Raw genomic sequence first — 72,089 nt, 5'->3', positions numbered from 1 at the left:
TGGGCATATACACGACATCGTAGCTAGGATGTAATTGTATAATAACAATGAAGGTAATAGCTTGTTACCTTGGCGAACAGCATACATTGAAATATAAGTGTCCCAAGTAGGTATGGGGATCGAGGTACCAAATGATACTCATAATACAATTACAGAAAAAACGGACATTTACATGTAACTATCGCATGTAAATAATATAGTTTTGTATGATAGTAATAAGAGTGACACTTCAAATGTGTTTTATTTTATTTTATAACATATAAATGAATATGTGTGCATTGTATAAGAGAGATGATCTGGAAATCATCTGTGCTAATTCGCTTAATTCGTTGTCACCCAATGTTTACTCCCCTTGTCCGTCTCGTTTCTGTATATGGACTGGGTAAACATTTGTATTTGCTTTATGTGATCACCAGGAAAATTAAATACTTACCGTAATTCGTGATCATGACTTTCGTTTGATGGTGATCTATTTTGTTCTTCAGTGTTCCGTTTCCTGTGGAATAGGCAGGGAAAGTCGACCTGTGTTCTGTGTCAAGATTCCGATGCAAGGGTCAAAGGTCAATGTGTCCTCTATGGAATGCCGTGGCCCTAAACCATCAGGTGTCCGGTCATGTTCTAGACCGGAATGCTACCAGAGTGTCTCCAGAGTTCCCGCCATAACTCTACACAATGACACCGTCTTACAGATAAGGCGGACGAAGCGTATCCAGCTCCGTGTGGGAGAGACTGCCACTTTATTGGTAGGACAACCTGTAAAAATGATATGCCCTGTGCAGAATTTTAATAAGAAACTTTTATTCTGGACAAGAAATAATAGACTGATTCCAATGTCTAGAACAGAACGAGTGTTTGTATCTAGGAACGGAGCTTTAAAGATAAAGCGGACAGATCCTACCTTGGATACGGGTGAATTCACATGTATAGCAGGGTTGCAGAGTGCAACAATACGTTTACGTTTTTCTTCTAAAAAGAAAGCTATGAATCAAGGGAGGAAATTAATGAAATCTGTAATAAAAGACACTGCATCAGTGTCAGCATCCCTTGACCAGCCCCAGAGCGACAAGGTCCCGGGGCCTCGAGGACCGCACGCAGTACGGCGTGCTATGATGGACGCAATGTTGGATAGTCTTGGTGGCGACTTTGTCTTCACGACAGCAGATTGGAACACTTGTTCCCGCAGTTGTGGGAAAGGCTTGCAGACCCGTAAGGTCACATGTGTCAAGGCCACTAGCGTGTATATCAAGGTTGTCAATAAGGAGGCTTGTAACGGAATCCAAAGACCTCCGAGTGTCCGGCCGTGTGTCATCCAAGAGCAGTGTCCAAAATGGGTCGTCGGGGAATGGAGAGAGGTAATGGTATTTATTTTGTTACTTTATTGACACTTTGCCCGTTCTTACTGTTCTGTTTGTTTTCATGACAATAGAGAGCATCTTCTTATAAAGTGCACATTGGATGACTTATATTTCAGTCTAGAAATTTGTTCTACCTATATATAGCTTGTGTATACAATCTGTATTTGTGGAACGTACACCCTTAAATGATCAAGATTTGTGTTTCTAAGATAGTAGCAGAGACGATGCTGTGATTTTTGAAGTATATTGAACCGACAATTTAACTCTGTATTTAATCCTGCGTTCTTGTGTGCTATAAACGGTTTGTCTTGTACGTAAAAAACGTTTTTCGATAAAACTGGATATTTTCATTTCGTTGTTACCTGTTGTTACATCGGATATGTACGAGCGGTTTGATCTGATACAGTCGACTCCTCCGGAAGTTCATGTGTCAGTGCATGCTTTGTGTACATTTTGTACAATGAACAGTGGTATCGTTTCAAACCTCGGGTTAGCCTTAGCGGAGAAAAGATGTTTTCTGTTTTGATCATAAACACCACATACAGTGCGAAGGGTTGGTAATTAAAACGTCCGATGTTCTTAGCTGGTAATCTGTTTACAGGCAATTGTAGAAAACCCCGAGCGTATATATATATCACTGAAGTGTCTAGCTGTAACAACGCCGATTTGTTAACGTTAAATCCAGCCCATTTACCCTGTCAAATAAACCACTAACTGTATATAATTTACGACTTGAGTTTTGATGTTACATTGTAGTTTTTAATGTTTATCATATGTACTACCATGGATAACACATATTTGGCGTGAAGTACTTAAATTGGAGTAAACATTTGATATTAAGAGAACGTCTCTCCGAGAGCGTAACTAGCTAGACGAATGTTTCAGTCCGAAATTTATGACTTTATCAAATCAGCGGCATATATAGAAGAATGGAATCAAATGATGTCATAACTGTACCACCTGTTTTTCGTTTTCATTGCATAATTACAAGGTTCGTCTAGTGTCTTCTAAAGTCGTAAAGTCACATAAGACGCATTGTTAAATACACTGGAACGAAATGACAGAGATGTCTAAATACTCTACACAGAGAAATAACAACGGTCATGTCCACCATATCCGTTTCTGAAGTCTTTCACTTGATTCTTGTCTTCTCTCAGATTTTGAGATAAAATCTTCTTCTGTCTGTTTGTAACAGAATGATATATTTGATGATGATAAATAGACTTCGAATAATATAATAGGCAGCTGTTCGTCTTGTCGATTCTAACATCAAAGAAAAACCAAAATCTCTGATGTACCACCCATTTGGCCATTCACCAACCACTAAACGGATCATGCCGCTTCTTAAAGTTAGAAAAAAAACTTTGGTTGAAAAGATTGGAATATGTTAAGTAACCCTGTATTCACCTAGGTTATGATGCAATCAACCCCTTTTCATGATCATTAGCATTAATTTCTGAATCAATTATAAAAATTAATAGTATGAGTTCTCAATGAACTTAGCATTTGTAAAATATCTTCTTTTCAGTTGAAAAAAATATTTATTTTTCAGCCATTATTAATTTTTTTTTTTCATTTTTTTTTTTGTCCTACAGCACATATTTTTTTCAGCCATTATTTGTCTACGATGGATTGTTACATCCTTCACAAAATCTCATTCATATTATTATTTATCATAATACGAATCTTTTGATGTTATTCGCTGGCTGTCGGAAAATGAAAATGTGTGTAATGAAAAGTTGCCACCGAACAAGGGAACAGGGTATAAAGAAACGATTTCGCGTTGATGTCTGATGAGTTTCAAACTGACTTGTACTGCGTATCATAAACATTAAACAAGTATTGTATGTTTTATGATAATTGTTTTCAATTTAGTGCTTCTCGAAATACTTTATGTCTACTTTACGATGTACTTTAAAGTATAGCAAAACAACCTTAATAAGAAATCAAGAGAAGACAGATAAAACAAACCGATGAAACTAGGACAAAATATGAACAAAGGAAAGACTAACACAGAGATTAACACAACGTGCAGATTGAAAAGACCAGGTGTTCCGGAAGGGTAAGCGTCGTCTGCATCGACGACGACACCCACCGTAAAAGACTAGTTCGAACCCACATACTTTCAACGCACTAGGCCTGTGATAACGAAACTATAGAACCGCTATTGAGCATTATCAAAAACGACGTTATGAACAAGAAAATAATACTAATATTTCACAATAAGATCATGTCGGCGACCAAAAGATTTGCCCGAAGTTTTCATCGACCTATATCTCTCAAATCTCTGTGCTGTAAGTTTGTCTGCCAGCATTCGGCATTAACATTACCAGGGAAATCGTGGTATTTGGGATAAACCCATTCTATATTGAATCAACTACGATATTAAACACTGAAGTTAAGAGGAAAGTTCATGATCGGATAATCGATATGGTCACTTTAATTGTGCAGATGAATAGTAGGTCGTCCCTGTTATTGATGTTGTTAATAAAAAAGATCGAAGTAAGCGGCCGGTGAAGATAAATATGTAGGCTCGGTTATTTCAAGTTTAGGGGTACCTGTAGAAGGTCGATTTAGTCAATGAACTTCTATGATCACATCTTCATATGTATGAAAATGAATCTGACGAATTTGGAAAAGTATTTTGCTGGAGGCTTCTTCTGCGGAACTCAACTACACTGCACCTTAATTTACTGGTAGTAGCCATATGAGTTAGGGTCCAAACGTTTTAAACGCACTTAAAAGAATTGTACCAAATATTTACGATATCCAAATTCTTCTATACTTTCAGTGTTCTGAAAAGCATTGCAAGAGGACAGGTCGAGCCACACAGTCTCGAGAACTCCACTGTCAGAGTGACAACAACACGGTGATACCACGTCGCCGGTGTTCACGCCTACAGAAGCCAGTGGTCAAGCAGGAGTGTGAGAACCCCTCATGTGTATCTGTCTGGAGGACGTCGGGCTGGACAAAGGTCAGTAAGACAGGTTTTCAAATCACAAAGGTAAAATATACACACGAAGTACACAGGTGACGGTCAGCGATTATGACTAATGCAACAGGTGCCTCGATCCAGATTAAATTCTGGAATTATGTTAGGATGGAGGAGGCGCAGATTCATGAATTCCTGATGAATTATGGTGATTACTAGTTACAGTTGTTATATAGGCTACACGTGTAGTTAAAAGGAGACTGTTTGTCTCTAAAACCTGACGAACGAAACATTAGCTAGTAAACATCCGGACAGAGATAAAAGTTGACTGATCAAATGTTAATACAGTTTTCAGTAATTATTGATATACAATCCTAGCTAACATATAATTACTTGTATTTATTGTATATAGTTAAAGCTTTCGTTGTATAACTGTTTCAGTGCAATCCTCGTTGTGGTCCGAACGGAAGAAAAGTGCGCATGCTCTCCTGTGTTTGGAAGGTTACCGGTAAATCTGCCCAGACCAACTGTCACACAATACCTAAACCTATTGTGTGGAAGAAATGTAAACCAAAGAAGTGTCGTAAAGGTATTTATCTCTATTAATTCTTAATTATTATCATTACATATTTTGCAAAAAACATTTTACCGCGACTTTAATCAAAAATGGTACACTTAAATCGTTAAGATTTAGAGTCATGTGGATTTATGCGTGGTATTTTTTTTTTAATTCTTAAGGAATCAGGTACAGACTAAATTAAAGTTCAGTAACTCTTGCCTCCTTGTAGAGAAATGTAAACGATATGAGGAAAGTGATGTAAGGGAGATAACTTAAAAAACGCTTCGCAAATGTTTGCATTTTTTAATTTTAGCTATTTTTGCCTTCTAAGCCACGGAAACACAACAAAGCTTTATTTCATAATTGATGATATTCTATTAAATAAATGTATGTTTCTATTTGTTTACAGTGGGATGCAGTGACAACTCGCGGTACTGTAGTGTAGTCGGGATGCTACAGATGTGTACATACCAGTCCTTCATGACGAAATGTTGTCAAACTTGTAGAAATATAAACAACTCTTAACACGTACCGGTATGTCGTATAACTATTTATTGCGATTGATATGATAAAACTAGAATTCCATTAAAAAATCATTTTGAATTTTGAATTGTTTAAACAATGATGTGACGTATGGAAGGGAGACTTGAACGATGTATGAGTGGATTCGAACATTCTGGCTTGATTGCAAGTATTTTTAGGTGTACGAACGAAACTAAATAATAGAATGTATGACAATGAAAAACTATATAGTCTATGATAGCTGAATGTGATTTATATATTTGTTGTTAAATCTTGTAAAAGATTTAGTGTCGATGATTGAGGGATGACGTTTTGCTGGAACAAATGTAGATAAGCTTCGGTTATATTTGCACAGACTACACACTAAATACTGATATTAAAATATGATAACCTATTAATAAGAGGAGAACTCTGTCTGAGGGCTTCACTTAAATGTAAACACAATTACCTATGCATAAGCGGATAACCCTGTTTGAGGGCTTCACTAAAACAAAATAATTTATGAATAAGCGGATAACCCTGTTTGAGGGCTTCACTAAAACAAAATAATCTATGAATAAGCGGATAACCCTGTTTGAGGGCTTCACTAAAACAAATTAAACTAAGAATAAGCGGATAACCCTGTTTGAGGGCTTCACTAAAACAAAATAAACTATGAATAAGCGGATAACCCTGGTTGAGGGCTTCACTTAAACGTAATAACCTAGGAATATAGGGATGTCTGAGGGCTTCGCTTACATGTAAACATAATAACTTGTGAATGATTTGGGAGCTTCACTGTTAACCATAATAACCTATAAATAAGAAGAAAAACCATATCTGAGGGCTTGACTTAAATGTTAATACAATAAACTATACATAAATGAAGAACCATGACTGAGAGCTTCACTTAAACAAAATAACCTACGAAAATTGGGATGTCTGAAAGCTTCGAATACATGTAAACATAATAACTTATGAATGATTTGGGGGTTCACTCTAAAACATAATAACCTATAAACAAGAGTAGAACCCTCTCTGGGGCATTCACCATAAAAGAAAAACCTTCCTGAAAACGGTTCCCTATAATGGGGACCCTGTCTGAGGGCTAGACGCTTTTAAAAATAACTTGAATAAGCTTAAAGTTTCAAGAGAACCTTTTTCTTGAGTTTGTTTTCAAGCTAGGTGAAACACAGCATTATTGTTTCATTTTCATGATGTACCTCTCTGGAAACATCGCTTTTTCACTTTGACAAAACTGACTTGTTTTCAACCTGATATGTTCTTAGAGCTCATGTTTGCAATCATTCGAATAAAGATTTTTAATTTCCTAATGAAGTATTTCTAAACCGGTTTATTTGTAAATAAATGAATATGAAACTAGGTGGTAGGACAAGTGTTATCATTAATATAGGAAATGCCCTAGTATTTGCCCTTGTATTTTCTACAGTCTTTGTATCCGAAATTTTAACATGTTAGTTGAAAACAACTGAAGTGACAGAATAAATGCTGCTGGTTAAAACGGCAATATCATATGATGTGTACAGTCTGGATAATAGAGATGTGTTCAAATATAGTGTGTATACGGCGCGGTATAAGCTGTAACTTCCTTTAAAGTGTTATTGTCTATACCCAACCTGCATACTCTTGAGAATCTGAATAAAATCATACCTCCAGCTATTTAATCCCAACAGAGTCTATTCCTAACGAAAATGTTACCCTAATTGTGTTCTGTTAATCAAGAGTATGTTTATGAGTGCTAGAGAGTATTTTTTATTTAGAATTCATGTACTAAACTGTTTATATGTGTGTAAAGTTGATGCTAGTCAAAAATATTTTATACTTCAAATACCTTTTTTTGTATATCAAATATTTATATTTGATAGTGTTATTGTAAGGATTCATACAACCTTATTGATCTAAAACATATTTCCACACTACTGAACTGCACTTGTGAAAACGGTAAATCAAACTTGATAAATTGATAACAGGTTTCAAAGAAATGTGCTCAAGAATTGATGACACGTTTTAATAGAACTCAACAATTGATGACACGTTTTAGAGTTACACAAAAATTGATGACACGTTTTTTAATGTGCACAAGAAATGATGGCACGCTTTAGAAGTAACCAAGAATACGCACATGTATTACATTGAAAATTGAGAATAGCTAAATAATTATTATCAATTCAGTAAGTGAGACAACATTAAGATAAGTCAGCGTTATAGTGTGGAAGGTAGGATCTATCCTTATTTATTAGGTTGGTTACATTTGCATTCGTATTCATTGATTTTTTACTGAAAATATTACCTTTATAATGCCATGTACAATCAAAATCAGACCAATGCATTTTTCGTGCGTTATAAAGAGTGTTCCAGATTGTGTTGGTTCCCTCTCCTAACTAAGGAAGGTGATCGGAAATCAAATGCGCAACATTTTTTTTAACACACTAGTCGACAAACTCAATAGGGGTATAATGTTAAATGTTTTTAGGGAAGCCGTGAAGTCATGAACACACGTCAAACACAAAATGATTCTTGGGTTAAAAATCTCAAATTTGTTCCTTTTCCATACGTTGATAATACAACTGACTGAAGCACGTTTCATAGAAATGATGATAAGTGTAGTTCACTAAAGATTCCTCAACAAATACAGAACCTCATTAATGTTAGCAAGTCTCACCTAGACGTATACCATGGGCACTGAGCTGCATCTATCCCAAGTTGATGAGGGTAATCCCGTTCTCTCATTGACACATACATTGTACTACCTCGTGTTTTACAGTTATATAGTTGAAATACGCGAAGTTGACATTTCCGGGTTATTCAAAAGGAACTGTCGTTTATGTATTATTCGTTTTCATTTTCCAGGTGTTTCGCATAGTTTACCATTAAAACTACCATTCATAAAAGATAAATTGAATCAATCACCTCTGTGTGGTGTACGCAGAAAAATATTAACCCGAGGGAATTTTTTTTTTTAAGTTGAACAAATAACGAATTCTAGGTTTCAGAAGTCTTTTTCATTGGATCTCTTCTCCATTATCCAGAAGCGTTAAATTATTTTCCTCTCTTACTTTTCTGTCGTACATACATAAAAAGTGTGGCAAAATTGATGACGTTTCCCAGGTAGCACTGCATAAAGTGATGACGCTACCCTGGAAAGACTGCATAACGTGATGACGATACCCTGGAAATACTGTATAAAGTGATGACGCTACCTTGGAAACACTGCATAAAGTGATGACGTTACCCTGGAAACACTGCATAAAGTGATGACGCTACCCTAGAAACACTGCATAAAGTGATGACGTTACCCTGGAAATACTGTATAAAGTGCTGTTTTGTAACAAAACAGAGATATCCCCAGTGAAATACTGACGTGGTGTAATTTGTGATCAAGTTGTACATTGTTTCTTTTGGTGCCGATTCAGTATCACACAAAAGGTATACATATATCTTCTCAAGAAAATTTCACAAAAAGACTAGAACAAAACAAAAAGATCTGTTTTATATTCACGTTCGAGTTTTTTTTATAAACGTTTATACATTGTATCATATTTCTAACTTTGAACAAGTTTGTACCATGTGGATTCATTTAAACTTTATATATGTGTGTAGTGTAAGAATTTGTATAGGTTTGTAATATGTGGATTTCGTGTAAAATTTAGTATAAATTTGTACTATTTGAATTACGTGTAAGATTTGGGATTAGTTTGTAAAATGTGGATTGTGAAACATGTGGAGTACGAATACATACTTTTATATCAATAACAGGTGAAAATGTGTTTATCAATGCTTGATGTGATTAAACGATTTAAACATCATCCGTTTTTCTTCTGTTTGTTATAACCAGGTTTTAACTTGTCTCTAAACCAACTTGTGTCCAGTTAATTATAATACGGCTTTTCACAAGAGGGCAACAAGTTCAACATCCTCGATATCCAGGGGTTACGCTCACTTTCGCTTTCTAAACCCCTGGAATATGTCATAGCAAAATTGAAGGCAGGAAGATAGCTGTTTGATTGGTCTCGGGTAAAAAAAATGACCGATCGCTAGGCTGATGCATGTCCTGTGTGAAGATTACAAAGGAGAGACGCCCGACTTTAAAGCCTGTCAATTTTTACCGTTACGTGACCGCGAGATTCTTTTGATGTATATCAAAGGATCGAACTAGTCTCATCAACAAGGTGGCGCACACCGAGCCTTCAATTTCGCTATGACAGTATACGAAAGTGTCACAAAACCATTAATTGAATTCAAAATTGATAAAACTATGTCAAAAAACATTATAATATTTAGTATGCATAATGTTATATTTACATTCAACATGTAATGAAGATAAGACCAGGTATCCAAGGAGGATAAGCGTCTTCTAGTCATCGATCACCCCCGTCATGTAAATCAGATCAAGGCACATCAATGAACATAATAAAAACATCGACCTTCATATCACACAAAGAAATAGCATATTTTTCAATGGGAAATCGAAAACAAGTCAAACCAAAATATGTTTGGAATGTCATATAATAACAATCAGCAAAGCCCAGACATTGTTTGTAATGAATACTTTACAGCGGCAATACTGTCATCATACAGCTAACCAGCGTATTGGCCACTATGTATGTCAGCCATTCTCACCCGCTTCAATGGTAAGATTTGTCTGTGTACTACTTTAAACCATGGTCGCTTGCTAAACAATCTTTCGTACGGAAGGAAGACATACTAGCAAAAGTTATCTATACTTTCGGAATGAGATTTAGATATTAAATGCTAAGTTTATTTTGAACACAAACAGTAATTGAACACGTTTATTGTAAGCTTCCGCAAACATCTATATATATTTTTTATCAAGCAAAGAGTGCAAAATAAAAAAATAACTTACCATTTATTACCTATACTCTCATTTTAACCATCTATTCAATCATTTATACGCAAATTCAAATTCGATATTACCATTGGATTCTGGTCATATCATGTCGGAGGACGTTATATGTGTGTGGCACTTGAGTGAAACTAAATTATTGCAAAAACGGGAAAGGTGTTCTCACTGAAACCATGATGCACGCATATTAGCTGGAGGTGACGGGCTTACATAATTTCCTGTCATCAAAATGATGAGCTGCTTTCGTATCGTTATCCCCGATCTGAGCAAGGTTATAAATAGTACTACATACTAGATAGATTTGTGAAGCAGGAACACCACTAATGTTAAACCACATGTGCGGGTGAACATTGTTAACCCACAACGTCCGTCTCTGAAGTGTTTCTTGACTTTTTAGTGCACATGGCCGCAAGGGGCAACACGCAATCTACGTTTTTTGATGGCATAACGTAGTGTCCCTCGTCTGTGCGGGGTCATCGTTTCCTGTAAAGACTACTTAAGCTAGAATGGCTGGAGAGATTAAGAGGAAATGTCAATGTTGAATAAATGAAGGGTGTTGCTCACCAGAGGTTTGGCAACACCTTTTTTTTAAAAAGACTTTACTATTGGTGAAGAGATTTGAACCGAATTCGGTAAAGAAACCTGGGCAAAGGGATGAAATGTTCTAGACTAATAAAAGTGTTATACCTCTGGAGAAAGAAAGGCATTGCCCAAGATGGAAAATACGGCTTGATATCTAAAACACTATTCCTTAAATCCTTATAACGGAATTTTCAACAAGGTTTTATCGTAAATACATGTAACTTAATTGTTACATCTCTTCGCTCGAATGACATAAGATCAAATATAGTTGCGTAATTATCCATTGACAATTAAAATGACAAATGTATAAAATATATGTGCGCCAAGCTTAACAGGGATTCAACGTACAGACCGAAAGGTCAAAGGTCAACCGTAATACTCATCACGGCGAAAATATAATTTAAGTTTTGATGAAATACAAAAGAGAACCTGTCAAAACCACAGGTATCTGTCAATCATATTTCATATAGTTATGAATCGTTCTATGTACGTAATTTGTGGAAAGGGTCCCTATCTCATAACGTTGACTGAAGCCTGACGCACTGGGCGTTACCTTTATAATGCAACTCTGCTTCACAGATATTTGGCTTTCATTGTGAATAGTTATAACATGATTTATTCGATTTACTTTCGCTGTATTATACATTTGACAAAATTCATCTATATTCACAACAAACATAACCACAAAAATGTAACAAAGACTACACATAAAAACAAATTTGCAAGAAAAGATTTTAATTTCCAACAACAAAAATTGTAAGTATTCACAATAATAACATTAACTATGCATAGTTTACTAGTTAACCTAAGTCAACTGTACGTGTTTACGCTAACTATATATGTCCTCTACGTTAATGGAACCTATGTTTATCTAGGTTAAATGTAATTGTTACACTATATCTATGTTAATTATGCATGTTAACTACGTTACTTGTTTGTGTTTGTGAAGATAGATAAATGGTGTCTATCTACGTTAATTGTTTGTGTTTATTAATTTACGTGTTATTCAAGGTCAACTGTACATGTGAAGATAGGTAAATGGTGTCTATCTACGTTAATTCAACATGTTGATCCTGCCTAATTGTACTTGTTTATTTAGGTTGATAGAACGTGTTAATCAAGGTTAATTGCACGTGTATATCAAGGCCATTTAAACGTGTTTATCAACACTTATAGTACGTGTTTAACAAATTCAAATTGTCATCAAGGTTATTGCACGTTTTTATCAATGTTAATAGTATGGGTTTATTTATTTATTTATTTTATGTTAATTGTATGTGTTTATCAAAGCTTATTGCTCGTGTTTGTCAGGTTACTTGCCCGTCTTTATCAAAGCTGAATGCACGTTTAATCGAGGCATATTCCATGTGTTTACGATATTTAATTGCATGTGTTATGACGGATAATTGCACGTGTTTATAATGGTTAATAGCACGTGTTTATCGAGGCTTATTGCACGTGATTAGCAAGGCTCGATTCTGCTTGATAGCAAAATTAGTTATATATATATATATACATATCATTTTACTCCAGACCAGCAGGGATTAGCATTGTCGGTTCTACTGTATAATCTGGCATTTCCTGTTCCGAAATTTATAATGTAATTAGTTAAGGGTTAATATATATTACTTACTGAATAATTAACCTTTACTTAATTAATACCACTTATCCATTAGTATATGTATTTTATGTTAATAACATTCCAATCAATTAGAACGTTACATTCCTCATACTAACCATACTTAGAACCACGAGAGGTATATCATATCCACAAATATCAAAGGTGTTTCCCCAGATGAGCTTCTGTCTTCATTGAATTTTTACTACGACAATATAATTGTTAATAGTCTTATTTAAACGTAAAATTGTCGTGCTGCATACGCTCAGAAAGCGAACAGAATATATTTACATTCAATTTCCTTGTTATAAACTTGAAACAACACATAAATTAACCATGCATTACATTGATTATGTTTTATTTTCTGTCATGTGAGTGTATATTGTCTTATCTAAATGAGCAGAGCGCCTGGAAAATCCGACATTTAAGTTGATGTTGCGGTTGTAATGACTTTAATAATAAAACGTGTATATTATATCATGCGGAAACTTACTTTAGGTTGAGGTCTTTTGCATACGTATCTTTTAATGAATATAAGAGTACAGCCAACACGCGCCGTGGTGGGATTAACGTTACTACCTACTGGAAAAGGAATGTGTGAAGGCCATTTTGTGTCGATGACAATCCATCTTTATTCACTGATGAGCTTGTCATTAGTAGCTCGATACACACTACGCACTTTATAGCTATTCTGTGACGAGAATAGTCAAAATTATTGATGAGGCCTAGCCAACACAACTCACATTGATGTGCCAATCGCCGCCATATATTCAGACGTCAACAAACGTATCTTTATACGGATCATTCGAAATTCTTGCTAGGACAAGCAACATTCTAAAGGTGAGTTCATTTCTTGGAACTAGAAAACACTCGCAGTTTTCATTATTCTATCTCTTTGTAACTTGATATCCTTTATTGAAGAGGTAATCAATGTATGTACATCTGTACGTAAACTATGAAATGTATACATGGTTTGAAGATGAGAAAATGTCGGGGAAATATAATCAAGGCCGCTTCGGACAGAGTTATTATTTTTTCAACATTTTCAAATCCCAAATTTTAGTTTCCTCCATAATATACAAACGCATGTTGATTATATCTATTCTGAAACGTGAAAATGAACCTGAATGTGCTTTCGCGTCTACTTAAGTACATATTGGGCAAAGTGAAATTAATCATTTAAATATTGAATTTAAGCTGTTCTTTTACTTGCGGAAACATTTGTCACGTGATGCCTCGTTCTCATTCCACCAATAAGCAAGTGTCACAGCTCAGCAGCAGCTGACGTCATACATGTAATATCATGGCGCTGCAGCCAATCAACTTATTCTCCAAGATTGAGATGGATGGATGTGGAAATATACACTCGTGTACCCTCACTTGACAAAACTGAATTGTTCACAAGACCAGTCACAAACAACTCACTTGTAACACTTACGAAACAAAGAAGGCTTTCGGAAGAGATTTGCATATTATGGCACAAAATATCATGCAAGTGCTTTCATTAATGTAAATTCTGCCACATCTGAGATGTAATGAAACTTCTCATTGCTTAACAATTATGTGTTATTGTACGATAGACCATGCGCGTGCAACGTTCTTCTGAAAACCTCCTCGTATTGCAAATGAAAACAAATGAGTTGTGGGTCTAGGTCCATTTGTCGAATGAGGGAGCAAGTATTTACCTTTCGGAATATATTTGCTAACCAACAATTTAAAAAAAATCTATTTAACCCCTAGATTTACTAAAATCACGTCAAGGTCACGGTCCGAATATTCCGTCGAACTTATCAATATAACTTGACATTGGAGATAGGGTCTTCTATCGCAAAAATATATACGAAGTTATTGACCTTTACAGTTGGCACATACATCTTCTTTGGTGCTGATCGTTTTTCGTATGTTTACGATGAAATAAATATAAATATACATATAAATACAATACTTGAAAATAAATATACATATAAATACAATTATTAGGAGGCACGGTAGTCTAGTGGTAGGAAGCCGGGCTCGTGACCGAAGGGTTGCGGGTTCGAGTCACGGAAAGGCACTGTGTTGTATCTTTGAGCAAGATACTTTACTCCGTTTGTTCCAGTCTACTCAGCTGTTAATGAGTACGTGGTTGGGCAGTGCTAGAATTGTTGAATGCCAGCTGTGAGCGCCCAAACGGTAGCACCGGCTGTATGCTCCCCAGGGAGTTGAGAAAGATATTTGGCTGGTTGCAAAGGCCCTATGAGCAAGGAAAATAACTTGTGAACCGCTTTGAGACGACCTACGCACTAGGTTGTGATAGAGCAGTATATAAGAACCTCGAATTATTATTATAATTATCATTTTATATAATCAGGCGTAACAGGACAACTGCCCACAGGGTCAGATACAATAAAAACGCGCATTTTGTTGCGCATCACGTGACAAATATTTGTACGTACAAAAATACAGTCTAATTTTAAATAATTGGCTTGTATAGGTCAGCCTTCATAATATAGCCCTGTATTTTCATCCTGTGTGGCTATACCCTTCTATATACTTTCTATGGGAAGGTTCACTTATGAAAGCAAAGCATACATAGCTGCAACTGCTATGCAGTGTATGAATACACTGCTTGAGCACTACCGCTACGAATGCATGACTATTCTGTCAAAAATAGTTCCATAAAAAACATTATTTCAAATGTTCTCCGGTATTTTAAGCGTTTTTTGAATACGGTTGTTTGATTCATTTAAGGATTGATTCTTGCTTTGGTAGATTTCATGGAGTGATGAATGAGTTGGTCTTGAAACAAATTCAACATGAACTGCGATTGAATTTTGCTTTGATCGATTTCATGGGGTGATGAATTTGAGTTGGTCTTGAAACAAATTCAATGACTTGCGAAGCAGTTCATGTTGAATTTGTTTCAAGACCAACTCAATTCATCACCCCATGAAATCGACCAAAGCAAGATTCAATCCTTATATTTCAATCAACGTGTGTGGTTTTTTTCAATAATTGTGTACTGGGTAGAAGATATATAATCAATACTTGTTTGTATATTATGGTAGAATAAATAACTCGGGATTCGGAAAAGTTGGGAAAATAATCAACTCATTAATTTATTTGTTTTCAAAAAATTCACATCCTCGATGTCCTAGCGCTATTCGAACTTACATCTCACGCCCTGCAGTTGAAATTGCAATTATTTAAACATTCTCATCTTTACATTTAAAATTCATAGCCTTTTTAATTTTTGGAAATACATGATATAGACCTACATTTACTATTGTTTAAATAATAAAAGGCGTGACGTCCTATTTAGAGTAAATCACGATGCGTAAATAAAATCTAAATTATGTATTCACATGCATAAAAATATGACGCTCTTTACATGCATGTCAATTTTTTTTCTGTTTGTCGTTCTTCAGAATATCCTTCAGCTACAGAGTGGCGAATCCAGGGATTCCAAACACAGATGTCTAACGCCGGGAGGGCGACACACGGTATACACCAGATTTATAGTTAAATATCGTTCCTAAAAACATAATCTGTGAAAAGATCGCGTGCCTGTAGGGATCGATCAGTGAGGCGTGACGCTGACCACTGTTTGGACTGACCGCCTCCCTCAGGAACTTCGGACACAGATGGCCTCAACTATGTAGACTAGACATCGTCATGGTCAAATCGGATGTCCCGAACGATGGCTATCCAATGGTGAGTATTCTACTCTTTAAATTTTTAGAGTTTCATACTTTGTATCAAATGTTTTCTCTCCATATGAAAAATGAATAGACAATCTATGGCGTTTACATAGATAAATATAATTAATGTAGACTCAACACTCTTGCATCTTACAGGATATCAGTATACTTTTTGATTGGAATCAACGTAAGGCAATTTAGAGATTTCCAATGTATTTAATGCATCCTTATATAGAGCTCATTTGGGTTACCTTTTCATGAATCACATTCCAACCAGATTCAATTAAGTAATGCAGTTCTTCTCGTTATTCTCTTCGTAACCACTTTCTTTCATTTCCTGATGCACCCCTTCTGCCCTCCCCTCCCTGATTTCTCCTTTATCTGTGTCTGTTATATACTATCAAAATATATGTAACAGTGCCGTCCTACTGCCAGTTTTATTAATAAGGAGACGAATTAATATAAGTACTTGTACTTGTTTTCGAATCCTCTTTGTTGATTTTTGTATTATTTTGTCACTGCCATATATTGAATAAAATACTGTTTAAACTAAATAAATATAACAGAAATGTTTTAGCTGCATCTTACTGTACGAGAATTAATTTAAAATATCATTTACGGTCATTTAATAAATGAAAACATGCGATATTTCATAGGAGGTTCTATAATAAAGATTACTTATAAGCATTGGAATATTAGTAGACCTGATTTCGTCAATCACCTGAAAATTCGCTCTGCGGACGCCAGTAGTGGGTTCTTGGTCCATTTATATTTTTGTGGGGATTAACATAGGTCTTGTCTTACTCTTTTATGTTGTTTTTTCCGTCCCCTCACCACATAAAGTCAAGTTTATATAGCAGATCAAAATATCTTTTCTCCACAGCCGTTTTATGGGGGATTGGTTTCGTGTTTGAACGAGTTGTGTGCGGCACACTATCAGGCAGGTAGTACCACCACGGAATTAGATTAATCCGTGGTACCACAGAACTCGTAGTAGGTGAATTATAAACAAAAACAATTGTACAAGCGTAGACAATCGGACGGAAACTGACAAGTAAATTTGTTTCAATACTTTAATGACATTCCTTTGTTAACGAAATCGAGACTGACCTACCACGTGACTTGAACTGCAAACGACACATTAACAATGCCAACTGCACAAATTGCATGTTTAATTTATTTAATTAACCTTTTACATGTAATACTTAAATCACGCTTTCCTTTCAAGTCGCATTTTAATATGTAATATTTCATGAGTTGAAAGTCGTATCTTTTCCATTCATGACAAGCATAAAGAATTATATCTTTCTTGTATAACTTATGTTGCTTGCTGTCGGATATTTCTGTTCCTGCTAATTAGTAGTCAAATACTAAATGTCGGCAACGCTACAAATGTCTGACGGCTTAGCCATGTTTATGTAAATGATGCACCGTCTAGTATAACAGGGCCCGGGTAAACTGAGGTAAGTACTTCTGAAAATAGATTTAATTAATCGATATAAAATTAAGTTGATTTCATCTAAGAATGAAATTGTAAATGGTGTGTGTTTGTATCTAGTTTGAAGTTATCGTCTGATGAATATTGTTACGCTTCATTAGGGCCCATGTACGTGATAGACATAAAGAATTAGACAAAATGTTACAACATTCTAGTGACCTTGAACACCTGTCGTGTAACCTTAGTAACAACACTTGTGATGTAGTAATATAGTTCAACATAAGTTGCTTTCTTGGTACCATAGCGACAACATTGGACCTTGTTGACTGTAACTTCCGTAACACATTAACCTGGTTGTAACTTTAGTTGTAACCTAAGTAACTAACTGTTCATGGCTGAAACATTAGCTGTAAACATAGCACCATATCTGTCACGTAAGTTGTAACCCTAGTTACTCACTTTTCATGGCTGTAACGCTAGCTGTAGCCATAGTACGATTGTAACATGCATGTAACTTTAGTTGTAACCATAGTAACTTACTTTCAATTACTGTTACTTTAGTTGTAACCATAGTAATTTACTTTCGTTTAATGTAACTTTAGTTGTAACCATAGTAACTTACTTTCGATTACTGTGACTAAAGTTGTAACCATAGTAACTTACTTTCAATTACTGTAACTTTAGTTGTATAACTCTAGCAATTTACTTTCGTTTACTGTAACTTAAGTTGTAACCATAGTAACTTACTTTCGATTACTGTAACTTAAGTTGTAACCATAGTAATTTACTTTCGAATACTGTAACTTTATTATAACTATATTAACTTACTTTAGATTACTGTAACTTAAGTTGTAACCATGCTAACTTACTTTCTATTGCTGTTACTCTAGGTGAGACCTGATAGTAAATTACTTTCGATTACTGTAACTTAAGGTGTAACCATGGTAACTTACTTTCTATTGCTGTAACGCTAGGTGAGAGCTGATAGTAATTTACTTTCTATTGCTGTAACGCTAGGTGAGAGCTGATAGTAATTTACTTTCTATTGCTGTAACGCTAGGTGAGACCTGATAGTAATTTACTTTCGATTACTGTAACTAAAGGGGTAACCATAGTAACTTACATTCGTTTACTGTAACTTAAGTGGTAACCATAGTACCTACTTTCGATTACTGTAACTTTATTATAACTATATTAACTTTCTTTCGATTACTGTAACTTAAGGTGTAACCATGGTAACTTACTTTCTATTGCTGTTACGCTAGGTGAGACCTGATAGTAATTTACTTTCTATTGCTGTAACGCTAGGTGAGACCTGTTAGTAATTTACTTTCGATTACTGTAACTAAAGGGGTAACCATAGTAACTTACATTCGATTACTGTAACTAAAGGGGTAACCATAGTAACTTACATTCGTTTACTGTAACTTAAGTTGTAACCATGCTAACTTACTTTCTATTGCTGTTACTCTAGGTGAGACCTGATAGTAAATTACTTTCGATTACTGTAACTTTATTATAACTATATTAACTTTCTTTCGATTACTGTAACTTAAGTTGTAACCATAGTAATTTACGTTCGTTTACTGTAACTTTAGTTGTAACCATAGTAATGTACTTTCGTTTACTGTAACTTAAGTTGTAACCATAGTAATTTTCTTTCGTTTAATGTAACTTTAGTTGTAACCATGGTAACTTACTTTCTATTGCTGTTACTCTAGGTGAGACCTGATAGTAATTACTTTCGGTTACTGTTACTTTAGCTGTAACCATAGTAACTTACTTTCGATTACTGTAACTTTAGTTGTAACCATAGTAACTTACTTTCGATTACTGTAACTTTAGTTGTATAACTCTAGTAATTTACTTTCGATTACTGTAACTTTATTATAACTATATTAACTTACTTTCGATTACTGTAACTGAAGTTGTAACCATAGTAACTTACTTCGTTTACTGTAACTTAAGTTGTAACCATAGTAACTTACTTCGTTTACTGTAACTTAAGTTGTAACCATAGTAATTTACGTTCGTTTACTGTAACTTTAGTTGTAACCATAGTAACTTACTTTCGATTACTGTAACTTAGGTTGTAACCATAGTAATTTACTTTCGATTACTGTAACTTTAGTTATGACAATATTAACTTATTTTCGATTACTGTAACTTAAGTTGTAACCATGGTAACTTACTTTCTAATGCTGTAACGCTAGGTGAGATATGATAGTAACATACCTGTGACGTTAGTTGTTACCTTCGTGATATTGTTTTCGTTGGAACATTAATTACATACTTACTATGACTGTTACGTTGGTTGTTACATTGAAAACATAGTTACAATAACTATAAAGTTAATGGTAACTATAGAAACATAGTTACAATAACTATAATGTTAACTGTAACTATAGAAACATAGTTACAATAACTATAATGTTAATGGTAACTATAGAAACATAGTTACAATAACTATAATGTTAACTGTAACTATAGAAACATAGTTACAATAACTATAATGTTAATTGTAACTATAGAAACATAGCTTTAGCGTTAGTTTTGTCTTGGTAATTTGGCTATAACTTTGGTCGTTACCCTGGTAACAGTTTTTAGCATGGCTATTACTTTGGTTGTTACCTTGGTAACATGTTTTATCATGTCTGTAACGTTGGTTTTTACATTGGTAACATGGTTGAAACTTCGTTTGGTACCTTGGTAACATGTTTTATCATGGCTGTAACGTTGGTTTTTACATTGGTTACAAGGCTGAAACTTCGGTTGTTACCTTGGTTACACACATGTCGAAACACTGTAAACAGTTGATATCATAATAAACCTAGTTAACACAAAAGGATAGTGCTAAAAATAAGGAAAAACACTTAAAGGTTCGGAGTTGAAGACTGATACAGAAAACTTGGTGCAAAGTATGCATAATTCAAACATTATCGAGAAATTGTGATTATATTTATCAAATTAGTTCAAATTATTATTTATTCATAAGCCAATTTACAATTATACTTAACATAAAATTTCCGAAGAATGTGAACTGGATTTGTTGCATGTTGTGTGATAGACACACCAGGGCGTTTAATAACATCTAATGTTGCAGTTTGTATTGTTGATTAAATTATGTATTTGAAGTTCTTACGGATTTGCTTTGTGTAACTAATTAAACATACGATATGATTTTTTTTGTTAAAGTCTATTGCATCCTGTGTTCATGCTTACTATTGTAAATATGTATTTATTATTGCCATTATGTCAGTCATGTTTAAATGTGTGTAAAGCACAAAGGCATTGTTGCCTATTGCAAATTAAATAAAAGGCTATATACATGTACATATGATAGAACGTTTACGATAGCATCCCAATTTTCAGCCCTCGGTCCCGTTATCAGCCCTCGGGCAGACTGATATCGTAACTTTCTGCTTGATGTGGGTAATGATGCCAACTGGCCATGCCGAGGCTATTGGCTATACAATCTATAATACATACATTGTAATGACTCACACTCTTTTTCTTCTAGCTCCTGCTGTGGGAAAAAAATGAGTCTGTAAAAAAACAGTTCAAGAGAGTTTACCAGACAGTAAAGGGTACCTCTATTAAAATTTAACCTATATTTATAAAATGACCTATTTATTTGATCATGACAGATGCATTATAAAATGATCTGTTTACAAAGATTTCCTAATAATGAATCAAACGACACATATATATCAATATTATATCACATAGCGTTTATTCTCAATTGTAAGATAATAATTATGATATTGACTCGGTTTTACTATTTTTAGAAACAGCATGCAAATATTCTCTTTATGTCACTTAAATTGAAGTTCCACAATGCTCTCCGCCAAATGCAGCAATTTTCTAACGTTCAATCTTGAAACATAATTTCGTATCTTGTTTACCAACTATGTACTTATATTTCTATGAATATGTGGCTATATGAACATCAAAAATTACATAAATCTCGAATTCGTTCCGGTTATATCTTTCTCAGGTTCATACAAGTACATATTCACCTCAACAAAAGTCCATAATTGACGATATTTGTTTGGGAAGGGCGCCTGTCCTTGAATATTAACTCACTGGAGAGAGCGCTTTTCTATAAACATTAACGCACTGGAGAGGGCGCCTTTCTATTAATATTTAAACCTGGAGAAGGCGCCGGTCATTTAACATTGCTTCAATGGGGGTGGACGCTTTTCTATAAACATTAACGCACTGGAGAGGGCGCCGGTCTATAAATATTTAAACCTGGAGAGGGCGCCGGTCTATAAATATTTAAACCTGGAGAAGGCGTCGGTCATTTAACATTGCTTCAATGGGGCTGGACGCCTTTCTATAAACATTAACGCACTGGAGAGGGCGCCTTTCTATTAATATTTAAACATGGAGAAGGCGCCGGTCATTTAACATTGCTTCAATGTGGGTGGACGCCTTTCTATAAACATTAACGCACTGGAGAGGGCGCCGGTCTATAAATATTATCTGACTGAGGAGGGCATCAGTCTATAAAAAACCTAACTTAGGTAGGCGCTAGATCTATAAGTATAACCTCACTAGGGATGGCGCCTGTATATAAATCTTCCCTTAGAAAGGGCGCCTTATAAATATTGTCTGACTGACGAGGGGGGTTGTCTATAAATAATGTTCTACTCAAATAAGATGGGTGTCTGTCTACATAAATATTACGTAGCAGGACAGGATATTTATCTATAAATATTTCCGAAAAAGGAAGGGCATTTGTCTATAAAATTCCGGACTATGGAAGGTACATGTCTATATAGATTATATGTTAATATAAACTAACTTGGTGCGTAAAAAGCTCCGCCTAAAAGTCAACTTGCACGTGTTCATTACCTCAGAGCCCAGAACATGTGCTGGCCTGCATGTCATTTCTGATCTGAAATGTCATTTTATCAAACAAGATATATACATGTATGAGCATCAGTAATTGAAAGTGACAGTTAGTTCCGACTTTGTGGAGTATTGAGAAGGATATATACATCAAATGACAGTCCCATTGTGTGGAATATAAAGGGCCCTTTACATGAGCATATGCATGTACATCTTTAATGGCTAAATACATACGATGACAGTTAGCTCCGACTTTGTGGAGTATTGAGGATTCTATATAAATCAGGTGACAGTCCCATTGTGTGCATGTAAATGAAACTATACATAAACACGTTTAAATGCAAAATACATAAGATGACAGACAACTTCGATTTTTGGAGTTTAGAGGAAGCTTCGGATGATTGAGGAGGATAGATACATCAAGTGACAGTAAGCTCTGACTAGGTAAAGTAAAGAAAAGGGTGTATAAAGATATGAATGTACATCAAGCCTGATGTAAACCATCCGTCTCCTGTTTAAGGTTGATAGAGATGTTTTAGTGTGTAAATTAGGTTCTTTCTCTGTTACGTAATAATTATACTTTACTGAGTCCATGTCTTTTTTTCTTCCTTTTTTGCAGAACCTTTTTCTTATGCACACTTTGGTTTTGGCAATGAACATATGACGATTAAATCGACATGTCAGTTCGGATACACTTTTTTTTAGTACCTGGTTATATATGCCCCCTCGTCTCGATTCAGAACTGGCCAGCTGTGATGCGCTTGGACGGGTTGCTCTCTCTGTCGACCATTTCTGAGCTATCCTGGTCAAGTACAAGATTTCGGTATCATGGTCTTCCATATGCCGATCTATTTATGCCACATTTGTATGATGAAGGTGACACAGTACGCATCGTACATGCTGTACAAACAATTATATACAGAAGTATATCATAAACGACAGTTTAGGTATGTAAAACAACAACAGCAATGACAGGACAGCAGGGACCACACACTGTAGGTTGTAGGTGGTATTGTTACATGTATACGTCAAGATAGGTTATCAGGAAATGGGAAAAAATCACTCAAAAGAACGGAGGTCATTGTAATATAAATATTTACATGTCAAATATCACGTTAGATTTTTAAAATAAACATGAGATGCATTTACTCGTCATCTTACATGTTAACGTCACGTGACACGCGGGGATATGTCTATCAATATGTAAAATCGCCATAAGGGCGGGGGATGGGAAGGGGTCGTATTCGTATTCCAATATTTCATGTACACACGTACCTATTGCATAAATTACGATAAATCACTGTTCAGAAATGTGAACGCCGTTTAAAATTCATTGATGCATTAAACACACGTCTGTAGCTATATGGGGTTAATCGTTTGATGTTTCAGTACGTGCTGGACATTTCTACCTGCTGACAACGTATTGTTATCATTATCTTCCATATTCATCTGTACTTACTCAAGCCTGTGACGATAAGTGATGCGTCAGTATCCCCGAGGCTACGTATACTTGCACGTACACAGATAATTAGGCCATACTTACTATCCGGGCTATATCATTCTGTCTTTCACACGATATCGTAAAATTATTACTCAAAATATAAACAATCAAAACGTTACAGTATTCGTAATTAATGAATTTCAAAATCATGTTATGGAACTTGTTATTGACGCGGACGTTAAGACAGAATGCTTTTTCCATTGACTTCGTTAAGGTTAATTGGGTTAATTGCGTTCTTATAATGAATACATTATTACAACGTTTGTCCATGATTCGCATCAATATTCTGTACTCTTTTCGGGACGCATGTTTTAAACCACAAAATTATTGTTTATTACTATATACATATATGTAAGCCTTTAGGGCTTATAGAGATGTTTAATTGACATAATGGCTTCCCACTAGTCTCTATTTGATTTACGCACTGCAGACATGATTGTACTATTTGTGCCCATGCTTTATAGTCGCATAGCTTTGGTTTTAACAACCAAGGTCGTAATGCATGAGTGCATGAGGTCCCAACATTAGTTGCTCTCTCTTACACTATATATAGTGGGAACAGCGGGTATATAATTTTATCAATCCCCGATTTTGCTGGGGTGGCGAGTACAATCATTGTTTTCTATGCATTCATAAACGGAACTCGTGATATGGCTAAGAACATCATTTACGTGCCACGGTTTCGCGTAAGGATGGCTGGCGCTAAAACTTTTAATTGCCATGGGTAACGTTTTCGGCAACAGCCATATATTTAATAGGCAGTGTGATAGCCACAGTAAAGGATTTGGAAACAATATAAGAAATCTAAGGACAATATAAACTGATAAAAAATAAAATCTGAAATATGCGAAAACATAGTTCTGATATGTTGAAAAAACAATTAATATCATTCAATATTCAGTCTGAGAAAATCCCAGTAGTACATGTATATAATTATCCCTGTTTGAGTCCAGCCAATCAGTCTCGTTTATTCTTGAGTCTGGCTTATGGGAATGAATTTCCTGGTCCTACATATAAATGTACAAGTTGAGCCAGTATCGCGCGAACTTGCCCTTGAGGTTCGATCAGAGAATATCCGTCTTAAAAAAAACTAGGGTGCTGTACGAATATTCATAGCACCCTGAACTGTGTAACAATATGTGTAAGTCATTATCGTTTTCAGTGTTGAACCGGTTTTGAACATTGAATCTGTTTCTATGACACGTGACGTGTATTAATGAATGTTTATATTCTTTTACATAAAACAAATATATGAAGCTTCATTTGATTTCTACACATTTTTTATTCTTCCTTACAGGACACATGGGAGAAAAGTACCACACCAAATATGACCTCACAAACGCAACTTCCGGCCAATGGATTGAAACGAGGCTTCCGGAAACCACAGAACAAGTTCCGGTGGTACATTATCATTGGAATCAGTGTGTTGATGACCTTGGTGGTCGTGGTTGTTATCTCTTTGGCTATTCATTTCACAAGTAACGCAAATAACCCAGGTGTGTATATTTCATTATTTAACCCGTTTAGGTTTTTTTTTATTATTATTGTCGAGAGTTCTAAAAGTTGTATCTAGGTGAATCTAAAAATACTTTATTAGAATTAGCATATGAAGTCAAATTTGAAACGAAACTTTTATACATGTGCTACAGCGTTTTTGAACACAAATGAATAAATCGGTTCCAGTGCCGAAACCGAAAGATACGAACAATAACTGGAAGTCATCAAAACAAAATGGACGTCCTGATTAACACATGCAAAAGATCAGTAGTTTCGGGTTTACATTTGTACTGCACCACGTGTGGTACTAGTCATGTTTTTTGTGAAATCCATAGAAATATGTGATCGAAAGTCGGCCACTGTCCAAAATTATAACACTGAAGAACAACAGTGTGAAACGTTAATCGGATTCCTCGAATTTACATTGTTACGAAATCTTGTCAGAAAAAGACTTTTTAATTTGATAATTATACAAGACATTTGTTAATACAGACGATGACGTGTACTTGGTGTGGTTCTGATGGGGGTTAAATGGCTACCATCATGACCCTGTGACACAGAAACCATGTTTGTCAGACATAGTGACTGTTATAGATCTTGACTTGGTTTAGTGCCTATACTTATGTATATCCGTCAGTTGCGGTTAGTTTATGCGTATAAATTTGTCAAAGGTCAAAGGCCTGCCAAGCTCCATGACGGGTCCAGCGTATGCTTGCGGGCTATTGGTGATCATAGCATTACAGTATATCAACAGTTAAGATGTCTATGGATGGGGATTTTTTGAATTGAAAGAATATTTAGCGGCCATTCAAGCTGTATAGACATTGTATATCTAACTACGTGTATATATATAAGCTATATAATACTTACTCTTTTACTTTTTAAGTAACAAAACATCAATTCAAATCTGTTTCTCTCTCTCTCTCTCTCTCTCTCTGTTGTAGAGACATTTTCGGCTTTACAGAAAGAAGATGGGCCTGGTAAGCTACGCATGGGTATTGCAATGTATATTGCAATGTCGCATTTACCTGAACTATTTGTCGCCACTTTCGTGATGTCGCATTTACCTGAACTATTTGTCGACACTTCCTGCTACGATTATACTGAATGAACCCCAACTATTTATTGTAATGCTTTCCATTTGTTTCATATAATTTTATTGTATGCGTGTGTGTATAGATATACAATACCATACCTTGTGAATACCAGATTACTAATAAGCTAAATTTGTTGATTTCATCAAAACCTTTCCCATTCAGCCTGTGGCCCATCCTTGATATGAAGGGGTTACGCTCACTTTCACACCCCTGGAATATGTCATAGAAAAATCGAAGGCTCAGTGTGCAGCAACTTGAGTCGACTTGTTTGATCCTTTGATGTACATCAAAATAATATCGCGGTCACGTAACGGTAAAAATTTAAAGGCTTTGAAGTCGGGCGTCTCTCCTTTGTAATCTTCAAAGGACAGGTATCAGCCTAGCGATTTGTCAGTTTATTTTACCTCAGACCAATCAAACAGCTATCTTCGTGCCTTCAATTTTGCTATGACATATTCCAGGGGTGTAGAGAGCGTAACCCCTGGATATCGAGGATGCCTGTGGAATCATTTAGAAATCATATTAAGTACCCGGGCCCAGTTGTTCAAAAGGTGGTTAGCTTAATCACTGTTTAACGACTACTCCTATAACATGAGAGGCCGCTGGTCGGCCTTTTTTTCTATCCGATATGATTTTGCCGACTGCGACCTCTCATTTCCGAAGCACTAATTCTTTGATGAAGTTTCCGCCCGAAATCCGGGCGGAACTAAATCGGCTTGAAAAACTCAATTAAGTGGTTCACAGTTCATGACAACGATGACTTCTCACGGTTCATGTAACATAGATCCCATATGTATGCCACAGACACAAATATATAGTAAATTAAGGAATAGAACACTCAAAATACATGTCCATATCGTTGTAGCATTATCTGACCTACTTCTAAAACATGGCTTCCTGGGTTAGTACAAAATAGCAGGGGGAATTTCAAACGGAACGAAACAAAATGGAGTTTGTTTGTTTACCGCTTGTTAAACATCACATGTATTCCATTTTTGCCTTAACCGGGAAATCATGGCAAATGTTGTCTGCTTCACTTTGAAAGAGGAAAATCTTATTTGTATGCTTCGACACCAAATTCTCATTTAATCATGGATTTATGGAAAGGAACATTTATTGGACCCTGTTGAACATTTAAATGTATGTAAACACATTATACTTTTTCTAAATCCGAACTTTGAAAATTTGATCGTCAGCATCGGGAAAATCAGCTATGGGCAGTTAGAGGTTACGCGGCGCCTGTCAAAAGTTTTTCGCCGTGTAAAACCTTGTTGGAGTATTAAACAACATTTTTCAACCTTTAATTATTTCGTCCATATACATGGTAAAATCTCACAATTTTGCATGTAAATTCACTCTACTAAATATTTGATATCTGAAAGTTGTAACTAATTTAATGACTGTGTTTTAAAGATAAACAAAAATTAAAATTTCCGCTAAACACTGATTAAGCCAATCACCTTTCGAACAACTGGACCCAGATCAGTCACGTAAACTTGATCACTTGTGTCATGATGGGTTCAAATGAATCTATCTTGTATCTGTGATTGATTTTATAATAAAACTTGCATTCTATTTCAAAAATAACGAAACTAGAGACATAACAGTATGCATCTGTGTAAAAGTACACAACACTGTCCGAAATGTCAATACTTTGTTGTTTGGTACACTGATGTATTGACGACTGATGATAATTTATACACTACACAAATGCTTGACGGATTATGACAGTTGAATATTTTATTAATATTCTGTTTCAAGTTAAGGATTCTAATATTCCTCATTGACCCGTCTACGTACCTGAATAGTCTATTTATCTGGCTCGCAGAAAAAAAATCTTTCAATATACATAGTGTAAGTTATAAACATTGTGTATTAAATCATTTTAGTATGCACATTTGTTGTATCTAATTTTTTTTTTAAATTTCACATTAGGGTTGATGATCAATTTAATCATAAATCATGCGAATAATCCCCAAAAATATTTTCTTTGGTCACCGTGAAGTTTTAAACGTTGCCATCTTGACTGCAAGTCTACAGTGTCCGTTGTGTTCAATGTGACGTCACAATGGTATGACGTCATGTCTTAATTCTGACACAAAAATATGTGTATTATGTGTGGTAATTTGCAAAAAGTACGCCATGTTTGCATAACACTGTGTACCACAGGACTCACGTGTTAAATATTTTCAATGTATCCCAACATGTACTGTAGCAACTCTCCGATACTATGAAGTACTTCGTATTTAATATATCCCCGCACTTTCCCCGACTTTGCTATCCCGGGAGTTAGTCATGTTGTTCAGAGTATTAGTCTTTGCTATCCCGGGAGTTAGTCATGTCGTTCATAGTATTAGTCTTTGCTATTCCGGTAGTTAGTCATGTCGTTCAGAGTATTAGTCTTTGCTATTCCGGGAGTAATCATGTCGTTCATAGTATTAGTCTTTGCTATTCCGGGAGTTAGTCATGTCGTTCCCAGTATTAGACTTTGCTATCCCGGGAGTTAGTCATGTCATTCAGAGTATTAGTCTTTGCTATTCCGGTAGTTAGTCATGTCGTTCAGAGTATTAGACTTTGCTATCCGGGGAGTTAGTCATGTCGTTCAGAGTATTAGACTTTGCTATTCCGGGAGTTAGTCATTTCGTTCAGAGTATTAGTCTTTGCTATTCCGGGAGTAATCATGTCGTTCATAGTATTAGGCTTTGCTATTCCGGGAGTTAGTCATGTCGTTCATAGTATTAGTCTTTGCTATCCCGGTAGTTAGTCATGTCGCTCAGAGCATTAGTCTTTGCTATCCCGGGAGTTAGTCATGTCGGTCAGAGTATTAGTCTTTGCTATTCCGGGAGTTAGTCATGTCGTTCATAGTATTAGTCTTTGCTATCCCGGGAGTTAGTCATGTCGTTCAGAGAATTAGACTTTGCTATCCCGGGAGTTAGTCATGTAGTTCAGAGTATTAGACTTTGCTATCCCGGGAGATAGTCATGTCGCTCAGAGTATTAGTCTTTGCTATTCCGGGAGTTAGTCATGTCGTTCACAGTATTAGACTTTGCTATCCCGGGAGTTAGTCATGTCGTTCAGAGAATTAGACTTTGCTATCCCGGGAGTTAGTCATGTCGTTCATAGTATTAGTCTTTGCTATCCCGGGAGTTAGTCATGTCGCTCAGAGCATTAGTCTTTGCTATCCCGGGAGATAGTCATGTCGTTCAGAGTATTAGTCTTTGCTATCCCGGGAGTTAGTCATGTCGTTCAGGGTATTAGACTTTGCTATTCCGGGAGTTAGTCATGTCGTTCTGAGTATTAGACTTTGCTATCCCGGGAGTTAGTCATGTCGTTCAGAGTATTAGACTTTGCTATCCCGGGAGTTAGTCATGTAGTTCAGAGTATTAGACTTTGCTATCCCGGGAGTTAGTCATGTCGCTCAGAGTATTAGTCTTTGCTATTCCGGGAGTTAGTCATGTCGTTCAGAGTATTAGACTTTGCTATCCCGGGAGTTAGTCATGTCGTTCAGAGTATTAGTCTTTGCTATTCCGGGAGTTAGAAATGTCGTTCAGAGTATTAGACTTTGCTATTCCGGGAGTTAGTCATGTCGTTCAGAGTATTAGACTTTGCTATCCCGGGAGTTAGTCATGTCGTTCAGAGTATTAGTCCTCCCGTCTAGGTAGTTAGACCAAGACGTCCCTTAACTCTACGAAAACGGTCAAGCCCATCTTCGATCAGACAAGAGTGTACGCTGCTTGGAATATTTTCAGTGCGACTTGTATTGGATAAAAAAAAACCATTTAAAGTATTGGATTTTGAAATATAGGAAGTTTCTTGTTTCCCTCGGCCAAAAGGTCGACTTCCCTAGATATTTTCCCGGGAAATAGATTTGGTCGCGGGGAACCAGAAACTTGCTATATCCCTCAAGTATATACTTAATGTATGATTGTCTTGTATAAATTTACATTTAACATAGGTAAACATGTGTTCAGTTGAAGGTTTTTTTAAGAAAGTCACATGTTTTCTTGTTCTTAACCAACAGACGCATGGGCCACTGACCAACCGGACGCCGTAACTACGTTGATGACGTCGGGCGATGATGTAACCACGTCTTCCGTCCCCCAGGACATCACAACATCCGACCCAGGGGCGGTAACTCCGAACTCATTGACGTTATCTACTATCACCACACCTTCCAACCCTAGTAAGTTGACACAATATCTTACAATAAGATATACACATTCCTGGTTATGTTAGCATAGGACATAGGTTTTGATATTTCCATATAGTCATTGTACAGTGAAGCACCAGGTGAATCAGATTTGCAAATAATACAAAACAGAAAACGAAATGAATGATTTTTAGCCTGAATTTCGCTTCACACACAATGTATGCCCTTAATTCTATGTACTTAATAAAAAGCGCCTTGTATCCACTCAAACAGTTGGCATTAATGGCGAGACCAGGTTACTTTCACAATCTAGCGAGTTGTTCATAAGTTGAAATGTGATTTATAAACAAAACTTCAAAGGAACATTAATGTCTCCTAATAAATTTAAGATGAAATATTTCTCTTTCAAAATATCATTCAATCTTTTTGGTTAAAAGTGTTATGGAATTTTCCCATAAAACCCAAGAACTCATATAGACATATTATTATCCATATTTAAAACACCTGTCCCCAGTTTATTCTGGGGACAAAATAGCTCGAACTGTCATACAGTAAAGAACTGACCATTCCGGTTTACATGAGATGGCCTACCATTGCCTACCCTGTGGTACCACAGTGTAGGTGAACTTCCCATATATAAGCTGATATATGATAAAGAAATCTTAACCTTTGGAATTAGCCTGTCAGCCATCCGCCACTTGAGGGGGTCACTAAACCAACTCACCGCCATATATTAGAATGATATGTTTAAATAATTGTCAGGATAACCTAAACAACTTAGAAAATTACCCTGTGGACACATTATAATGTTCAAAATATTTGTATGGGCTAAGGGAGATAACTACAACCAATTGAATTGAACAATTAGCCCTAGGTCACACTTAATGCCGAGAGGAGGAGGCATCAGCGGGTGGGGAAGATGTGCTGACCCGATTAAAGGAAATATTAAAAAAAAAAACTGTCAATTATTGAGGTATATCTGGTTGCTAAGTCCAGACAGATGGACTCCATATTTTCGATAAAGATGAAGCTCCTTATCTGTAATACAGGTGTGTCGGNATTAACTCTACCAAGGCACGAAGAATGGAGGCGAAATGCCAATACCGCCTAGGCAGGAGGTCGCTCCAGCTCCATACAACATAGACACCTGGAACCAGGGCCAAAAGGCGAAGGAGGTCACACTTGATCTGTTCAATAAGTTTCTTGCTCTTGATGACCCCAAGGTCATTGGAACCCAATTGAATCAAAACCCAGGATGGAGGGGGATTCTTTTTTAAGTAGTCCTCCATTGTTGTGCTGAACTGATCCCAATGCATGCCTCTTTTCCCCCGCCAATCGAACTCGTATCCCACCAGCCCCAGGTTAGGACCTCCTAATCTTGAGCCAACTGCCCTATGTGCCCAGAATATTATGGATGAGCCAATGCACACAAGCTTGCCTCCTGAAACGTATAATGCAATATTTAAAAATCCATCATTAACTGAGTAAAACAGTAACAATATTAACTGTATGGAGGTCTCAAAATTGTAATCTGATATAACCATTGTAAACTCTCGAACTCCAGCGCCCCCACCTTTTAATGTCATCGTCCGCGACCCCCGTGTGGCTAACTCTGTTGAACGAAGAGGAAAGACTTGTACAAGACCAAAATGGCAAATAACCTAAACTCATTCAGGATTTTCACTTTAACTAAACTGGTGTTATCACACAATTGATAAACCTTATTATTAGAGCGAATCTTGACATTTATACATTCCAATAACACAATGATCAATCGTAGAACGAAAGTAGACTTTATTAGAGCGAAGATTGACATTTATACATTCCATTAAATCTATGATCTCATAGATTTATTGGAACAGATCAATCTCAAGCTTCGCTCTAATAAAGTCTAATTTTGTTAAACGATTGTACGATTGAAGTCACTAGATCACCCCGCAGAGCCAGTAATTAACCCTTATGTGACCTCTATTTTAGGGTTAACCTTAATGGCCTCTGACCTCACCGTCCAAAGGAAGAAATTAACGTTGACCTGTGAGGCCATAAATGTGGCTGGATGGAGTGACCTTCACATCATACGCCATGACGCTGACGTTAAAGAGACCGTTGGCATAGTAACGGCCGGATTCCAGTACCCATCAGTGTCCGTCCTTGACCCAGATTTCAGTTCACAGATATCGTACAAAAACGACGCCGTTGCATTTGTGCTGGAGTCGGACATCCCGTACTGTTCCGGGGTGACCAACTACTCGTGCATTGTGAGGGCAGTTCCAGGAACCTTCACCGCGGTCACAGAGGTCAAAGGTAACTAATAATCATACATTGTATATAGTTTTGGGAATGTTTCGACCATTGACGTAAATACATTGCATAAGCGGTATATGAAATATTTGATAGACATAAACTTTCACATGAATAAGTATATATCTAGATGCGTTATACATCTTTGACACCGACGACATTAGGTGGTATCGGAATACTTGCTAAATCGAGTGAATCTGTATCGTTTATTTACATCATCCGCCTTTGTGTTCCAGTAAAACAACTGGAACCTTCGGTTATTGTACCAAAGTCCGTTGTTGCTGAGAAGAACATAACGTTGCAGTGCTCTGCCGAAATCCACGGACAGAGTGGAACCATCAAGTGGAAAATTCGTCCTCCCGGCATGCAATCGTTCTACGATCTGAGCACGAGTCCTGTGACATCACAAACGTTTTCGAACTGTTCTACATCCATTAACAGTACACTAATATTCGTACCGAAAACATCAGATAACGGATCACACTTCCGGTGCGTCGTTGAAGGATCGGATGGTGCTATAGAAAAGGCAGACTATCCTAAAACGGATGTGGAGTTCAATGTCATTCCGGGTAAGCATTTTTTAGCATTTTAAAAAATCTTGTTCAATTGACGAGATGTCCTAAACAAAAGCATGCATCAACCAAAACAGTATCTATAAATTCATTCACTTCACAAGTCTGACCATTTGCTTACCAAACTGGACTGTTGACTGCATGGAAAGATTGATTGGCTGTACTAGGTTTTAAATCTTCGTAAACAGTCAAGGTCATATGACGAATATCCACGTACGATAGGGCCTATCAGGGATCACTTCAAGCTTTTATCACACAAAAATGTCACAACTTGAAACGGTAGCATGACCATCTACCTGGTGGTAACAGGCTAACCAACGGTGCCTAGATGATATGTTTGATACACGACATAGATTTATGTGTGGCCCTACATATACTCCATAATAGGATGATGGTTTTGCGTCCTTTTCATCTTACGTCTGCAGCGTAACCATCCGACTGATGCAACCGGGTGGGGTGTCATGCTATATGTACCGTTCAGGGTGGTCGGGTTACGCTGTGGATAGTGCAATTACTTTTTCACATATACGGTCGGGGTTCGACTCCCCGATCTGACATAAAATATTATTGGTTCACAGGCAATGCCCGACCAACGTGGGTTTTCTCCGGTTACTCCGGTTTCCACCCAAATAAAGACCCCTTTCGCGTTTCCATCCAAGCCAACAAGAATGATTAATATCAGTTGAAAAAAACTTGTTCGCATTTTTATTTTGTAAAATATAGTGTATGTTATACATGCTGTCGCGTCTAGTTTGACAAGTCAGCAAAGGATACACATTAACCCTTGCTTGACATACTATATGAACATTCATCTTTTGACATTGGCGAGGAAACAAATCCATGTTTCCCATTCTTACTGTACTGACTCTCCGTTATTTTGTTCTTCTTCAGATACGTTCTGTGCTGATAAAGCAGTCTACACCATTCACACACATCCGTACTCGCCATGTAACCTGGTGATCTACTGTTTTCAGACAGGTCCACTCGTTTACGAAATTAACTGTGATCCGGGCACTTGCTACGACAAGGACAATACAAAGTGCATCTGAGCATGCTTATCATAAATTACGAGGATCGTCATAACGTTTGCCACCTATGTAATGTTGATGGAGTGTTATAGCACTTACATGACATGGACTTGAGCAAAGAGTGGTGAAATTAGTTTTGTACATATGACTTCCATGGATTGAAGAAATCCAGGAAATCTGTATTGATAATTAGTCCCGTGGAATTTGTGTATACTGTTATGCTGACAAATGTGCAGACACCAGGTGTTACCATGACGGTATTTTATTCGGAGCGAGCATTTGTGGGAGCTGCATTCGCAAGGAACTTTCTTGAATCTATCAAAATCTTATCATGATGTAGCTTTCTTAATAGATCACTTTCATCTTTAATCAAATATGTTAATGCATCAATACTGATGATGTTCTTTTTAAATGGGACTATGGAACAAATGTTTAATAGTTTGATATGTCGAATAACCTTTTTGAATAAAAAAAAACAATACAAATTTGATAAACACAGCAAAATGGAGAGTTGTCACCACATAATGGACGACTTATAGGTAAGGTGATTGATTGGGTCATTTCGTTGTTTCGTCCCGAAGAGACGAGAATTTATAAGCTCTGGTTCCTTTGTCTTCTCGGCCCCCAAAAAGTTAACAACCAGAATACAAGTTACTAATCTGGTCTTTTCGGGGAGAAAGGTCGAAACAACGAAATGGTAAATATCAATTACAAAATACACGAAACATTGTAAGCTTGATCACAAACTACAGGAATTTTCTACAATATACCACAGGAGCCTGAAGTTCTGTCAATAATAAATACTAGCAGTAATACAAAACAAAACAAAACACTATAATATGCTTAAAAATAGACAGGAGTGCAACGGCAGATTTACCCCTCGTCGTTTTTAACTAAGTTTTCTCGCACAAAACTGAAAAATTCCACAGAAACCCAAACTCCTATGCAGTCGAGGATGACAACTGATGTACACTACAGATCGTTTTGTGGAACAACATGCTTGCTAACCTGTTACATAGCCCTTTTTTTAGAATTCTCCTTTCATCGCGGTCGAACGGAGTGAATATACAGGTAAAATTAGAAACGATTCCTGTTTCCAAATAGAATGATACACAACTCTAATGTATATTTGCTAATTAAAGTAAATGTGCAGTTATGTTTTAAAAAGTTAAAAGTACCTACTATTGTTGGTTAATATTTAATTTCGAGCAGAAAACATATTACAATAATTACCTGTATATTCACTCCGTACGACCGGAAACGGATTTACCGCATGGATTCCGTGTCAGTGGGCGCTGAAAGGAGAATTCTAAAAAACGGGCTATGTAACAGGTTAGCAAGCATATTGTTCCACAAAACGATCTGTAGTGTACATCAGTAGTCATCATAGTTTGGGTTTCTGTGGAATTTTTCAGTTTTGTGCGAGAAAACTTAGTTGAAAATGAAGAGGGGTAAATCTGCCGTTGCACTCCTGTCTATTTTTTAAGCATATTATAGGTGTTTTGTTTGTGTATTACTCATTATTGACAGAATTTCAGGCTTCTGTGAATATACTTAGTAACACAGGAAAAAGGAGACAGTTTTAAATGACAGAAATTTCAGGAAACATACGTAACAAAATGCAGCTATTGCAAAATTATGTTACATTAGTCAGCAATTAGAAGAAACATTAAACATCCGAAGGCATTTCAAAATTCTGTTACCTGTGTTAGCTATCATGAATCATTGTTAAATTAGTTAGTAATCATGAAAGTATTGAATATCCTTTAGCACCGTAAAACATTGGTTTACTTGTTGTTAGCTGTCACAAACTACAGAAAACGTTTATCAGCAATTGCAGAACAAGGCTACATTTGTTAGATACCGTAAACTACAGGGAACATTGATTGGCTATTCCGTCTTTGCGTATTGCAGAGTTATCTTATCTTGGGGGCAGGTATTGATTGTTACGTCACTTGTTTGTGAGAGTAACGTCATCAATTTTTGAGAAAACGACGTAACTTTCTCGCACAAACCAATGACGTAACAATCAATACCTGCTCCCAAGAGAAGATAACTCTGCAATACGCAAAGACGGAATAGAACATTAAGGTTACACTTGCTGAAGCTGTCCCATCTCTTCATTGTTTTGACATCAGTTTTTATAGTGACAGTTTTACCCTTTCGCTGCAACAATTTTTGGGCAACATTGCTTTGGTGATAAGAAGTATGGAGTGAAATTGAGGTTGCGAGAAAAGAAATGACGCATAATGAGGTAGTATTTTAACTCAATGGTGTGATATCCAGATTAAACATGCAATTCAATTTTGGAGCCTTACACTCACTATAGATTGAAAAAGGAATATATATTATAAACATTTGTTTAATCATATAAAGCTGTATAGTAATATAGCACTTTACGATTCCAAAAGGAAAGCTTACAAACAATATAATTAAGTACTGATAAATATACAATATTCTTAATTTTATAAATCGAAAAAAGCAAATAAAACTGAACATATCAGTGATTTTTACAATGTGTTGGCTTAAATACAACGTACTCTATGGAATCTCAAACTTGGTCAGGGAGATAGGAGTAATGAATGTAAAATCTATAATCTCAGTACCAAATGTCTACATGTAATAATCTACTGTACTGAATAACAATAGCACAGAAGCTAACCATTATTGCTCATCATTTTACTACATTCAATACATAATGATCTACTTTCCATACAGGTTAATCTACTTCCGTTACACGTTCACCAACTTCCGGCACATGTTGATCTACTTCCGGTACACGTTGATCTATTTCAGGCGACTTTTGTTCCTTAGCTAAATGATCTAACATACGAATACATATGGGCAACTATTAGTAGGAATATCCGGGACCATAGGATATGGGACCATGTCCAACGGTTTCCGGTACACTTTGTCCTTCAACATTGCCGCCATGTCTTACTTCCGGGATGCTTTGTTCCTCTGCTCTTCGACGTAAGGTCCGGTTATACTTTCGCAGATATCGATTTTTAACATATTGCCTGATGTTCATCAAAATCAAGATGATGACTGCGATGGATATCATGGTCATCCACATGATCATGGCAGCGTTAGAGTTTAGAGTTTCCTTTCTACGGTTGTCTGGAGTAGTGTTCTTCTGTTTGGTATTCCCAGTATAGTCCACGCCATAAAGTGCTGAAAAACCCCATCGTGTACAGTATTACCTAGGTATACTTAATTGCATAGAGATAATTCAAATTGTATTTAATTCAGAGTATTACGCCTGTAAGTGTTTATAAATTTCAACAGTTTTTATCCATACCTTCAATATAGAAAAATGAAGAACTTTCAGTTTAAGTTCATATAATCTGATGTCCCTACATAATTTTAACCCTTGAGCAGACACGATTGTACTGAAGAAAATCGCCCATGCTTCTGTACATCTAACCAAAGATTAACGAAAACAACTGAATTCTTTATATCTGACGTCAAATCTTAAGGGCCGTTCAGGAACTTCGTATGTTAATTCAAACCACTTACGTGCTGCTAATCCAATGGCGAGACTAATACATTCGTAAGACCCAGGGGTGTTAAAGCATTTTCCTGACGCACACGCGGAGAAGTTCAGGCATTCGTCGATGTCTGGGGGAATAAAACAAAAATTGGTTCTGCTGTGTGAGAAATAACAAATCACGGTAGCCTCGAGCACTTCTCCGATTACTATTCTTCAGATTAACGTCCTTTACATTCGTGATATACGCGAATATATGACTTTAACTGAACTACTATATTAGGGACACTTTACATTATTTCATACCAACAATAAAAGCGACAGTTAAGTATCAACTAGTATTGCAGGTAGTACTGTAGAAGCTAGAAACATGATGTCTGCAGGTGTCGGTTTGACAAATATCCACAAATATCCACACATATGTAGAAATATCCACTATAGAGTTGTTTTAGATGTCTATGAAAGTACATATATCACTAAAAGTTCGGTTTGGTTTGGTTTGGTTTGGTATTGTTTAACGTCCCATCAACGGCTCTGGACATTAAAGGACGGCCTCCCCTTTGAGCCAGATGCGTGCGTGTAGTGTATGCGTATGTGTTTTGGGAGGCTGCGATATGTTCGTCTTTGTCTCCTTGTGATAGTGCGGAACTAATGCCGACTTAATAGTGATACCTCACTGAAACATACTGCCGAAGACACCCAGCAGGACACCCCAACCAGTCACATTATACTGACAACGGGCGAACCAGTCGTTCTACTCCTAAATTGCTGAGCGTTAAACAAGACTAGAAACGTCTCGGCCCAGGGGACAGAACCCAAAGCCTTCCTCACAGGGGCGAACGCTCAACTAAAGGCCAAAAGTGAGCTATTGTCAAGGAAGACATTAGGAAGGGCAGTACATGAAAACATCGTTCTTCTAACAGAGGAATTGAATAATAGGCTCGCCAACCTGTAATTTGGTCACAGAAATGTTTAGTATGTCTCGTTGGCAATCTATGACACAGTTTATTCAAAGTAACTAGAAATTCCCCTTGATTTCTACATGGAAGATACAATTGTAACGTTCTTCTAGAAAGTCAACGCAGAATTGATGTTTACTGCCTGTCAACCTAAGACAAAATGGGTAAGACGTCTCCCGTGAAAGGCCGCGGAATGTCACCAAATTTGGATGTCCTAATCGATAGTTCACCATTATCCAGTAGTTTCACGATGACTTGTGTCCAAGACGATGTTGTAGATTTCCCTAACTATCCAGTGGGAAACAGCGTCAAGCCAAGCTGTTCAGCATGTTTTCTGTCATACTGACTGATGCAGTGAACCAGAATGACTGGAGCAAACATCTTTTATGGAACAGATGGAAAGTTCTTCACATGCTAGGAGGCTATGGCTAAAGTAAAGTCTACCATCATCCATGACCTACTTTTTTTATTCGTTTGATTCTCCTTTAACGCTAAATCGGAGCCTGATTGGCAACATATCTAGATAAACTTTCTTGTATAAATTGTAGATGAATAACGTTGGCTCAAATATAACTATAAGGCAGTGATGCACATGTAGTGTATCCGCCATCACCGGTGAAATGATATACTTAACCTTCAATACAGATACACCGGAAAAAACCCATAAGTGGAAGACAACTTAATCTGGCAGTGCTTTGTCAAGAGCGGTGTCCATAGATGACAAGATTGACTTAAGAGTATTAAAGACAAGTGCTGCATTTATCTTCTTTGGAATCCATGTTACAAGGTCTCTGGGCTGTTGTCATTAATATCATGCTTTCTGATGAAGTATTGACTCTGTGTAACAGACATGCAAAAGATTTAATTTTGTTTTATCAAAGACAAGATGTCTAAACATTAACAATTCAGCCAGAGTAGGCACTGTCTGAGCCATCAAATTCTATTTTGGATTGATAAATGTTACCCAGACAGGAATGGAGGTCGTCTGAGAGTCGATAGCCGCTCCAGCAGGAACAGAAATACCACCCGTCCGTGTTAGTACAGTTATGTTGACAGAGCCCATTACTGTCCGAGCACTCAATGTCATCTGAAATTAACGAAATTTCAGGGAAAGGTTGCATTCAAAGAAAGCATTAAATAAAGAGGATACTGTTATTGTTACACAACACTAGAATGTACACAAATCAAGCAGTCATGATTTTTAACCAATCGTGTATATATAAAAACACTAGTATCCCGTTTAAACATGATCTCCGTTTCCTTCAAAAACACGTTTCAATGTTTTTCCCAGTCATTGAATTACCTTTCCCATATTCATAAGGGTTACGTCAGTCACGTGCCGAAATATGTGGTGTTGATTGGCTGGTTATTTAAGGGTAAAGATGGCTGCGTTTTTCGACCGGCGAGAGGCTGACGACAACCTCATGAATATGGAACAAGTGGCTTTATGTCTGCGAAAAACTCGGAAATGGCGTGTGGTTTTGAAGGCAACGGAGGTCATGTTTGCTGAAGGACAATTCATTTTACGTTTTTGTAGGACATTTGTAAAAGAAAAAAAATCCTTCTTTCCAACGGTACTAAGCATTTCATTGTACAGGTAAGTAGAATTTTCGACATCGAGAGCTTTCCTCCCTTCTCGTACATATTATATCATCAATGGGATGGCATTTTATCGAAAATCGACCTAAACCCCTAAAACATGTCAAATTACTCAGAACACTTAAGTTTAGGTCCAAATATAGCTGTAGAAAAATATGAAGTACTTACCTGTACAATTGCCATCCAGTTGTAGGTAATAACCGTCGTCACAGTCACAGACATAACCCCCGAACGTGTTACGACAGCAAGCATTGGCCGGACAGGAAAATGTATTCAGGGTACACTCGTCCACATCTGTCAAAAATAACCGTGTCACACTATAGGATAGCATAATGGATGGTCAGTAACCCTTACAGAGAAAATAGGTTTACACTTACTAACTAAAACCAATCATGCAGTATATACATGTACAGTGTACAACATGTACAGTGTACAACATGTACAATGTATTTCATGAAAATGAAATAAACTTCGTCCTTTTGTCATAAAAACAAAACAGTATACTTCATTTATCCTCGAACTCTACAGGGAGAAAGCATTTCCATATCATTTTTATAGTTGTAAATTTTATATCAAACTTGTACTGATAGACACAAACAATGTACGCATTAAACGTGTCGCAACGTTTCAAGACCGACTCGATCACAGAGCAAATGTTAACAAATTCGCTGGTCACAAGTATTATGTCCAGTACAATCTAACTATATGAAACCATGTTGTACCTGTGGGAATTGGTCCCCTGGGCCCGGTCAGTCCTATCTGTCCCGCCACACCTTGGACTCCCTGGGGACCTGTGGCCCCGACCCGGCCCGTCATACCTGTCTCACCTGTGCTGCCTGGGATTCCTGATTGATGTAGACGTAACAAATGTAAGTCTTATGTACGACTCAAAGTAAGTGACCAGGTTAGGCAGCAAACAATGGAACCAGCAACAGTACATTATTACAGGTACTTATATGAATGTAAACAGCTTCCCACTTATTGCATCATCTATACTCAGACCTCAAACTATGGTCCTGAAAGTGATACAGACGCACCACATATATTTAGTTATATTAGACAGCATACTCTTTTGAAGATTTGACCTTCGGTCAATTGATCCCAGCCTTGGAAGTACAAACGTATATTTACATGTAACGCAAATATCTGTGAAGTTTCGTGAAACCAAAAATTCAATGTTTTGACTACTGGACACTTGCTGTGGCCTTCAATTTAAAGAATCATTACACATACATGTACCAGATGACTTTTTACTACAGCCCGTTTTAAGGCAATGCATTTCATGGTACTGTATTGCACATTTTATATTTATGGTATGCGACGTTAAATAAATATTCTTGTATCTTGTATCTTGCCGCTAGAGCCTTTCTGGATTAACTCATATGTAGTTAAATGCTATCCAAGCGACATCTCCTGCTATTCCGTTTTTCGGGAAACAAATTGAATATTAATAGATTAGTTTATGACAGCATAACTTTGAGGATGTTCTATAGAAATACATACATTGTATTGTAATAACATGAATATGAAGAGAACAACTATAGGCATAAAAAAAAACCAATGTCATCTGCTGATCGTAAATGAATTCTTCCAAACAAAATACTGACATATACAGATATATAAGCTGTCTTGCGTTCTCTAGATAACAAATAAAGGAAACGAATTGGCCAACGTGTTCCGGAAACAAAACTTACGTGTGTCGATCTCGACTCTGAAGGACGGCGTGATGGAGAAGCTGGAAAATATCAAGTTCACCAGACTATTTACAGTTGGCAAGACGACGTGGGTGTCCGAAAACCCGAACTTATTTCCGGAAAAGGGGTTCGCATAATCAAACAGGATACCGCCAGGGAATTGTTCAAACGTCAGACCCATATAGGATCCTTGTGGTACGTAATAATAGTCAGGAACGAACTAGAAAAGGAAAATATGGTGTCTGTAACATTGAGAAAACAATTCACCATAAAGTACACAGAAACACTTGTAGTGATTTACTTTGGCGGTTTTAAAAACAACTTTTGTTTATAATTGTTATTTTCACAGCCACCTTGTACGGGTAAACTTTACTCCAACAATGTTAGAGGTTTTACACGGCGAAAAACGTTTGACAGGCGCCGCGTAACCGAGGTCGCAGTCGGCAAAATCATATCCGATTGAAAAAAGGCCGACCAGCGGCCTCTCATGTTATGGGAGTAGGGTAAACTTGACTCATATTCTACACGTATTAGTAATATTCGTTGTCCTAACAGTAACTGTGAAAACCACGAATTTCTATGCACCACGAACAAGGTGGTTGAGCATCCCATTGCCACGCGGTAGGTTGATCTTGTCTATTACTTACAGTTTAATGGGTCTTCTTTATTATACCGTTATATGTTATTTATCAAAACTATATTGTGCGAGTTTGTCATTATATAATATATGAAACATATGCATGTTGTCATGAGTGATACTGTCATTATACCAAAGGAATTTGCCATTATACGTTATTTTGCCGTAATGGTAAAGGACAAAACTACATGCAAATACGTTGATAAGCATGTTAAACTTGAATGATGATGTTTCCCATCGGTAATTAATTGTATCAATATTGTGGTAGTATATTATGATGTATAAACATTTTCTACATGTCGGTACAGCGTAAGTATGAATCGTAGAAAGGTTATCTGTCTTAGGTTCTTCATAAGCATTCAAATCAATGTTAGCTTTAATTTATTAGATCATAGTAATTTTGTCACACTGAAATATATACTCGGCTAGCGCTATACACGGACAGGGGAAAATGCCAAGAAGGATAACTCCTTCGGAATGTGCTGCCTCATGAGACATTGCTGATCTCTGTATATTAATCAGCCTTGGCAATTTAGTAAACACGTTTTACAAATGCAGCACGTGTGTAAAGTAGCCTGTTCGTACATCACTTCCCCAAACCCCAGCTACATGTAGGAGGATTTAAAATCCAGAAGGTTAATAAAAGTTTATATTACCTTTAAAAATCAAATTTAGTTAATAATATCCGTAAAAATACCCACAATGAAATAAATAGTTAGATATTTAGAAGTGATAAATAAGTGTTTTCTTCTCACCGAAATATTCTGTTGCCCATTGACTAAGGTAAATCTTTGACTATGGAGGAGTCTAAATTGCACAGCTGCAACTTTCTCCCATATCCCAAAATGTATGACGTCACTCGGTCCGTTGTTGACGCTCGCGGTAAAGGCGTGACATCGAATGATTGAACCTGAGGGAAGGGGATTCATAAGGTCAATGTAAGTCTTTTTCTGGAACCCATTCACGTTTCTTTGTATGGCGTCATTTCCATAGAATTCAATGAAGTTGTAGCACTTGACAACAGATAGCGTGTCGAACAGCACACATGCCCATAGCAACAAAAACCAATGATTCTGAAATGAAAGATTAATTATATTAAAACAAGGCATCACAAGTGATACCAATTCACGCATTGTGACATATGTAAGAGGAAATGAAATCGCTAGAGTGATGACATTTTTTTTTTTCTAAAATAGTAATAGTGTTATATACATGGTATATATTATATTATAACCATCAATAGAATATCCGGAATTAACCGTTTATGTGTATTATTGTATTCCGTCCCCGTATCTTGTTTCTATGTTTTGTTGTTTGACTTCCTGTTCCGGGGAATAAAATGAAAAGTTGAAGAGTGAAGTTGTTTCGATTCATCTCTTAATAATCCTCTCACATCGCAAACCCAGTACAATAGTGACCTTGGCCTACAACGTAGAAACCCGAAATGCAAACTTGTTCAAGGCATCGCCATTGAGGAATGAAGTCGATAGAGCGATGATAAATAGCAAAAATTAACCTTGACCTTGAACATAAAACACTTCAGAAAGTTTCATGAAATTCCGTTGAGGAATGAAGTCGCTAAACCGATGACAAAGAGTGTAACATACGTACGTATGTACGGGCGGAACATATATCCTCTCGAACTTTCGTTGCGAGGGAATACTAATATTTAATGAGAAGCTTTAAATATTCATGTACAAGGTTAACATTCTTTTACCAACCTATATCTTATGAAAAATAATGGTATAGCAATAACTATATCAACACAGTAAACAGACAAGTCTTGAAAAGTCAGACAAGACGTGGAAAGGTGTGGGGTCACCTGCGCGACAATGTGTATTTCCCCGAAAAAATCCGGTTTTCTCCCACCGTTAAAGGGACAATTAAGTAAAGTAAGTTTTTTATAAACTTGTCACAAAACTCTTCATGATTATGTAATTTGCTACTCCCTAAGGACAATTCATGTCGAGAAATTGAAAAGAACCTATGTTTTCTTGGCGTTTTTAATCAGTAATGGAGAACAAAAGGTCTTTCCAGCTGAGAAGAGAAGGTAACCTCTCGTTTTATTCGCCTAGCCTCTCTGAATACAAGTATATGCATATATTCTGAATCAAAATCATCTTCCAACAGCATCTAAAACATTGTTATAAATGAGTGATCTATTTTACATTTAAATCTATTGAAATCGTACTTTCTGCGGTTTGAAATTCTCCCTGCGGCACCCTCTTAGTGTGTGAATGGTCTAATTGAACCTGTTCGTTTTTATTCAAATCCGAATGTGGACAGAAATATCTGATTAGAGGTATATATTATGATATTTATAAATCTTACTCGCGATGTATTGTGTAAATTCAAGAATGTGTTACGTGTGAACTGCAGGTGTATGTGTGTGTGTGGGGGGGGGGGGGGGGGGGGGTACACTATAATGTACTGTACTGTATGTATCTTGATAATGATTATCTACTTCATGGTTAAACCAATTCTTTTCGATTCAGTAATTTATTCTCAATCTGACATTTTAGTAGTAGTCCGTAGTTAAGAAAAGAGTGGAAAAGATTCTGACCCTCACCACAATCCTCCACCCCTTTCCTTCGGACCATCTATTAAAAGAGAAAATCTGCCAATGACGTTATATAAAATAAATGTTATATGCATTCGGTCAAATCGTGTTACATTTGTTAGAATGCCAAATATCATGATCACCATATTATAGAAGATGTTAATTTGATCATGTTCAAGGCATACATACCTGTCGAAGTTTTGATGTCGTCATCGTGTTTTACTTCAGTTGCCTTACGTCAAAATGGCGCAGGTGTCCCGGTAAAGCTGGTCAAGTTTTCACAACCGCATATACCCACAAACGACTGCACGTGATTTTCGCGCAAATTTTAAACTGTGTTTTTATATATCACATTATCAATACACAAAGTTCATTATTCAAGTAAATTCGAGTGCGTATGAAAATTTAGTTGTTCTTAAAGTGTCTTGAATTAGATATTGAAATAACATTGTCAATTTACGTTGGCAACATTTGTTTGTTAACAAATCGCTCATCCATTTGTTTTTGAAGGAAAGAAAATGTCTGCGCTACAAACCACAATATTCTAATATATAATATATACATACTTTGTCTCGTAGGAGCTAACAATGGCGATAGGATTCAGTCGGCTCACAGGGACTTGACAATTTGTTACAGATATATTTGGACCCAAACTAAGGTGTTCAGAGTAATTAATTTTACATGTTTTAGGGGTTTAGATCGAGTTTCGGTAACAATGACACCCCAATGATCATATAACCGAGCTTCATTGGGGGTGTCATTGTCTCGGTTATATGATCATTGGGGGTGTACAAATATAGCTGTAACAAAGTCTCAGGTCCCTGTGCGTCGACTCATATGTTACAGTAAGGTACTTTACGAAGAAATCTTAAGATACAAAGCAGGCTTACTAAATTATATATCAGACTGCTTAAAATGTACCGTCAATATTATTATAACCATGAGTAGTCAATAGTATTGTCAGGAAATCAAAAGGTATTAAAACCTTTATCACACTGTGATGTTGAGAGCGAAGAAGATCATCTATAGCTAATGTCACGGTTCACGGTGATACATTATATACCTGTTATTTTGGGGGTCTACAGACAGTGATATTTACTTTTTACTTTTTAATCCTCGAATGGTTCAGAATGCCGCTGTTCTGCACGTAGATAAGCTTTCAGTTAATTTCAATGTGCCTTTATGTTATTATTGTCCATTTTTATTGCATATGCTTGCATATAAATTGCTCTGACATTTTTAGTGCTTGCTTACTTTTTATGTGTGCTTTCTCTATTTTTAGTTTGCTTGCATGATTTTGTGTTTATGTTGTTGTATAATTATGCTTGTATGTATTCGGTTAAAAGCTCATTAGAGCTTATGTTTTGTAGTTTGTAACTATACCGAATTTAAATAAAACTTTGATATTTCATATACACTTCTTACAAAGAAAGTGATTTATGAAAATTGCCAGGCACGGCGTGGCACCTTTTACCAAGATGGCAGGGGTTCGACTCCCTGAACGGACGAGAATGGGTATTGGGTCACCTGACATACCGTATGGGTTTATTTCCAGGTACTCCGGGTAATTGTTGAAAAATATTTTTTTTTTATATTGTTTTGCATCAGGTATAACTATGTTCAGTCTACAGACTTGGCTGGTTTGTGGTTCACAAAGCAAAACTTTCGGGTACTTTTTACGACAATATTTTGAACATCAAATCAGTATACAGAATGATAATGACATCATCTATGCCAAATTTCAGTTGTTATTGACGGGTAGCAAACATTCACTGCATTTCACATTGGCTGATGTATACTATTACAAGGTGTCCGTTTAAGAAGATACATGTATGTAACTGTTTTTATAGAAAAGATCAGAAACAGGATATACAATATAGAGTTACCGGCTCGTCAAATCGATCCGCTAAAACTTTTCAGACAAAAGATAATGCTGCATGCGGATAGCGCATCCTCGATACTCCAGGGTTTCACTCACTGACGCTCTCTGCATTCATGAAATATATCTTGGCAAAACTGAAGACATGCAGCTAACTTTTTGATTGCTCTCTAGTAAATAAAATACCTGACCAATCACTAAGCTGATACCTGTCCTTTGAAGATTACAGAGAAGCGAGGCCCGACTTCAAAGCCAGTCAATTTTGCCGTTACGCGACAGCGAGATTCTTTTGATGTACATTGAAGGATCAAACTAGACTTATTGTCTCATCCACAAGGTGGTGCACACTGAGTCTTCATTTTTGCTTATCCATGGGTTACGCTCACTTTCAATTCAATTCAATTAGTTTATTATGTAAGCCTTACGACTTATAAGATACGAAATACAATATTTATACATATTAACAGGTTAAACAGAGTAATGACGTACAGGAGAGTGATAATTGTATGTAATCGCATCACATACTCACACACACAAGAATGTGATAATACTAGAATGACTTAGAGCGCTTCTTAAAAGCAAATCTTATATATTTGCCAAGATTACACAATATTTTAACATTATTAACACTGAGTAATTGAACAAGTTTAAATACACTGGGACGACTAAAATAATACGGCTTCAGGTATCTCACCCGTAAATCTGCATAAATAGGACACTTGAGGATGAAGTGAAACTCATCCTAAATATCATGAGTATCACATAATGTACAAACTCTATTGGACGTAGCTAAGTTATTGTATCTTCCACTTTCAATATTGAGCTGATGAGAGCTTAAGCGAATACATGAAATACTGTTCAATAACCGATCAATTTCGCTCTCTGCATCCCTGGAATATATCATAGCGAAATTGAAGGCACGAAGACATGTTTGATTGGTCGTCTCGGGTAAAAAAAAAAAAAAGACCAGCCGCTAGGCTGATACCTGTCATTTGAAGATTGCAAAGGAGCGACACCCGACTTCAAAGCCTGTCGATTTTTACCGTTACGCGACTGCGAGGTTCTTTTGAAGTACACATTAAAAGGCGGTACACACTGAACCTTCAGTTTTGCTTTGACATATTTCAGGGGTCGAGAGCTGCGTAAGTGAGCGTAATCCCGGGAGTATCGAGGATGGCGAATAGCGAAGATATACTTAGTATTTTTATCATCTACCTTACATGCACAGTATTATTAAAATGTATATAAGCTTATTGAATTATTTTGAAGCTTTGTTTTCTTTATTCCATATTACCGTATATATGTAAACCCTTAATTAATTGTCAGTGTTTATTTGGTTTTATTTTGTTCTGTTTTCTTATTTAACTGTGGACAAATACGGAGAAGCTTATCGTATCAGGAATATATACCAAGATACGAAATGTATAGGAAATATGGTAAGACATATCCCATCTGATTTATCTGGCTCGTTAACAGCTAGTTGGTTGTGTTTTGGCGGCGAAGGTTTGATTATCTACCCTTCGTTGGCACATACTAAAGTGACGTCAACAAGTTTGACGTCATCAAAAACAGTGCACATTTTCGTGCTAAACGTTCTGCATTTGCAGACGAAAATCAAAGAAACTATTTATGAAAGAACTTACAGGTAACGTGCACACTTTTTATATTCATTGTGTTCAGTTAGCGTACATATTTCAGAAATTGGTGTCTTTTGATGCTCCTTTGTTCCATTCAGTGTAATTCTGACCTCACATGAAGTTGAACATCGATCGTTATAGCCTATATGCCAGTAGATTGTGGATTCATCAAAGATCGATTTGTTCAAAAACAGGCTCGACGGTCTAAATGAACACTCGAAAGGAGATGTTTTTGTTATTCTGAATGGTGATATGAAAAATATTCAGATGCTGCATAAAAATGGTTTGGAATTCCATGTGATTATGACTATCCGTTTGTAAAATCAAACCTAGTTTTTGTCACGTAGCAGTTTAAGTTTTAAAAGTAATTTCTTTTTGTCCTTTTGAAAGGAGAATGATCAAGTTTGCTTTAAGATAAATGTTCGACAATGGCATGCACAGCCTGTATCTCAATGCATAAATAGTAGGATTCATTGTAATGTAACGAAAAATGAAGTCCGTGCTGATCGTAAGACGGGAGGTAACTCGCAAGATTTAAAAAAAATATATTGAAATGTTGCGATTTGTTTTTGACTTCATATCATAGGAAACTACATCCTGTCCCAGGACAACTACCGTATGCATTATGTCCTTTGTGCTTCAATTTCGTAGCTAGTTAGAGGCATTTTTAGTACGTGTCCTTTGTATTCTGTTCTGTATTTCCGTAATTTGACAATGGTCCATGTTCTGTTGCATTATTAAGCTTACAGTAGAGCAAGCCGATTCAACAGGAACACTTAATACCAAAAGAGGAGTCTCAAGGGTATTCTAGATATCCTTAAATGTAAAAAAATATATATATCTCAAAGAAACCGATATTCAATTCGAGATTATGGCTGATATATCTCTAAAATATATATAGAGATGTTTTTAATTCAAAGTGAGATATATACTGTACATATACATTTTGTACGTCAAACATACAATACAGTCAAAGGTCAAAGTATAAATCCAAGGTCAGCAGTCGGCAGTTTTAAGATATATATATCCGAAGTTGGCAGTCGGAATAACTGAAGCGAAGTGCCGACCTCGAGATAATACATATAACTGAAGCAAAGTGCCGACCTCGAGATAATACATATAACTGAAGCAAAGTGCCGACCTTGAGATAATACATAAAACTGAAGCAAAGTGCCGACCTCGAGATAATACATATAACTGAAGCAAAGTGCCGACCTCGAGATAATACATATAACTGAAGCAAAGTGCCGACCTGCCGACCTTGAGATAATACATATAGGCTAGCTGAAGCAAAGTGCCGATCTGCCGACCTATAACTAAAGCAAAGTGCCGACCTCGTGAAAATGAATATAACTGTATTCGCCGAATTTACTCATTAATACAGATTTCATTATGCACCTGGAACTATTTGTTCCGTACACTCCAGTTTATCCCATTATTTAAGGTCACGACAGTTTCTTATTGTATTCTATGTTAATTCACATTTTTTCGAAAGATTTGCGCGACTTCGTGTGACATCCATTTTCAATAAAACTTTATATCATTTTAGAGAGTTATCCTGTGTTTCTTCCAGTAGTATTTCTTTTTATAATATTATCCGTGTCTCTGTTGTGGAGATATCACTTTTCATTACAGCATAAAACATATAGTTTGACATCATTCCCATCTAGACACGGTGTTCAATTATAATTAGTCGTAAAAATTGTTTTTGGTCAATTAACTCATCATAGCACGGACTTAGATAACTATTCTAATTCCGTGATCATAGTTAGAATTCTATGAAATTATATAAATATTACCAATAGAAGCGCTAAGTAATTCTTTAGTTTCGATAAAATGACGACATTGTTTTCGAGGACTTGTGTGGCATGTAATTACCAAATTCGTACTTTTTTTTAATAAACTGTATAATTGACCAAGCGAAAAACAGCTTCAGTTTGCTTTGTTTTGTGTCAAAAGACGCCTGAAAAATCTGAAAGCTCAAAGAGGCCGAAATAGATTATTTTTTTCCACCAGAATAACACTTTTAACTCGTTTTTGAAAAATCGTGAAATAATCATTTTTATATAGCAATCTAATTCCGTTTCTCTATTAACTTTAAAGTTAAATGAGGTTATATTTATTTCGTGCACGACTAAGCGTGTATAAAAAAAGTATGAAGTCTACTCCATACTGGATACAGTTTGAAAGATTTTGGCGAAATTTGGTATGAATCAATATCGTACACCAAGATGATAGTGATGATGAGTTTGTGCAGGTTCGAAAGTGGGGGAGGGAGAGTGTGTGGATTAATTAAAAAAATTCCCTACGGCAAACTGATTAAATCAAAATTAACGGGTGTGCTCCCTAGTTGACGGAGGGTTGGAGCCAAAAAATAGAAATTGAGACTATTCCTAAGTATAAGAGGACATCTTTTGATAAAATAAAAATTGTATGAAGCTTATCAAATGCAAATAGGGAGAGGGTCATTCTTGTATATTACAAAGAGGCGGGACAGCGGGGTATGGGGATTTGAAGCATTTGTGGATCAAAGTGAATTAACAAATGATATAATACTAACATTCAATGATATTGCAAGTTTTAACCACGAAATTAGATCTACATGTAAGACCGTTGGTTGTAACACAGACGTACGTGTCTCTGGTTGTAAATGATTTAATGCAAGCAGCATTGCAGTAAATAGACAAAACAGAAATAATCTTACTAGAACATGTCAATAAAGTATTTTGTGCTTCAATTACTTTTTTATAATTAATAATTTTTCTACCTTTTCCTGTTGACTGCGATGTACCTTAAAGCATAGGAAAAGATCACGGACAAGATACATCTTGACTTTTTTTTTTGTGCTTAAATTTGTCTTACATTATAAAATGTCGACGTCCCGTTACATCGTAATGAAGTATGAACTTTTGTTTGGATTTCTGCACTAGCTGTTTACTGTAAACAATGCGTGACCTACTTCACACAACGACGTGGTTAGGCCAGGGTGGTCGAACCTTTATTGACCGAATTCCATCAAAATATTTTCACAATGTCTATGCATATGATTGACAAGTCTTAGCATGGGAGCCTTGATGTCGTAAATATATTTTTGTAAAATTGCAACAATCACCTAAAAAAATATATAAGAATATGAAAATGTGCCGATATAATACTCCTACTCAGCGTGACACTTCTTTTTTAAAAATATACTTAACATTTTTTAGAGAGAGATGACGTAAACTAATTCTGTTCTGCACGACTGTTTTATGGCAGTCAATGTTTACTGATATCCAAGATGGAAGGCACTGTCTGAACAAGTTTTGATATTAGCGTACCTGTGTCAGTTTAAACGTAAGTATTGCAAAGCTATGTACATATTTTCTGAATAGCCCTTTTCGACACTGTTATTCTGTAAATGAGAACAAGTTACGCGTTGAAAATAGCAAAGAAGAGACCGTTAAATAAGAATTTCCCTCGTGAGTGAACCATAATCCTTCGGCAGATGTCCCCATGCATTTTTGATGATCATCCCGTTCCAACGATACGGTAGTGTCGAGTAATGGCTAGTTGTCTTCATATGTTGTTTTATCAAGTTTCGTCTAGTGTCTTGAAACATTTAACACATCGTGTATGGAAAAACACAGATTTCCAGGAGAATTAGTTTTAATATGTTTAGATATGTACTCCAATATGTGTCAATGAAAAATATCTCACTATTATTGTCGAGTGTTAGGCAAAAAGATATAAGTGGCTGTATATTCCCACAATTTTACTTGTCACACCAGTGATGAGACATCAGTGCAGATTTGAATTGTTCTGGTTCTCAATTTGTAACACGGTACTCTAAACAAAAGTAAGTAAATTTATACAAAGAGTAATGAAGCTACTTAATATCTAAAATAAGTTAGCTAAAAGAATGATTGAAATGGGTTGTTATTGTATAAATTGTATCATGTGTCATATTATGTGTGTACTATGTCCATCAATGTATACTATGTCATTTGTGACCTCTTGTTTTGCACGTATACGTGTGGGGTGAGTGTAAAAATAAAACTTGAAAACTTGAACTTGGTAATTTGTGTGACTGCACACTAAAAAATACTGTGCATACATCAGCTTCACATTTCAATAACACAAAAAAACATATAGAACACAAAAAAAATGGAGAATGACAGAAATGGAGAAATTTTAAATATGCAACTAGTGATGTTCAAAGCATTCCAAAATGTATCAGAAATTCAATCATATTAGTAGTTTAGTATCACAGAACCATATGGGAGTTGCCCATGCAGAAATAAATGCAAAGTATGACCTCGTATGACCCAAAGATGAAATTTCAAGAGTCATAGCACAGGAGAGGACAACCAAAGGCCACTGAAACCACCAAAGTATGAACATCTAACATGTTAGAAATGTGGAATTGAATATGTGGGTCAAACAGTGAATGTTAGAGGATTATAGAGGTCATTGCTATGATATTCAAAAGAAACTTGTGTACATTGTACAAGCTTTTAGCAATAACATTTCATGTTGGCCTACCACAATGCCAATGACATCACCGTGATTGCCATCACATCACAACAGGCATTTGTTATGTCAACAAGAGATTATGATCTGAGGAGACTTTGATTCAAACTTTGAGAAGGAAGCAGCCATGGGGCATCAATATTACTTCATAATAGTCAAAACAAAAACCACACCAGCTAAGTATAATTTTTGTTGTGAAGAAAATTCAAAAAGCTGAAGAAACCATACATACAGTGTAGTTGTTTTTGTTGGGAAGGAAAGTCAAAAATCTTAAGATACAAAATGTTCCTTGCATATAGTGTTGAAACCTATGTCAGTATCAAAATGTTTACAGCGGTATGCCAGTCATGCTCATGTTACAGTCCAGTACAGTTTAAATGTAAGATGTGTAGAAAAACACTCAGTAGGAAAGATGCATGGCTATATGCACATGAAGAAGAAGTATCAAGGAGGTACATGTATGTTGAAGCAGAAGTAGTCACCAGGAGTCCAGGAAAAGAAACCAGAAGCTGTATGAAGACCAGTGGAGGCACTCACCAAAATGCAACTGCAGGGCACTGTTAAATTCTGTGAACAACCGTCAATTTCCATACAACCACAGGTACAGGACCAGCATCTTCTATTCTAGATCTTAGCCATATTGACTTTGAGGATACAGCATCTACAGCCAACTCTAGATCTTCAGAAGACTTATGATGTATAAGGAACGTACTGGCAGGGGTCGACACTAACACAAATCCTGGACTAGTAGATTTCAGCGAGGACTAGTGAATCACCTAACCTAAATGGTCCTTTGGACTTGTGAAGAATACGGTTATAAAATAAGAACATTTCATTCTAAAATTTAGTAAACTGCAAAAAAATAAGATATATTCATTGCATGATTGTCAAAATTTTCCTAAACGTTACCATATATTTATTGTAGTAGTTATTCAAAGTCTCCTACAGTCAATTACTTTTGATGTTTTGTGCTGTACATCACAATTTTTTTCCTTATCAGGAAATCTTGGACTAGTTACATTGACAAAGGACTAGTAAGTAATCTATTCAACTAGTCCTGTGGACTACCTAACAAAAACAGTTAGTGTCTCCTGACTGGGGTACCAAAGTGAGAGTGTCTAACCCTGACTGGGGTACCAAAGTGAGAGTGTCTAACCCTGACTGGGGTACCAAAGTGAGGGAACCGACTGCCAGGGTGAACATAAACATAAACAGATCATTGAGATAACATTTATGTTCACAGAACAATATTTATTATTAGATGGAGTTACATCTTGTTTCATGAACATTGAGTATATCATAGAAAATAAAATTCATAGACAACTTGGTCTCTGAAGAAAATGATCCCATATACCTTAACCTGAAGTGTTTTTGAAGGTATTCTTGTCAATGGGTTTAAAGTTAAGTTGAACATTATATATATATGATGCATGTTGGTATATGTAGATCAACTGTCCATGGGTTTAAAGTTAAGTTGAACATTATATATATATAATGCATGTTGGTATATGTAGATCAACTGTCCATGGATTTAAAGTTAAGTTGAACATTATATATATATAATGCATGAAGGTATACATGTAGATCTGCAGTAAGTGTGTACATGCTGTCACCTTTCTAGATTATAGCACTTAATTAAACATTTCAGTATTTTCAATATCAGCTCTGTACATTGATGCAGCATGTATCAGAAATAATGCTGCAGTTTGAAGATGACATTGTAAAATGTGACAATATGACATTGGACATATATAGTAGACCTCCATTACAGATAATGATGACCAGTTGTATTGATCTTTCGTGATCAGAATTCACATCATTTGCCATTATTAAATTGCTTCAGCTTTGAGAGTACTCATTTTTGTGGACATAAGTTGTGAAGTAATTTCTGCAAAATTGTTTCTATTTGGCAAGGGAATGATGACAGCTATTTAAAATTGTGTCTGAATTAATAATATTTATAAGGTTGTAATTGATTCTCATTGGCTAGAAGATATCATCTCTTATATAAGTGATAAACACTATATATACAAGTATATATTTTAAGAAAAAATAAAATGAACTAAAATCATCACATGTCTATTAAGTTGTCTTATTTTGTTCCTGGTGGCTAATATCAGAATACATACACAACACTATATATGTATTACTTAACTAATTATAAATTTAAAAGATATTTTTTCAGACAATGTTAAGCTCCATGATAGTTTGTCCCAATAGCCATGTGTACTGTACCTGTACATGTGGGAGGCCATTTATATTCTGATTGTATTGATGTGTACAATTTTAAACCAGCACTGAAACAAACATTTGTTCACCATATGTTGATCTGCTAAAGGTAGTTTCCATTCCATAAAATGTATCGTCGGTGTCCTTGTAAATAAAACATTCACATTACTGTCTACTGTCCAGAATCACCTTGTCCCTACTGATCATTACCTGGCAAATCATCAGACTTTAAGGTTTAAGAAATTCGTACATGTTTATAACTGATTAAAAAGTGTCAGGCCATATATTTAAGGAGTTTTGGAGTTTAATCCTCTATAATCAGGTATAATCTTATTCAAAAGCTACTGATTTCCTCTGTACAGTAAAATGAACACAGCCAGCTGTATTTGTATCGTAATAAAATAAATAATGGGTAATGTTATTCAGTTTAGTCTTGTCCTTGCTGTTATACCCATAGATTACATGTGGTATTATAATAACATGTACGGCAAATCAAATGTATTACACAAATATATCTTTAACTATGTATACCTAAGTATCAGTTACAATGTATGATGTGAATGAAGATGTGAAAAAATCAGTGTTTTTATGTGTAGATTAATTATAATTTACTACAATCTTTATATTCATATAAATTATGTGTTCCTTTACAAGTTTATGACCTTAATAACTTCCTTAAAAATTCGTTTGAAGACATGTTTAATTGAGTTTAAAGCTTTTGAACATCTTATAAGGAAAGTTACATCTATTTTGTTAGTACTTAGCTGAAATCTCTGGTATTAAAAGTTTTTAATTTGCCAAGTTTAAAAGCTTAAAATGTTAAATTCATGTAGTGATGATGTTAAAAGCATTGATAGCTTGATGGTCAAAATTGAAATATTCAAAAAGAAAGTTCTCATTTTTAAAATTACAAAGATAACGAAATTGCACTTGCTGAATGTTAGACACAGTTGCATGCTATTGTGTTTGTTTTTAATTAATATACATAAATGTATATTCATAAAAATATTCATGGTTCATATATTTGCTGATCAATTTTGTTGGCTAGTCTGTGCGTGCTCAATGTGTTGTCATTAATCTGTCTCATAGCTGACTTAAGTCTTAATCCGTTTTTAATTTGGAATTGGGACTATTATAGTGGTATTAGGTGTTGTTATTTAGAATAGAAATCATTTAACCGTGTCACATTTGGATATTTATGAATTGACCCCACCAGATTTTGGAATGATAGACTTGAAATGGCCTTGTAAGGCATTTATGTATGTGTGACAACATTTCTTGGAATGGCTGATCCACTCTTTGATGATAACTATGCAGGGATGTTGCTACAGTTAAGGATTTTGAAAATACTTCACAAACTATAGTATCAGGCTTTCCTGATCACTTTATAAGTGTGCATACAGCCTTGAATGGAGAAATGTGAGCTGTCAAAAGTTGGAGGATTATAACCGAATTCTGACACGATGTATTTGTCACACATGTCAAGGTATGTTTCCTGTATACAGAGGAATCTGAAAATTGTCAAACTGCCATTCAGCATAATCTGAAGGACAGGCATATAGTCAAGACTTGCAAAATTTCTAAGTTATGAGATAAAATAGAAATTTAGTTGTGGAGAAGACGATTGTGAATGCATTTTATGCAATCGCCTATCGGACGGCAGAAAGGCGACAATAACTATCATTGATTAGTCCTCGAGTCATGATCAAATTAAACTCAAAATTGGTGGATTTTCCAGATTTCTACATGTAGACTTGGGACAAAAGGAAGCTATAGAGTATACAGTACACTACGGGAAAATGGGTTGAACTTTGTGTGTATTGGAATCACATGATACATTATACCTCTGAAAGGTACTTTGAAATACCCTTCATATGAAAACAGTCATGAAATAGCATCAGATAATTTTACACATGTTGCTGAATCATACGATTGTATTGATAATCGCTTATAAATAATAATAATTGTATTATTCTGACCCCAGTTTTATAAAAAATCTTTGTAACTTAGAGGTAAGGAAATCCCTGAAGATTTTCCTTAGGGAAGAATTAATGGCGTTAAGGAGAAATGTTATGTTAAGATGATTTTCCTTTATCTCAGTAATACCTTCCTATAGGGAATCTTAAATTAAGAATTATATATATATCTTGAGTTAAGTAACTTTCCTAAAACTACGATCTGGTATAGTGTACACCGTCACAATTTAACCATTATTTAAACAGTACTAGTGGTAGTGTAATTCAGGTGTCCATCACATACCCACATGGATTTTCAGTAAGAATCATGAGTCTGAAAACATAAAGGTAGTGATCACAAAGATTTACATTTTTATACAAAAATTTAGTAAACATATCGTTACATTTTTAGACTCAACTGGTCTTATTTTTAGACTTTACTATTCTCTTTATCAATCTATTAGTTAGATTATTTTTATATAGCTCAAGAAGGTGGCCAGTAAGATTTGCAACGCTGCAACTATTTGTGTAAAAAGTAAAACTTTGATACCTATCTTCAGGTTTATGTAAAAAGTTTAAATAGGTTTGTGTGATATAATATGTTTTATGAAACATTCAAGAACCTTGTAACATCAGGAAGATATTTTAAACATAAAATGGTGTCGTCCAAATGTCAGAGTTGTGCTGGTAGGCTATTGTGTTTATGACCATCAGTGGATGTTCATGGCCTGACTTGAGAATGTGTTTACACTACGATCATCAGATTATCAATAAAGAAGTGTGTCAACATCATTTTATAGTTTTATGACATTTGAAGATGGCTGGAATAGTTTCTTAGTAATTTATTTGTTCAGTTTTAACTTTTCTCATTTTACATGAGCAGCACTAAACACTTGCCCATTATATCTAATAAAACTTCATCAATATAAAGTGAGGACAATATAAAAGAGACTTTCCTTACCTGGTTATTGCTTTTATGCTTAAATCACTGACAGGATCAAGATTTAAACTTCGATTTTCACGGGATTCATTAACGCGATATACAACTAGTACTGCTGCAGCGACCAGTTTTAACTGAATTTCAAAATGTCTTATTTGGATTTACCTACCGTTTACGAACATCATGAATTGTGATGATGTACAAGAACTTGCACAGTCAGCCATATTACCGAACACGTCTTCACAGACTAAAGCGTAGTAGGCCTAGACGAAGAAAATATGTGCAGCCTAGGCCTATATATCCTCTTGGGACAAAACATCACATTTATCCATATGTGGTTAACTTTAAATTACCTGCACATACTTATAGGAAAGGTTTACCTACGAAATCTAGGATTCAATTGATAAACAGGCACCAGCTGTAAGTTCATTCAAAATGGGTGCATTTTTTAAAATGGTTTCTTTCCACTGGATGATAAATCAATTTAAGGCGATCTTTCCCTATGTATTGCGACCAGTTTTGACAAATTTTCAATATACCATATGTATAGTTGTGTACATTTGGATTTAGAGCAGTAGAGTGCTGTACATGTGTTTTGCCTGGTCCAGCCTCCAGGTATAGGATGGAGGTTACACATATATAGCGCTGGATTAATATTATTGATTGACGGTTTCGTTCCTGCCCATCATTGATCCAACATTACCCAGTCTTACCTAAACTCCTGGATCAATACCTACTAATTTCATTTTGCCAATGCATCTTTTTGTTCTAGTACTGAAATATTCATGCATATTTCTTCTGTATGGGTATGTGTCTCAATTTCTTTTGGTTGAGAGAATTTTCTCCATGGCTGCTGATATCTAATTGATCTGTTAATTCTTGGCCTTGGTACGTAATAATGTGGTGTAAGTTCATTTATACCTGATGATCTTTTCAATTCGTTTGCTATTTTAATGTCTTTGCTGAATTCTGTGGATGGAGGATTTTATGATGTTTTAGAAATCTATTCTTCACATTGCAGTAGTCCATACAGCCAGACTTACCAGTATGGCAGCAGCCCGGGGCTGTCAGGTTCAGTGACTCGGCTAAGAGGACACATCCTGACCCCAGGGGTTACTGGACTATATACCATCTCGGAGAGAGAAGAGGAACAACTTCCAGGTATGGCTTGAATTTGAATATTGTTCTATTGCATCTCTCAAAGTTACAAATTTATATATAAAAAATAACCCAACAAATATAAAGCCAATCTATGATCTTTGGTTCATCACAAAACGGTCAGTGTTATCATAAACTGTTAATTTAAACAATTTATGTGAATTCACTAACTGTATGTTGAAGTACGTATATTCTTCTCTATTTTAATTACATTTCAAGCGAGATGGCTTAATATAAGATTTAAAATCTTGTTGCCAGATTCTATTTCTATAAAATTTACCTGGGTACTTGTTATATATGACGAATGAAATAAAATATTGTTTAAACCAAATATAAAGCCAATGGCAGTTTAAAGTGTGTGGGTTGATAAGTATGGGGTACTTTGCTTTGAGTAAATTGCTGTGTAGCTTTAGGGTATGTAGGGTGATTCATCAAAAATAGAGGGAGATTCAATCACTAAATACTCGAACTGAAATTAGAGTCCTGTACAATATATAGAACAGACAGATATCTAACACTACACATGAATTACAGGTAGAAATCATCTCTTTTTATGGAAGAAAAGAGAAATCCAATTGTGGTACATTTCAGCTCATCCAGACACAAGACTGGTGATGTCGTGGTTACCATACTGTGTTGATTAGGACTACATGTATTGGACATTCTGCCACGTTTTCAATTTAACAACACTTTTCATTGATAAATAGCCATGGATTATTGGACGATAGACTTTCTGCTCCAAAGAACAGTCTATTTAAATGATGAAATTATCTAGGTCATTCATTATTTTATTCATTATTTGTGTGTAAATCAATCTTGATGAAAGGATTGCTAACAGTAACAAAACCTTTTTTTTAATTAGGGAATGTGTATAAAAAGAAATACAAGTTGACAATGAGTGCCGAACGTCAACAGAAACATTTACCAGGTAAGAGGTTTTTACCTTTGTCAGTTTCAGAACTTCAAACATGATAAGAGTAGAATGCTATGTTCTTAAACACTAAAAGATCAGGAATTTGACTAATTATATAACAAGAATGCATAAAACTGTTCTCAGACTGGAAATCAGGTCCAGTAGCCAAGTTCAAACCTTAGTTGATGCTGTTATAATTCTACCTACAATGTACATATTGATATGCATATATGGTTAAAGTTATACAAACTTTGAATATTTTTCATTTCTAACAAGAAAACATTTGAAAACCAGTTCCATGTATTATATATATATGTTATCATGCTTGTGTTCTAACAAGATGAGACTGGTAAAGGTGCTGGATCATCTTCACGAATCAGTGCCCTACAGAGTCCAGAAAAACATGGCGCGTCATACGGGTCGGTACCGGACATCACATCCTCAGGCATATACAAGGTATAGTCCTCCTTGTCGTATACTTCAGTGCTTCAGTAGGCTCTTCTCTGCTGTGACTTTAACTATGCCTGGGTCACAGTCTGACCTATTTACTATAGTAGCTGTAGATTTGTGACTAACACTTTAAACATGTGCTATTGGTAATGACTAGCTTTGAATGCTTTCTACCTTTATGGTGTCGTAGTGTGATTAGTAGTTTTAGTTTTTTTGTGCTCTAAGGAACCAATCTAGATCAAATTTGTTGCTTTCATTGATGTATTCTATGGATATGTAGAGAAATCCATGTATTAAGCTTGTTTGAATTTGCAATCTGTGTAAATGGATAAGTTAAGATGCTAGTTCATTTTTAAAAAAAACACCCAGCATGTAGCATTCAACCACTCACCCTATGCTATCTGATATGACCTTTCACCAGTCACAAACTAACGAATTGGTTTTGTCATTAGTGCATGTATGTCCGAAATCCTTGTATTAAAAACACAGGTAGAGGATGACCGTCAGGTAATGACATCACAAACAGAGAGGCAAGGCAACACTGAGGGTGAAGCTGCCATCAAGGAAAGTCTTGATGAAGATGGGGAAAAGAAAATAACATCTCTATGGAGTTTGCAACCAAAAGCACCTAGTACTTCTAGTGTCGAGATTGAATCAGAATCTCCCTCAACAGTAGAGCTGGATCCATCAAGGAAGGAGGACAACCACCAAGAGAATGGCAATCTGGAATCTGGTACAGCACTGCAATTTAAAATGGATAGGTTGGTTGAGCATATATCATTGGCTGCCACACTGAACAAGGATGAAGATGTTGTCAGAGATATGTCGGAGAAGTGTTACATTGTGGAAGATTTTGATGCTATTGAAGTCCTGATGAATGAAAAACCAGTGATGACTTCTACCCCAAATAATAGTCTATCAGACAGTCTTTTTCGCAATTCAGAGGAATCCACTGCAACAACACCAGGTACAAATATCAAAACCACTGACACTTTGACCATTGATAATGGCACAGAACATATTTCTGCAACCAGTATGGCTGATATTTGGGCTGATGCTGAGGATCAAACAGTGGAAGGATTTGCTGCTGAAGCCAGGGATGGTAAAGATGGGACATTGGATGCTGATGAAATCCACAGTATAGGAATAGGAGGCTATTCCAGAAGAACAAGTGATGCTTCCCTGTTAGATGGTGCTGATGGATCCTATCCAAAACATAAGCATAGGCCAATGCATGCTAAAATTCAGCGGAGATTGAGTCGAGAATTTGCAGGTGAGCTGGAACATGCTCTTGAATCCCTCGCTTCAGTTAATCCTGATCAGATTGCTTGTGAAAGTGAACAAACTGTGGAGAAAAGTTATTCCAAGAATGGTATTCCATCTGTGGATTTCACAACAGGGATCAGCAATGTTTCTCTGTCTGATTTCTCAGAGAGAAATATTCACAACAATAGACCAATGCATACCAAGATTACGCATGAAGGAAATCAGCATACAGAGCAAATCAGCTCCAAAGGCAACCAAGATGGGGATTTATCAAATGTCAAACCCGCTGAAACTTTAGCAAACAGTTATGACAGAGATGCTGCATCCACAACTACACCATCCATTACCTACACTGATGCCAAGGATAATTCAGCAGATGGACCTGAAGCTGGAACCAGTAATGGTGAAGGTGAGACTTTAGACTTCTGTAGTACAGATGCTGAAGGCTTTGCTAAAGGAAAAAGCGGTACATTGGCTTCAAACCTTGATGAAAGTTCCCATCATCATCACAAACTTCGACCCAAGCATGGGGCAATCCAGCGAAGGTTGTCTTTGTGTGGATTGGAACACTTACGTGACAATGACAAAGCAGATCTTCAAGATGAGGATGTTTCTTCCTCTACTGGCCAGGATCTAATGAAGAGTGATTCAGCAGTCAAGTTCAATGATACTGTGATGGTCAACATCTTTTCCTCTAGTGATTCCAAATCTTTGTCATCAGCAACTGTTCTCAACGATGCAGCAGAGGAAGCTGCTATGGGGAAAAACCAAGATCAGTCCTCAGACTCTGCTTTTGCTGCACCAACTCTGGCTAAACCAGTTTTTGTTTCATATGTTAGAAGGGATAGTGCTGTTAAATTGTCCAAACCGGCTGACATCATCAAAAAGAAGCAGAAAAAGCAAGCAGAAGCTATGTTGTATCAAGACAAGTCATCCAAACTGACCCAAGGTAACAAACCTCAAGGCAATCCCTATGACCTTGAAGACAATGGCACAGAACCAACAGCAGAACATTGTAGTAAGAATTCACCAGATGCATATAGCAATCTGCAATGGACAACTGTCAAAGATTCAGGTAGCACTTCAAGCAGAAATGATTGGGGCAAAGAGCAACTACTTGTTGGTCCCTCCTCTTCATCACTTGAGGGAGAGTTCAAGAGTTGTTTAGATGTTGACTTCAACAACCCATTAACACTTCTGGAGCATCTCCGCGACAAAGATGACGACTCTCAGTCGCACCATAGGCTGATGAACGGCAATGGTCAAGACAGAGGAGTGACCAGTGGTCAGTCAACTGAGAGTATGGGTCAAGGTCATAAAATATCATCCCAATTATTCCAACCAAAGATAGAGAAAGATTCTGTAGAAACAGAGAGAAACAAATCAATGCATCCAACAGTCATAAATGCCCATTCAACGGATGAGAGACCATCAGTTGTTGGAAAACCAGGACATGTATCACAATATAGACCAGTGGTTGAGAGGAAAAGGGAAGAGAGCTCTGAAACCATCTATCCAACCTCCTCAGCACTATTCAGGACAAGAAGGGACCAAGAAATAACCAAGACAAATATTCTGTCTCCAGGATATGCTGGTCTAGATCACACCATCCCATCAGATCTGGTGCTGAAAAGGAAGAAGAAGGAGAGTATAAGAGATGACACAGATTTCAGGTACCCAACTTCATCAGAGTTGTTTCATAAGAAATTGGACCAAGAATTGGCTGATGCAAAACTGAAATCCTCAGGTCAAGAAGAAGTGGATCCTGAAGGTTGGTTAGGGGCAAAAAGTGGTATTGACCATACAACACCGTCCAAGCTGCTGAGAAAGTATCAGGACAGAGAAGCAACTTCTTCACAACCAAACTCTTCTGGATATACGGCATTGGATCACACAACACCCTCAAGGTTGTTCCAAAAATGGTTGAATTACAAAAGGAAAAATAGAACCAAACAACAGCAAAAAGCTGCAGTTTCATCAAAACCATTACTGGAAAGGAAACACAAAAACAGTGATGATACGATTTATCCTACTTCATCTAAGCTATATCAGAAACGAGCAGACAGAGAAAGAACTTTGAGTAATTCTAGGTCACCTCCAGGATACAAGGAATTTGACCAATCAAAATCCTCAGTGGTCAAAACAGAAAGGAACAAGGAAGAGGGGTATGAACAGATGCATCCTACCTCCTCTCGGTTGTTCCAGAAGAGAGCAGATCGTGAGGTAACAGACAGAAATTCCAAGTCACCTGGCTATGGACATTTGGACCATGCAACTCCTTCAGAACTTTTTCAAAGATCCGAAAATAATGAAGATAAAGCGGACCTGCATTTGACATCTTCAAAACTGTTTTGGAAAAGAGTAGATATAGAGAAATCCAATTTAAAGTCACCGGAATACAAAGAGGTGGGTCCACCTTCTCTGAAACTTTTATGTGCAGCAGATCTTGAAAACACAACACCATCAAAACTGTTTAGTAAGTGTGAGGGTACAAACAAGGCGACTGCCCTGCAGGAATCTCGTGGCTATAAAGAGCTTCACCACAATTATCCATCTGAAGTTTTGATGAAAAATCCAGACCAACAAGTGAGCCATGTCCAGCAAAAGTCTTCCAAATCTTCTAAAAAATTTACTATTTCTAGGCGAGGAAGTAGGCCTGAGCTATTTACAAAGAATGCCGTAAAGGACAGTAGTTCAAAAGAAACCTCAAAAACTATGGCCACTGGATATTGTGATACAATGGCAAAGTCATCTCAGAAAAATAAGCCATATACAGTTCGGTCAGCTCGGGGTCAAGTGTCCACTTGTAGCTCCAGTGATAAAAAGGGGGTCTACACAACACCATCAAGGCTGATGCAGAAGAGAGAGGACACAGAAACAACATCTGAAAACCCAAACACTCCAGGATATGCTAAGTTTTTAGATGGTACAACACCATCAATGCTTTTAAAGAATGTTGAGCAAGAACCAAATCGAAAAGAATCTGCAGACCAGTTCAAACGCAGAGGTAGTTATACTCATGGTAAAATGGATTCAGGGAAGACGAGGATTACCAGCAGTCCAGACTGGACACTGTCAGACAGTGGAAACTGGACACTTCCCACTCCAAGCAACCTTACCATGGATCAACTGAACTCTGACCCCTCATCTCCAGGGCCTCTGCATATGGCCAGTGAGATCAGCCAGGGAACTTGTGTGTCGGAAAAAACACCACAACAGCAGGAGAATTTCAACAACTGGAGAACACTCAGTGATATCACCACTTACTACATTGAGTTGTCTGAATATGTGTCTAAGATGGCAAAGAAAATGAGGATGCACAGTACTAGTGAGCCCCACTTCATAGGCATGCAGGACCCAACATGTAGTGTGTCGACTCAGAGGTCTGAAGATGGGTACCAAACTCATTCTTACGATTCAAGGATGACTGATAATGAAAGTGATGAGGAGATAATTGAACCTGGTAGAATTCAAGGACCTGGTGCATCAGAGGGACAGAATGTTCCGTCAAATAAAATAGCACAAAGTAACGAGCCTCAATCTGACACTTCTGGAGGATCCATCACAGATCATGCTTCTTTTAATGATGCAGACAGTCAGTATGTATGGAATTCTCATCCCAATTTTAGTGGAAAAACCATTTCTGATAGCAGTGCATACCCATTGTCATCCAGCGAGGAAGTAACAGTCAAACCACTGTGCAGGAAATCATCAATTAATTCCTCCTTCACAGCCTATTCTGATTCCTCATCAACTGACGATGAGGATCACACTGGGTCGTCAACAGATACTGAGAGTAAGAAAATGTTACCTGAGGATTCTTGTGGTCTGAACACCAAGGATATGAAATCTAGCCTTGCCTCTCTGCTTTCTTTATACTTCACCAACCGAGCACCTTCCTCCTCCCTGTTTGATTTTTGCACCGACTCCACCTCATCTGAAGCTAGCATGGCACCTCCCACTGGTACTAATCACATGCAGGGACAGGTAACTCTTCCACAATCAATTGTTCAAGAGTTCTGTTTCTTCACTTCAATTTGCATGAACCAAACTTTATTTCATTTTGATGCATGGCTTATGATTTCCTTACCTTGACAGCATGTGTTGCTTGCTTGTTTGTTTGACATTTAACTGATCAGAATACTTTAGTGTAAGTATTTTTTTTGTGTAATGCTAGAAATCAGACAGGTGTCATTCAATTTTAATCAACTGTGTAGATTCATATCACAATGAAGATATTTGATTCTGTTGAAAATGTTATTTTTTATAAGAATTTATACTTAACTTCCTATATTCTGATCAGTTCATGTATTATTAATATTAATTAGGATTAACATATAATTTTGAATTAATCAGTTTTATAGATGTTTCATTTTACTAAATGTTAAAGAATATACAATATCAAGTCTTACTGAACTAACTTCCTCTGTGTTATTGACTAACAAAATGTTTATATTTCAGGCTGTTTTCTTCATACTTTGTTTGCAATAAGCTACACATCATGTTAAAGTGGAAAAGTTTGTGTGTGGAAATGTTCGCTTTGGGACTGTTCAAGCAGATTGCAGTGTGGAAAATTTCGCACTAGCAATGGTTGACATCTATGTACCTGCTATTCTATATACATATAAAATCTACAGATTAATTTAGGTGTATGAATATTTTGTCGCTAATTTACTTACACGAAACATATGAGCATTTCTACACACGAAACATATGAGCATTTCCACACTGCGAAAAGTTTACACTTTACAGCACCTTCAATAAATAAATGAAAATGGTTCTAAGCAATGCTTGTATGATGTGTACCACTTGAATTCGTAAATTTACATGGATTGATTTAAAGAGAACCTCTTACAGAATTTGTCCCCAAAAGGGAGGGTCCAACATGCCCCTACAAAACCTGCATCCCGTCTGCCCCGCCCCAAACCTGGCCGAGTGCGGGAGATGGTAGGTAGTCAGCTATATATCCTCCTGTCCCTCACATACCTGTTACATGCATCACTGACCCCGGCCTCACAAACTTCAGCCAACTCACTGCATGTTATATCTACCTGGAAAATTTGTAATCAGGCGCATGACTTGAATGTTAACAGATTCATACATGCATGCAAATATCCGACAAAAATTAATATCATTTTTAGCTTACCTGTCATGAAGTGCCTAGTATGAGGTTTTACAGTGGCATGTTCTCTGGCACCTGGCTTCTGTCCTGAAGGGCTGTCAAGTTTGTTGAAATGAATTACCTTGACCCATTTCCGCAGTCACAAAGTTAATAATAATTTGGGGTATGTAGTTTGCTGAGAGAAGAACAATAAAAAAAATTCCGGTAAGTTACCTTGACCAAGTATTTACGTGGTCACAGAGGTTAAATGTGTGAAAACACTAAACGAAAGATTGTGATAACACAGTTTATCAAGTTCAACCATTCCAGATAGCTCTATGGAACCTGGTACATGTACCTACATTAGACCAGTGCCCTATTTGTAGCTTTCACTGTTTTTGATTTCCTATTTTCAATATCTTTCCCATAATCATAGAAAACAAATAGCCAAAACATACTAAATTCACTGTTTTCTGGGTAGGACTTCATCTGATTAAGGCCATACAGTGTTTTCTGTTGATATAACCATAGTGTTATAAATACTTCAATCAATGTTTTCCCCAGAACCATAGTGTTATAAATACTTCAATCAATGTTTTCCCCAGAACCATAGTGTTATAAATACTTCAATCAATGTTTTCCCCAGAACCATAGTGTTATAAATACTTCAATCAATGTTTTCCCCAGAACCATAGTGTTATAAATACTTCAATCAATGTTTTCCCCAGAACCATAGTGTTATAAATACTTCAATCAATGTTTTCCCCAGAACCATAGTGTTATAAATACTTCAATCAATGTTTTCCCCAGAACCATAGTGTTATAAATACTTCAATCAATGTTTTCCCCAGAACCATAGTGTTATAAATACTTCAATCAATGTTTTCCCCAGAACCATAGTGTTATAAATACTTCAATCAATGTTTTCCCCAGAACCATAGTGTTATAAATACTTCAATCAATGTTTTCCCCAGAACCATAGTGTTATAAATGCTTCAAGTTCAATAGTAAAATATACAGAACTACATCAAATATAAGTATAGTTATAATGTTGATGGACATGTACCTCTGTTTCTTTGGTTATCTTTTCATCAGTAGGACACAGAGGATAATGTCATGTGATGCCTTGTTCGCAATTACAACTACATTTTGTACTAAGTTATCGTTACCATGAACATAACAAGAAATGTTATGGCAAAATTTATAAATGCTTATCATGGACCATTCTTGGTGAAGTAACTAGAAGTGTTGTCAGGTAAATAATGTTACACATTAAAAAGTTCATGTTTATACTTATAGCACACAGGTTTACATGTGTAACGACACAAAGATTTTGTTATGTCACACATAAACTGCATCTTTGTCAACGTATCAGCACAATATTGAATGGCTTCATTGTACTTTGGTTGAGGGGATCACAATGCTGTTGCATATCTTGACATTTTACAGCTGAAATGGAATATTGGTACAATTGAAAAAGCATGCCATATTTAATATATGTTTGCAGTTGATAAGAATTTGACAAGACATCATTTTTGAAATTTTAAAATGCATAAAAAATTTCACTTAAAAGTGATTATCATTTAATGCTTTCGATAGTTTTGTAAATAAAAAGCAATGATATATGTATAATGTAATTAAGAATAACCTGTTAACTTGATATTTAACTTGATCATATGTACAAGAAAAAATCTGTTGATATCATAATTATTGTGGACAAAATAAATGACATTTATTTAATTGTTGAATGTTTGAATGATTCATGTAATACTTATTGCCTCAAGTCTGACTTAAGTTGATTTGATCATTTTTAATTATATAGCACTAGAAAAGAAATCCTGAACTAATTTTTCACAATTCCTACTTGTTACTACATTTGCAAATTGGTTTGAGGGGAAAAATAAAACTAACAATGCAAATCCTCTGTCAGTTGGTAGTAAAAATAGGCTTATGGTTTCTGCAATAATAATATGCTTGGAATGGATGTTTTAACTGATTTTGTTAATGCAATGTACATTGTTATAAATAGATAGAGGATATGTTCTTCATTTTGTCATTAACAACAGTTATAACTTTTTTGCACTTGATTTGTCTGTAGACAAATGAAAAATACTACACACAGGAGTGTTTGTGAACTGTTATGATAAATTTAAGGATGCCTGCCAGCTAGTTGTGATGAGAGCTCACTGTGATATATGGTTGATGAGTTGACACAATGTTAACCATTTCTGATTTATGTAATCGTAGGATGTCTCTTCAACACACCTGAAAAATCCTAAGTAAATGTTATTCCTGACTCCAGCATATAATTGTTGTGTGTCTGTTATGTAGGGGAGGTATGAAGGGACACAGAAGAAAAGGAACCTCCCGAACATGAGGAGTGCCACACCTGATGGCAGGGGCATGATGATGGAGAAGGTAATTAGATGTTTATTACATGTATTAAAGCAGTTACTTAAGCTATTAAGTGGTTAAGGCGTCTGGCATTCTGCTACCTCTAGCGCTCCTGGGTCGCGGGTTCGAGGCCTACGTGGGGCAGTCGACAAGTACTGGCCGTAGGTCGGTGGTTTTTCTCTGGGAACTCCGGCTTTCCTCCACCACCAAAACCTGGCACGTCCTAAATGACCATAGACATAGCTGTTAATAGGACGTAACACACAAACAAACCAAACCAAACCTAAGCTATCTGGTTGCCATTTATACTTTATGAAATATACAACTGGCAGCGGCACTTTTGAAATGGAAAGCCAGAGCTCTCATTGATGTTTACTCTGCAGTCGACTGTCGGCAAAATGATATTTTAACTTAATTGGGTTTGATTTTCGTGCAAAGATTTAATTCAATATTGACAACCAGATGAATAATGTAATCCCATACCCGTGACTTTATTTTTGACAACATATTTACATGTTTTATGTCTTGACAATGAAAGACTCGCTGTGATTGGATAAGGATTTGACTCTCCGCTAATCAGAATATGTGTAACTAAATATAGCACAAAGTTGTAAAATTAAAACGGAGCTGAAATGAATGCTGGCAATCACATTCATTTTGCCTTGGCTACTGAGCCATACCGTTAGTGGAATTTTAGGTAACTCAACTTAACTGTGACACAACTTGTAAGTCATGTCTCGGGTCCTTTTTGTTGTCCAATTATGCCTGTCAGACTAATGATTTACCTGGGAAAAAGAAACAGAAAAAGAAAAAATAATTACAAAAGAATATTTGCACTGATTTAGTATAATTGTTAGCATTATTTTGAATCATACGTTCATGGGGTTTGCTTGACATTGACTATTGTAATAAATAATTCTTTGAATAATGTTAAAATAAAAAGGTATGTTATGTGTTAATGTGTTTGATTTGTGATTTGTCTTATTAACAGGAGATGATGGAAAGTCAGAACAGAAAGCTACAGATGGAAATCTCCACCCTACAGACAGAAAATAAGCTGATCAAAGACAAGTACAACAGGGCTACAGGTAGGTCACATAGACAAGCACAACAGGGCTCAGGTAGGTCACATAGACAAGTACAGCAGGGCTATGGGTAAGGTCACAGACAAGTACAACAGGGATATGGGTAAGGTCATATAGACAAGTACAACAGGGCTATGGGTAGGTCACATAGACAAGTACAACAGGGCTATGGGTAGGTCAAATAGACAAGTACAACAGGAATATGGGTAGGTTAAATAGACAAGTACAACAGGGCTATGGGTAAGGTCAAATAGACAAGTACAACAGGGCTATGGGTAGGTTAAATAGACAAGTACAACAGGGCTATGGGTAGGTCAAATAGACAAGTACAACAGGGATATGGGTAAGGTCAAATAGACAAGTACAACAGGGCTATGGGTAGGTCAAATAGCCAAGTACAACAGGGCTATGGGCAGGTCAAATAGACAAGTACAACAGGGCTAAGGGTAGGTCAAATAGACAAGTACAACAGGGCTATGGGTAAGGTCAAAAAGACAAGTACAACAGGGCTATGGGTAGGTCACATAGACAAGTACAACAGGGCTATGGGTAAGGTCAAATAGACAAGTACAACAGAGCTATGGGTAGGTCAAATAGACAAGTACAACAGGGATATGGGTAAGGTCACATAGACAAGTACAACAGGGCTTTGGGTAGGTCAAATAGACAAGTACAACAGGGCTATGGGTAAGGTCACATAGACAAGTACAACAGGGCTTTGGGTAGGTTGCAGCATTTCTTAGCATTACATACCAGTTCTGTAATTAATTTAAAAAAAGGTATTGTTTAATCTGGAGTTATTACTGATGACATGCTTATTTCTGGCACAGACAGGATTATGTAGTAGTAAAATGATCTGGATAGAAGTGTTTCAGTGGTAGTGATGTCATTTCTATGGTTGTGTATCAATAAAGAACACTTGCATTTCTGTATTGTTACAGCTAAGATCAATCACTTAGAGGAACAGTTAGCAGAGTCGAGGGAACAGCTGGAATCTCTCCATGGTAACCTGAACCAGGAACTCTCCGAGGTACAGAGGAGAAATAAGTCCCAGGCCATGGAGGAAATTGACCTATATCAG

At 36.3% G+C, this 72,089-nt stretch overlaps 4 protein-coding genes across 11 annotated transcripts in view; 3 read left to right on the top strand and 1 right to left on the bottom strand.

The window, feature by feature from the left end:
* Positions 1–9,164, top strand: part of LOC110458335 (ADAMTS-like protein 1) — an 82,035-nt gene extending 72,871 nt beyond the window's left edge. For both annotated transcript variants that reach the window (XM_021509994.1, XM_021509995.1), the window contains exons 7-10: positions 486–1,352; positions 4,147–4,329; positions 4,729–4,876; positions 5,256–9,164. In XM_021509994.1, coding sequence (XP_021365669.1) covers positions 486–1,352; positions 4,147–4,329; positions 4,729–4,876; positions 5,256–5,371 — 1,314 coding nt within the window. In that variant the 3' untranslated portion in view covers positions 5,372–9,164. The remainder of the gene's footprint in view (positions 1–485; positions 1,353–4,146; positions 4,330–4,728; positions 4,877–5,255) is intronic.
* A 3,670-nt stretch (positions 9,165–12,834) lies between these two features.
* LOC110458339 lies at positions 12,835–36,497 on the top strand. 2 transcript variants are annotated; one of them, XM_021509998.1, is made up of 8 exons: positions 12,835–13,272; positions 15,840–16,125; positions 25,206–25,404; positions 26,350–26,385; positions 30,524–30,685; positions 32,630–32,956; positions 33,190–33,522; positions 34,417–36,497. In XM_021509998.1, exons 2-8 carry the CDS (start codon positions 16,087–16,089, stop codon positions 34,572–34,574), a joined length of 1,254 nt encoding a protein of 417 aa, XP_021365673.1. In that variant the 5' UTR covers positions 12,835–13,272; positions 15,840–16,086; the 3' UTR covers positions 34,575–36,497. The 2 variants fall into 2 exon arrangements, with proteins under 2 accessions (XP_021365673.1, XP_021365674.1); XM_021509999.1 differs by lacking the exon at positions 26,350–26,385.
* A 66-nt stretch (positions 36,498–36,563) lies between these two features.
* LOC110458307 (fibrillin-1-like) lies at positions 36,564–45,759 on the bottom strand. 2 transcript variants are annotated; one of them, XM_021509951.1, is made up of 8 exons: positions 45,682–45,759; positions 43,688–44,005; positions 42,296–42,515; positions 41,324–41,446; positions 40,770–40,895; positions 39,967–40,089; positions 38,073–38,174; positions 36,565–37,727 (listed from the first exon to the last, which is right to left on the bottom strand). In XM_021509951.1, the coding sequence occupies exons 1-8, from the start codon at positions 45,703–45,705 to the stop codon at positions 37,405–37,407; spliced, it is 1,359 nt and encodes a 452-aa protein (XP_021365626.1). In that variant the 5' UTR covers positions 45,706–45,759; the 3' UTR covers positions 36,565–37,404. The 2 variants fall into 2 exon arrangements, with proteins under 2 accessions (XP_021365627.1, XP_021365626.1); XM_021509952.1 differs by lacking the exon at positions 45,682–45,759 and having other exon boundaries at positions 36,564–37,727; positions 42,296–42,336; positions 43,688–43,796.
* A 3,194-nt stretch (positions 45,760–48,953) lies between these two features.
* Positions 48,954–72,089, top strand: part of LOC110458296 — a 62,829-nt gene continuing 39,693 nt past the window's right edge. For 4 of the 5 annotated variants that reach the window (XM_021509941.1, XM_021509940.1, XM_021509939.1 and 1 more), the window contains exons 1-8: positions 52,269–52,341; positions 59,663–59,802; positions 60,662–60,727; positions 61,053–61,168; positions 61,652–66,415; positions 69,861–69,947; positions 70,915–71,011; positions 71,950–72,089. The exon at positions 71,950–72,089 is cut by the window's right edge and continues 48 nt beyond it. In XM_021509941.1, coding sequence (XP_021365616.1) covers positions 60,694–60,727; positions 61,053–61,168; positions 61,652–66,415; positions 69,861–69,947; positions 70,915–71,011; positions 71,950–72,089 — 5,238 coding nt within the window. In that variant the 5' untranslated portion in view covers positions 52,269–52,341; positions 59,663–59,802; positions 60,662–60,693. Of the gene's footprint in view, positions 49,017–52,268; positions 52,342–59,662; positions 59,803–60,661; positions 60,728–61,052; positions 61,169–61,651; positions 66,416–69,860; positions 69,948–70,914; positions 71,012–71,949 lie in introns of those variants that run through there. The other variant, XM_021509938.1, reaches the window with a different exon arrangement.

The sequence above is a fragment of the Mizuhopecten yessoensis genome, unplaced genomic scaffold (genome assembly GCF_002113885.1).
Source record: "Mizuhopecten yessoensis strain PY_sf001 unplaced genomic scaffold, ASM211388v2 scaffold9541, whole genome shotgun sequence".
NCBI lineage: Eukaryota > Metazoa > Mollusca > Bivalvia > Pectinida > Pectinidae > Mizuhopecten > Mizuhopecten yessoensis.
The sequence above is the reverse complement of the archived record's forward strand: the minus strand, read 5'-3'. Positions and strand labels throughout refer to the sequence as shown.

Coding starts and splice junctions, on each gene's coding strand:
- LOC110458339 (XM_021509998.1), top strand. CDS start 16,087: ATGGTCAAATCGGATGTCCCGAACGATGGCTATCCAATG. Junction 25,405..26,349: donor AAGTAACGCAAATAACCCAG/GTGTGTATATTT, acceptor TCTCTGTTGTAG/AGACATTTTCGGCTTTACAG. Junction 33,523..34,416: donor GGAGTTCAATGTCATTCCGG/GTAAGCATTTTT, acceptor GTTCTTCTTCAG/ATACGTTCTGTGCTGATAAA.
- LOC110458307 (XM_021509951.1), bottom strand. CDS start 45,705: ATGACGACATCAAAACTTCGACAG. Junction 40,896..41,323: donor CAGGGGACCAATTCCCACAG/GTACAACATGGT, acceptor TATTTTTGACAG/ATGTGGACGAGTGTACCCTG. Junction 38,175..39,966: donor CGACCTCCATTCCTGTCTGG/GTAACATTTATC, acceptor TTATTCCCCCAG/ACATCGACGAATGCCTGAAC.